The following is a 72,089-nucleotide window of genomic DNA, read 5'->3' as shown; positions in this document are numbered from 1 at the left end:
GAAGTCGGCTTTTGAGAAGTTCTTTACTGTGGTCTTTTTTATTTCAGGTGGGGGTGGGATGAGGACCTCCAGCGAGATTAGTTTGTGATCTGATCTCACCAGTGAGGGTATACTTCCGGTGTTGAACATTGTGCTCCCATGTTTGTGATGATGAGATCAAGTATGTTATCTCCTCTTGTGGGGATGGTGACTAGTTGTTCCATGGCATTTGAGTTTATGAATTCCAGGAACTTTTGGGCTAGGGTGTTTGGGCTTGAGTAGTGTTCCCAGTCTATATTAGGGTAATTGAAGTCACCTAGTATGATGGTGTTTGGTGATACATTTATCCCCTCTAGTGTTTTCAGGAAGGCCATGTGAGTTTCCTGAGTTTGTGAGGGTGGCCTGTAACATGCTACAATTTGCAGAGCAGTCTTGCCTATGGTTAATTGCACCTGGATGGTCTCCGATGCATCGTGCGTTGCCACCAGTCTTGAGGTGTGGGTGTCCTTGATGAATATGGATACCCCTCCTTTCTTGGTATTGTCCGGATTTTGGGGCGGAACGCATGATATGAGGTAAAACCTGATAGCGCTGGGGTGCTCTCAGGAGCCTTGAACCAGGTTTCTGTCACAGCACAGACATCGATGTTCTCCATACTGAGAAGGGCCTCGAGTGCGTGCATTTTGAGATTTAGACTTCTGGCATTGAGCAGCATTACCCTTAGTTTTTCCTTTTTGTGTTCTAGGGTGGTAGGTTTAGAATTTGAGCCTTGCCTAAAAGGCACTATGGGGTGGCAAGAGCCTTTGCCAATATCCGGAATCCCAGGGTGACAGGTGCAAGCCGTCCCTTGCGAAGCAGCGTGGCTTGTCCAGCATGTCATCCCAGGCAGACAGATACTGGATCCCCTTTGAATGACACCAGTGTTTAAGCCAATTGTTAAAGCTGATCATCTTATCTCTGTATTGTGGCATCATTCTTGGTGAAGGTAGGATACTGCTCAAGGTCAGGGTCATACCTGCCTGGGCTACATAATCAGAGAGCTCCTCAATGTCTCTTTTCATGTAGTCCAAGGAGGTACGTCTCAGGTCGTTTACACCAGCGTGGACAATGACTGAGTCATATTTGTACCTGCTGTTGAGAGACCTGAGTGCTTGCGTTATGTGGCGGATTCTAGCGCCCGACAGGCAGCTTACTGTGACCTTCTCCTTACTCAGTCTGGTGAGCGGGACATCAGTGTGTCTGATTATGGAGTCACCAATGACTAGTGTGTCTGGCATTGTGTTTGGCCTTAAGGGCTGTGACTGTTTGACACTCTGACTGTGAGGTCTATGTGTTGCGGGTGTTGTGTTCTGAGGTGGTGGTTGTTTGGGTGTCTGCTTTGGTGGCCTCTGCTGTTTTGGTAGATTTTTGATCAGAGCCTCCGAGTATGTCAGTAATGGGACACTGGAATAGCTGCAGGGGGAAGGCCCCATTCGACCATGATTTTGTGAGAGGGGAAGGGCGGCAAACTCCGACAGCCCTGGCTGAATTATTCCTCTCAACTGTCTAGATTTTTGCAGAATGAATAGATTTTTGCTTCTTATTTTTGGTTTGTTCCTCATAACATTTGTGGTTTTCTGACAAATCATTTAGGAATGAAGTCAGTAAGTAATGACAGACATTGAGTTTCAGACTTCATACCCTTCAGAATAATGCATGCAAAACCTGTTATTCTGTCAACTGCCTAAGTTTATACAACAGCAATTTTAGTACTGTTTGTATGTTCCCCCAATATATTTGACCTTGTCCAAATTTCCTACGTTAAGAGGTACTTGCAAATAAATTGCTTTACAGAATTAGGTATACCCAAACCTCTCAACTGTCCCAGATTATGGCTCAAAATGTTGCTCTCCCCCTAATAATCCCTCTGCAAAATGGCAAATTTGGAAGAAAACGTGGAGGGTTTATAATTAATAAATAATTGTAATGATCAGAGTTATAGATTACTTTTAATTTCAGAAATGCATGTCGATTCTCTTATTTTGTCAGCTGCTCAAGTTAACAGTAGTAATATTTAAAAAAAGTGTCCCTTTGACAGGTTCCCAGCTGTATTGTGTAGCTATTTTATATTTTTGCATCACATTTCTTGGTCTGTTTTTCATAAAATTGTGGTTTTCTGGCAAATTAGTGGCAAATCATTAAAGACTGAAGTTAGAAAATAATGACAGACATTTGAGTTTCAGATTTCATACCCTTCAGAAAATTCATACTAATGTAAGACCTAATTATCTTTCCAAGTTTATAAGAGCAATATTTAAAAATTGTCCTAATTTTTGGGACTTTGCCCCACTTCTATTTATGGCTTTGTCTGGATTTCTTGCTCTGAGATTGAGAGGTATGACAAATGTGTCAGGGCCATCACCATCAGCCAGAGACATTTAAAATTGTTGCATACTTGTTGCAACCCACTCCCCCAAGTAGTGACTCAGGATGTGTCCAAGCAAGGCAAGGAGCAGTTATGCAGTGTTAAGTATGCAGAGTATCCCCACATCCAAGGTAGACACAAGTACTACAGTGGCTTTTCATCTGTCCTAGATTTTGCAGAATGTTCTGGTTTTCAGTCATATTTTTATACTGTTGATTTATGCTTCTTCTTATTCAGAAAATGCACGTTGCAGTGCCTTTTGTTCTGTGTTTAAGTAGCAATGCTTTAATGACCATCGGGTAAGCTTGTCTGAGACTGTAAGATGCAAGTAAGCTTTAATAAGCATACTGTTAAAGAATTACCAACACTGAAAGCCTTTTTGTTGTTGCCATGCAGTGAATATTTACATAAACAGGTAGCGTATAAGCTTTGGGTATTGAAATGCATATGACAGTATTTGTAATAAAGGACAGGATTACAGTATTTACAGAAGCTCAGTACATTTATTGGAGACTTGCAGTCATCTTTGCAGGCTTTACCCGTAAACTAAACAGAATGCCAATCTATCATGTGTGGTCCATAACTTGTGCAGTAATCTTTTAAGCAATTTATCTTGAGCTTGTTTCTTGTTTGCTGTTCATTTTTTACTTTGATCATGTTTTCCCCAGGAAACAAGTAGATAGTTGTTGTCAGGCAGCAGGTCTTTTTTGGATAAGAATCATTTTTACAAGTGGGGGTATCACAGAGGTTGCTACTTTCAGCATGTTACTTGGCACTTTTATAAAGCTGAATATAAATTATAATTAGAACTGCAGTGCAAGGAGAAGTGGTTTGAGTTGAGTGCTGCTTTATTTATACTTGATTTTGACTGGCATTCCAGTAATGTATTTAAAAAGTAATTTATTTTTTCATGCTTCACAACATTTTTGTTTCCATCTAGATATTAAGCAAGCTGTCATGTAGCCAGTGCATTGAAATATTTTATGTTAAGTTGTCTATCTTGTCTTCGTTTCTTGCTTGTTGGGATCGGAGCCTATCCTCGGCTCCGACTTGGTCATCTTCTATAGTTGAGAGCTGTTTACTGGCTCGAGGCTACCCCTTATCCCATGATGCCTAGCGCTAGCTACCCAGATCTCATTTGCCGCTTCAGCTGCGAGGTTCATGGTTACTGGCTCAGGCTTGTATAACTTTATTAATCTGCCTTTTTTGTCAGATTAGGGCTTTTTTTAGGGTAATTGTTGTATATATTATAGCGATAACTAGTAGATTTAGCTAGTGTATTGTAGTCCCCCCCCCCTTAGAACTCATTTAAATTAGAGAGTTCTCTCCTCCCCCTTCACCCTGTAGTAGTGTTTAGTCTTTTGGTTAGGTAGCCATTTGAGTTAGAGGCTCCCTAGTCTTAAAAAAAAAAAAAAAAAAAAAAAGAACAAATCTATCTTATATTGCTTTTTTGTGGTAGTGTTCTGTTTTTACTTCTTAGTGTGCTGGCCTGTTGGCCAAAGTAATTTAGAGTTGTGATTTATTTTTTTTGACAGGGTATGTCTAAAGAATCCAAAGTGTCGGGATTCAAGAAGTGTGACTCATGCTGTCAGAAGATGTCTCTGACAGATGGGCACACTTCTTGCGTCTAGTGCCTAGGCGCAGTGCACCTGCAGGACTCTTGTTCTATCTGCCATGCATTTAGCCCAAGAGTTCTGCAGGAGCGCAAGAATAAACTTATTTTGAGAGGTCTTCTCAAGCCTCAGGATTCACTGGCCAAGGCTCAGCCAGTGAAATCCCCTAAACCGGCCAAATCATCGGCTCCCAGCTCAGAGCCGTCATTGGCCCCAACCTTGCCTACTACCTCTTCGGTCCCAGCTTGAACTGAGGAGACTGCTTCCTCGTCGGCTCCACTAGTACCCACGGAACTGTCAAGGACCCAAAAAAGGCCGAGGTCCCCTTCGCTAGACTCCATTCATTCAGCTCCTCGGTCTCCCCTTTTGCAGAGTGACCATAGTCATAGATCTTCACATTCTTCTCGGTCCTCTAGGCTCTCAGACCATGACTTGGAGAGAATGGTCAGTAGGTTGTTGAAGTCGCAGACACTGGCCAAAATGTTGTCCAGCCCTCCTCATCAGGTGTTGGCTTCGTCCATTTCTGTCGATGTTCCTCCTCTGACTCCATTGAGCTCAGAGCCAGAGTTTATTGGGGTTCGAGTCATGGAACCGTCGGCTCAGATTACAATTTCTCCTTCGGATCCGTCGTCGGCTCCGATCCCATCGATGGTGCCTTCCGTCGAGGGATCTGGACACCGAGACTCCCTCATCGGCTCCGAGGGGGCGAGTGGCATCAGACCCTTGTCCGACCCCGCTCTCCCTCTCGGAGTGTCGGCGCAGGTGAGCTCGGCTCCTACATCGGCCTCGGAGCCATCTCCCTTGGTGTGGAGGAGGATTCCGGTCTCTTCGGAGCCAGAGCCTTCTCTGCATCGTGGCAGGGACGCCTTCGATGTCATGAGGAGTGTGCTGGCCTCCCAGTCAGCTCCACCTTCGACCCCACTGGCTCCGTCCCCCATAGTGCCTGCATCAACCTCTGTCCCTCCAGACCCCAAGCATGGGGAACCTCTGCTCCAGACCACCCCATTGGGTGTTTCCTCTTCCTCCGAGGCCTCCCCTGATCATTCAGAGGAGCCCCCTCCGAAGAAGAAGTGCAAGAGGAAGCACATTGACTCCCCCGAGTCTGTCACTTCGGATACGGATTTGGATGAAACGGAAGGGTCCCTGAGATCCCCCTCTGAAGATGTTTCCTTTGCGGACATCCTAGAAAGGCTTAAACAGAGGGGGAACTGGAATACCCTTGCCCCTACAGAGGATGAATCCGTATTCCCGGATGCATTCAGTTCCCAACCCTCCACCTCCTGGGTTTCTCCGCCCTCCACCTCCTGGGTTTCTCCGCCCTTCGATCCACTAATGTCAGTGGTGGCTCGAAGGGCTTGGTCAGCCCCGCATACAGTGGAACCAACCCCGAGGAGGCCAAGCAAGTTTATCACTGCTCCCCCAGACAGGCAGTTCCTTGCTAAGGGTGTTCCCATGGATGCCATGGTGGTAGCAGCAGCCACTAAAAAGGAGTTAGCGGAAACTTCTTCCTCTGTCCATCCTCCTAACAAGGAGTCCAGGACCATGGACAGATACGGGAAGCGAATGTTTGCTTCAGCGACCTTCTCCATGAGGTCACTGAACTACTTATGCCATTTCATCTGGCTTCAGAGGGATCTCCAGAAAGAGCTTGGAGATACCCTTCAGGATCCATTAGCTGAAGGGGCTTAGGCTAAAGTGGCTTCTCAGCTGGCAACCCTTAACTCAGTAGTCAACTCCTCCATGAGGCTCATTTCCTACCCAGCCGATGGTGCGAGTAGAGCCGCAGGCACAGGTGTAGCACTTCGGAGACATGCATGGATGCGACTGTGTAACTTTGCGGAACCCTTTAGAGCATCATTTACCAACACTCCCTTTGACGGTTCCTTTCTTTTTGGACCACAGGTGAAAGACACTCTCACTAGGTATGAGCAGGAAGGCAAGACTCTCTCTGCCATGGGAGTCCATTTTTCCACTCCTTCCAGACCATACCCCAAGGGTCAGAAGAGTGGGAAAATGTGGTTTCGCAAATCCCAGGGAGCTTTGCCTGACACACGTGGTGATTTTCCTCCGGGGCAGAGGAGGAAATAATAATAACAACAGACGCCGCCCTCATGGCAGAGGGGGTCCGTAGAATCAGGGCAGCAGAGAATCTTTCTCTGACAAGCCCTTCCAACATCCCTGAAGTGTTGCCCAACTGTCTGCCTCTGGAGGCAGTCGGGGGAAGACTTTCAGTGTACCCAAAGGCCTGGCTAAACCTAACGCAAGACAAATGGGTACATTCAGTCATATCCGGAGGTTACAGAATCCCAGTCTTTCAACTCCCTTTACCGTCACGCAAGTCCCCCCCAGATGTTCCACCCAATCTGAGGGACCAAGCAGTTATAGAAGTTTCAAAACTGCTAGAAAAGAAGAGTCATCCAGGAAGTCCCGGCAAACCAATACTAATCCGGAACTTACTCAAGGTTCTTTTTGGTACCAAAAAAGACAGGGGACTGGAGACCTATTTTGGATCTCAGCAGACTGAACAAGTCTGTTCAAAGAACAAAGTTTCGGATGGTCACGCTACAGCCCATTCTACCCTTTCTGGGTCGGACAACTGGATGTGCTCCATAGATTTCCAGGATGCGTACTATCATATCAAGATGGACAGATGCTCCAGGAGGTACCTTCGCTTCTGGCTGTGAGCCAGTCATCATCAGTTCAGAGCTCTGCCCTTTGGTCTCACCACAGCCTCCAGGGTGTTCACCAAATGTATGGCAGTGGTCACGGCTCACCTGATTCCAGGTGTTTCCATATCTAGACGACTGGCTCCTCACTGCTACTACCAGGCATCAACTTCTTCAAGCCAGGGACTACACAATTTCAATTTGCTCTCAGCTAGGCATTATTATAAATTTCAAAAAAATCTGCCTTGTTGCCCTGTCAATCTATTACTTATATAGGAGCAGACTTAGACACAAGGAGCATGTATGCAAAGCTACCTTCGGACAGGGTGTCCACAATTCACCAGCAGGTTCAATTCCTCATGCAGTGCAAAAGGGTACAAGTCAGGTATGTCCTTCAAACCCTAGGCTCTATGGCAGTGGCAATTCTTCTGATACCACTGGCCTGTTTTCACATGAAAATCCTTCAGTGGCTTCTATTCACACGGTGGTCCTTCCAACAGCTCCCCATGTCTCATATGATCGTGATTACAGAAGCATGCAAAGGACACCTTTCCTGGTGGATGGTCTCCCCTCTAGTGACTCAGGGCAAACCCTTCATTCAGTCCCCTCCAGTTGTCACAGTGACCATGGATGCCTCAATGATAGGGTGGGGGGGCATTATCAGGGCAGGACAGTCCAAGGCACTTGGCAGCCTCACGAGTACCATCTGCACATAAATATCTTGGAGCTGAGAGCCGTGGTCCTAGCATTGCAAGCTCTTCAGGACTCTCTCCCTTCTGGGACCATTGCAATTCAAATGGACAACATGTCAGTTGTGTGGTACATCAACAAGCAGGGCGGAACCAGGTCCTACCCCCTATGTCGAGAAGCACTCAGACTCTGGCAGTGGGCGATTTCCTCCCAACGATTTCTGATTGCGACGCACATCCCTGGGAAGTCCAACATCATAGCGGACAGGTTCAGCAGAGCTATTCTCATGCCTCACGAGTGGTCTCTGAATCAGGTAGTTGCGGATCTGATCTTCTGCAAATGGGGACAGCCTTGCTGTGATCTGTTTGCCACCCCCTTCAACACCAAATGCAGCAACTACTTCTCCCTTTTACCGCTTCACGGTCACCCTCCCAGAGACACTGTAGTCCACGATTGGCCTCAGGGACCTCTTTATGCCTTCCCTCTGTTCCCTCTTATACCCAAACTCATACAGAAAGCTATTCCATTGGGTTGCAAAATGATCCTCATTGCTCCCTACTGGCCTCGACAGATATGGTTTCCATTCCTGCACCTTTACCTCATCAAGCAGCCCTGGACTCTGGATCCTATTCCAGACCTACTGATTCATCAGTCAGGAGAGCTGCATCAATCCCTCCAAACACTCCAGGTCACAGCTTGGTTGATCCAATTCCAACCTTAGCCAGGCTTTCCAGCATTTCCCCAGCCATGCGTGAGATTATTGTCTCCGCTCACAAATCCGCCACTAGGAAGACTTATGCTAGCAAATGGAAACGTTTCTCTTGTTCGGCAGAGGCTAGGAACATAGATCCCTTTTCAGCCCCAGTGCACGAAATCTTGGAGTTCCTAACAGAGCTTTTCCATTCCGGGTCTGCTTCTGCCACAATCAGGGTTCAACTAGCGGCCATCTCTAATTTTCATGTTGGGTTTTCTAATCTAAACATTATGTCTCATAAGCTGTGTAAAGCCTTTTCTCAGTGGGACTACTCTCCTTAGGCCCCCAGTAAGAGATCCCCCTCCTCCTTGGGACCTTAATTTGGTACTAGCCTCCTTGATTATGCCCCCTTTTGAACCGGCTGCATCCTGCTCCATTAAGTTCCTATCTTGGAAAACTCTCTTTCTGGTTGCTATTACCTCAGCCAGACGTGTCTCGGAACTTCAGGCACTGAGTGTTCGTCCTCCGTACTTAGTTTTTCATAAGGACAGGGTTGCTCTGAGAACTAATCCCTCCTTCCTTCGGAAAGTCTGCTCGGAGAATAATCTAAACCAAACTATAGACCTCCCTGTGTTTTTCCCTAACCACACCAACAAGGCAGAATACAAACTACACCAATTGGATGTTCATAGACAATTGCATTTTTACATGCATAGAACGAAGGATATAAGAACATCGGACCAACTTTTCCTTTCCTATGCTAGGGGCAAACAGGGTCTTCCAGTTTCCAAAGTGACTCTGTCCAGGTGGTTGTCTCACATTATTACCTTCATCTATCAACTAAGAAACAAAGAGTTGTCTATCAAACCGAAAGGTCATTCTACTAGGGCTTTGGCTACCTCTGTAGCCTTCCAGGCTAGGTTACCCATGGACTCTGTCTGTGCCACTGCCACATGGGCAAATCCTCATACTTTTGTTTCTCATTACAAGTTAGACATGGTCTCCAGGAGTAGAGCTAACTTTGGTTCCACTGTTCTGAAAAGTCTGTTCCAATGAGCCACCCAGGATCGTAGGTGCTAGGGATGCTGTCCCAACAAGCAAGAAACGAAGATGAGATAGACAACTTAACATAAAGAAGTTATGTACCTACCATAACATTCCATGTTAGTTGTCTTCATCTGGCCTTCTTTCTTGCATCCCACCCTCCGTCCCCCTGTCCTATTGGACTGAGAGGAGTTCTGGTTTCACTGGCTGAGTTTTCTCTGGTTTGTTTCCTCTACTGACCGAGAGAGTATTACAGGTTTGCTCAACCTGTTTGTTTGGACAGGTTGATTCTCTGGCTATGTCTGGGGTTAGCTATTACAAATGAGATCTGGGTAGCTAGCGCTAGGCATCATGGGATAAGGGGTAGCCTTGAGCCAGTAAACAGCTCTCGAGCTATAGAAGATGGCCAAGTCGGAGCCGAGGATTGGCTCCGATCCCAACAAGCAAGAAAGAAGGCAAGATGAAGACAACTAACATGTAACACTATGGTAGGTAAACAACTTCTTTTTCTTCTACACTTCCTTCATTGTGTCTTGATTGGACTCTCATAATGATGGTTTGGCACCCAGGGCAGCGTATTTAATTAAAGTCCCAGGTGTGAAGTAGTTCTGTCTCGCTGTTCATTCTTACAGATGGTTCGGAGCCGATCCTCGGCTCCAAGTCAGCCTACTACAAAGCTCAAGGTCTTCAGACAGCTCGAGGCCAAGACCTACTACAAAGCTCAAGGTCTTCAGACAGCTCGAGGCCAAGACCTACTACAAAGCTCAAGGTCTTCAGACAGCGTGAGGCCAAGTCCCTATCCCATGATGCACCTTGAGTTACCTCAGATCTAGTTTTCCTGCTGCAACAGACCGGAGGTTTACTCACAGCTTGGGCCAGTATAACATAATTTTTCTCAAAAAGTTCCTATTTTCTGTTCTATATCTTATATATTGATAGTTATAACTTTATAACTTTAGAACATTAATAGCTTGTTAGATTGTTAGCTTAATTCTGATAGTTTCTTATACTCCTTTTGGCCATCATTTTTTATAGGCCTTTAGTATTCCCTTTCCCTTCTTTGGTGTGCCTTTATATTAATAGCTTAGTAGTGTGTTTTATAAGCATTTATAGACTTTAGAAATTGTGTGTGTGTTTATACATTTATAGTTAGCTCACATTTAACCATATAGAGCCCATTTGTTTTTTTAAGGGCTACTTACTATTTATATATTATAGTGTAGTTTAAAATTGCTAAAATTTGTGTGTGTGCTTTCTTTTTTGATAATACAAGTCTGCTTGTGTACAGTTGGATAGTTTCATGGCTGACCAAGATAAAGATAAACATCTCAAGTCTGGGTTTAAAAAATGTCCGAAGTGTGGACAAAAGATGTCAGTGACTGATAGTCATGTAAATTGTGTCTATTGTCTGGATGCCTTGCACTTGCACGAGAGTTGCTCCATCTGCCATTCCTTTTCAAGTCGAGTACTACATGAAAGGAAAAGAAAATTGATCAATAAAGGACTTCCAAAATCTTCTTTTCAAGAAGCTTTGGGCAACCATGATAAAACTAGTCAGTCTCCCAAATCTTCCAAGTCCTCTACGGCTTCATCAGTGGAGTCGTCAAAATCTAAAAAAACGACGATGTCGGCTCCACAGCCTTCGGAGCCAAGCATCCTGTCTTTTGGGAGCTAATCCCCAGTCCTGGAACCGGTCTCTAAAGTATTGAAATCAGCTGTTCTCCAGTCGGTACCACCCTACATCCATTCATCTTGGTCCTCGATTAGTCTATCCAATTTGGATGTGGATCGTGTGGTGCAGAAGTTGCTACAGGCACCGGTGTTTGCAAAATGTTTATTGGTTCTGACCCATGTGGGTTTGGAACCAAAAACTGTTACTCCATCTACTTCTTTTCCTCCTCCGAGCCATACCGGTCCATTGCAGCCAGAGGAGTTGGACCTTATGAATGTGGAGCCTTCGGAGCAGACGCCTGCTCCAGTGCCATCGGTTCCGTTTACTCAGACTTCCTCAGCACCCATCAAGGAGTCTAGGAGCCAACACTCACCGTTCAGGTCCGGGGAGGATAGTCGGACTGACTTGTCGGTTCCAACTTTGCCTGTAGGGACCTCGGCTCAGATGAGTTCGACTCCTACCTCTGGATCAGGATCAGAGCCCACTGTTCTGGTGCTGAGGGGATCAGTTGTTTCTTTGGATCCAGCGGTTCCTTCTCATCGGAGCAGAGGTGCTTTTGAGGCCATTTGGAGAGTAATGTCCCCCAGGACATCCACAACTTCAGGACCAACTACCTCCTCCCCAGAAGCGCCTGTGTCCACTTCTACCTCACTGATCTCTTTGAAGTGTAAAGACCCTGAGCCTCAGGAAGCCCCAATGGGTGGCCCCTGCTCTTCCGAGACCTCACCAGAAGTTCCCACTGATGAAGTTCCCAGAAAGAGAATTTGCAAGAGGAAGCATGTAGACTACCCGCAGGAGTCTCTCACATCTGACACTGACTTAGATGAATCAGAAGAGTCCCCACAGTCCCCCTCTGAAGATATCTCATTTACAGATATATTGGAAATCCTTAAGCAGAGGGGTGGCTGGAAGCCCACCAACCCTACTGAAGATGAGTCGGTCCTCCTTAAAACTTTCGGGTCTCAACCCCCCACCTCTTGGGTGTCTCCACCCTTTGATGAGCTTATGGAGCTGGTCTCATGAAGGGCGTGGGAGTTTCCGGACACCATGGAGCCTGTCCCTAGGAGGCCCAATAAATTTATTTCTGCCCCTCAGGATAAGTCCTTTCTCACTAAGGGAGTGCCTGTTGATGCCATGGTGGTGGTGGCAGCCACCAAAAAGGAGATGTCAGAAACTTCTTCTTCCTCTGTCCATCATCCTAACAAAGACTCTAGGATCAAGGATAGGTACGGGAAGCGCATGTATAGTTCAGTGACTTTTGCCATGCATTCACAGAACTATCTTACACATTTCATAAGATTGCAAAGAGACCTCCTAAAAGAGCTTGGAGATACCCTTCAGGGTATGGTAGCTGAAGGAGCTTCATAAAAGTTTGCCTCCCAGCTTGCTACTCTTAATTCCATAGTAAACTCATCCATGTGTCTCATCTCATATGCAGCTAATGGAACAAGTAGGGCAGCGGGTACAGGAATTGCTCTCAGGGGACAATCCTGGATGTGCTTATGTTCCTTTGTGGAGCCCTTTAAGTCATCCTTTGTCAAGACCCCTTTTGATGGCTCATTTCTTTTTGGGCCCAAAGTTAAGGAAACTTTGACCAGGTGTGAGCAGGAAGGAAAGACTCTGTCTGCTGTCGGAGTCTGTTTTTCCACCCCTTCTAGACCCTACCCCAAGGGTCAAAGGGGTGGAAAGATGTGGTTCCAAAAAGCTCAAGGAGCCTTTCGGACATGTGGTGAACCCCCCTCCAGGGGCAGAGGAGGGGGCAATAATGGAAGACGCCATCCTCGCAGCAGAGGGGGTCTGCAAAACCAGGGCGACAGAGACCAGTTCTTTGGAATGCCCTATCAGCGCACCTGAAAGGAGGCCCGACTGTCCTACTCTGTAGGCAGTTTGAGGTCGCTTATCTTTGTATCCAGACACCTGGCTAAAAATATCAAATGACAACTGGATACATAGTATAGTTTCCAGAGGATATTCTATTCCCTTCGCCAACCCCCTCCATTGACAACAAAAATCCTGGACGTTCCACCCAGTTACAGGGAACAAGCAACAGTAGAGGTCCAAATGTTGCTAACAAAAAGAGTCATCCAGCCATTCCCAGCAGAGCAGACAGGATCCGGAACTTACTCAAGATTCTTTTTAGTTCCAAAAAAGACAGGGGACTGGAGACCTATTTTGGACCTCATCAGACTAAACAGATCTGTCAAGAAGGAGAATTTCCGGACGGTCACGCTTCAGTCAATTCTTCCCTTCTTAGGGAAAGACAATTGGATGTACTCAATAAATCTCCAGGATGCGTACTACCATATAAAAATCACCAGACCATCCAGGGATCATCTGCGCTTGTGGCTGGGAGCCAATCATTACCAGTTTTGAGTCCTGCCCTTTGGTCTCACTACAGCCCCCAGAGTGTTCACAAAATATATGGCAGTGTCACGGCTCACCTGAGGCATTTGGGATTCCAGGTGTTTCTGTACTTAGATGATTGGCTCCTCACCACCACCACCAGGCATCAGCTAATACAAGCTAGGGACACCATTCTTACTCTTTGCAATCAACATGGTGCTTACCATAAACTCAGGAAAATCTGCCTTGTCGCCATCGCAACATATCGTTTTTAATGGAGTAGAATTTGATACTGCCACCACCACTTCAAAACCTTCATCAGAAAGGATATTACTACTTCAAAAATCAGCAATTTCAAAACATCGTATCCAGAGACAAGGTTCCAGCATCAGAAGTGCTAAAGTTGTTAGGGATGATGGCAGCTGCAGTAATAGCGATTCCATTGGGATGCATGCACATGCAGATTCTGCAATGGCTGCTGTTCATGCAATGGTCTTATCAAGAGCTCCCAGTGTCTCATCTCATTATTGTAATAAACACATGCAAAAAGAATCTTCGGTCGTGGTTGACCTCTCTTCAAGTAACGATAGGTCATCCTTTTATCCTACCCTTGCAATTAGTCACAGTGACCACGGATGCTTCCCTGATCGGGTGGGGGGCATTTTCAGGGAAGAACATCCCAAGGCACATGGACCGAACAAGAGACTCATCTGCATATCAATGTCCTGGATATGAGAGTGGTACTCTTGGTGTTGCAGGACTCTCTCCCTCTGGGGACAATTGGGATTCAGATGGACAACATGTCAGTGGTCTGGTACTTGAACAAACAAGTGGGAGCCAGGTCCTATCCCCTTTGTCGAGAGGCCCTAAGAGTATGGCATTGGGCTACATCCACCCAGCGCTTTCTGATAGCAATGCACATCCTGGGGAAATCCAATGTGATTGCAGACAAACTGAGCAGGACAATTTTGTTGCCTCACGAGTGGTCCCTCAAAAAAGATATAGCGGAGAGAATATTCTGCAGATGGAGCCAGCCTTGCTGCGATCTTTTTGCATCACCCTTGAACACAAAATGCAGAAGCTAGTTTGTCCTGATTCCCCCTCCAGGAGATTCCTCAAGGGACACACTCGTACACGATTGGCCTCTGGGTCTCCTCTGTGCTTTCCCACCCATTCCGCTGATACCCAAAGCACTACAGAAAGCAAAAGCCCCGGGAAGGACCATCATTCTAATAACCCCTCATTGGCCTCGTCAGATTTGGTTCCCCTTCCTTTGACTTCATCTGTTGGAAGAACCTTGGATTCTAGACCCAGTTCCAGACCTTCTGACGCATTCGTTGGGAGCTCTTCATCCCTCCCTTCAGTCCCTAAAATTGACAGCTGGGCTTCTCTAATTCTCAACATAGCCAGGTTTCATAGCCTCTCAAACAAAATGCAACATATTTTAACATCTTCTCATAAATCCTCTACTAGGAAGTTGTACCTTAGCAAATGGAGGAAATTTTCCATATGGGCTTCTCAGAATAACACTGATCCCTACCAAGCCTCTATTTCCTCTATATTAGAATTTTTGACTATGCTTTTCAACAAAGGAGCGGCGGCAGCTACAATTGGGGTACAGCTTGCCGCCATTTCTAATTTTCATCTTGGTATTGAAGGATTTAACATAATATACAAAAAAAAAAAAAAAAAAATGGGAGAATAAGCTTCCACCAACTCAAAACCAGTAACAATTCAAAAGGTACAAAGAAGAGCTCAGGATGCAGGATAAAGTTTATCCTGCATCCTGAGCTCTTCCTTGCACCTTTTGAATTTAACATAATGTCACACAAGCTATCCAACGCCTTTCTCAAAGGGACCTTCCACCTCAGACCACCATTTAAATCCCCTTATACCCCATGGAACCTAAATTTTATGCTCTCACACATCATTCTCTCACCTTTTGACCCAGCTTCCTCATGTGATTTGAAATTTGGGTCTTGAAAGACTAACTTTTTAGTAGCCATCACGTCTGCCCGAAGAGTATCGGAACTACAGGCCTTGTCCATAAAACCTCCGTATTTGTTTTTTCATGCTGACAGAGGTTCACTGCGAACAAATCCTTCATTTTTACCTAAAGTTTGTACTGAAGCTAACCTTAACCAGATTATAGATTTACCAGTGTTTTTCCCCAAACACACCAACAACTTAGAGTATATGCTGCACAAGCTTGATGTTCACAGACAGCTCAGATTTTACCTGGATAGAACCAAAGAATTCAGAAGATCAGAACAACTTTTTGTTTCCTTTTCAGATTCTAGGAAAGGTATGCCAGTGGCAAAAACAACACTATCTAAATGGTTATCTGATTGCATCACTTTCACTTACTCAGCTGCCATTTTACCTCTACAACACAAAATTAAGGCTCATTCTACCAGAGCAGTGTCCACATCCTCTGCCTTTTCTGCTAGGCTTCCTATAGACAATATTTGTGCAGCAGCCACTTGGTCAAACCCTCATATCACTCATTACAAAGTTGATAGGGCCTCCAGGGACAGGGCCTCCTTTGGTTCTACTGTCCTGAAAAACGTACTCCCATGAGCAACCCGAGAAAGATGGTGCTTGGGACGCTACCCATCTGTAAGAATGAACGGTGAGATAGAACAATTTCACATAAAGAAGTTATGTACTCACCGTAACGTTCCATGTGAGTTGTTCATCTCGCCTTCATTCTTACTTCCCACCCTCCTACCCCCTCCAGGGTTTTTCGAAGACTGAGATACTAGTTTTATCATGGTTGCTTTGTCTTTCTTTGGTTTTTACCTAAAAAGTGTCAGAATGGCATATGGTATTATTAGAGGCAGCAAACAAGATCTGAGGTAACTCAAGGTGCATCATGGGATAGGGACTTGGCCTTGAGCTGTCTGAAGACCTCGAGCTTTGTAGTAGGCTGACTCAGAGCCGAGGATCAGCTCCAAACCATCTGTAAGAATGAAGGAGAGATGAACAACTCACATGGAATGTTATGGTGAGTACATAACTTCTTTTTATGCAGTTTATAGCATAGCCCCACCCCTTTCTAGTTGGCCACACCCCTTCCATTGGCCCCTCCCATTCATCTGTCTCCTGCAGCCCCCCTTTGATTTGAAGCCACTAGCCACTACTGGTGCCCAAATTCAAAATGGTGTCACGTCACAACTTGTTACCTCTTGTTCCTCTTTCAAGTTTCCTGGTAATATTAAACTTAAAATATTCTTATTATCACATCCCTAGTCATCCAAACTTCAGATGTTTCTTAAGGTTTTGTGTGTCTGTTCCATGTTATTAGCTCTTTGCTTTACTGTTTTGACTTTCTACTCCAAGAGTGTTCACAAAGTGTCTCTTTTTATTCCTTTGCCTATTTTATTATATTCCGTTTTCCATTATCTCTAGTCATATTGCTAGATGGTCAGAAAAATATTTTAATTGTCTCTTCTCCTGTAGTTAATCTTTCTGATACTGTGAAATAATCTGTCTCAGTTTTATTAATATTTCTTCTGTAATTCCATGAATTGTTATCCCCCAAAAATTAATTTGCTACATCTCATTACTTCTACATATTTGTCTTGCATTGTTTCTTTTCTTTTTTATGTTTACCTCTTAAATGACAGTTGCAATTTTCTGTTTGCATAATAGTCATACATATACCTACATAGCTCAGAGTCTCCTGAAATAAAATCTGATGTTGTTAATCTTCATTCATTCCTTACTGATGGACGGAACCGAGTCGGCTGTTATAACAAGCTTACACCAGCCAAAAAACTGTCGAGATAAGTCTTACCCATAGTGCCCCTCTCTATATTACCTCAAATCTCATTTGCTATGTACTGTATAAAAACATGTCAGGCCAGCTCTCAGCTAAGTCATTTATAATTTTTTTTTATTTTGTCTATTGTTAAAGCTTCTTCTCTCTTTTTTGCATATACCGAGTTTGCCTGCTGTTAGTCGCATACTTTTTGATTATTTGTGTGAGTGTCCCTCTCTCTGTCTTTCCTCCCTTTTTACTAAGTTTGGTACTTTTTGTACCATTGCTGTTACATGCCTTCCCTTACCTCTGAGGTAAATCCCAATACCATTGTTGGTATTCCCTTTTTCTTTCCCCCCTTTTACTGTATTTAAAAAAATGCCTTTTTTTCTTTGTGATTGAGTGTATGTTTCTGTGTATTATCTTTTGTGGCTAAATTGTATATATTTTTTGCTACTATGTCTGAGAAAAAGTGTACTTCTGGGTTTAAGCACTGTGACGAATGTGACAGAAAAATGCCTAATGTTGATAGCCATACATCCTGTGTTTACTCTCTTGGGGTACCACACCTACCAGTAAAACACCCATGTGACATTTGTAAAGCCTTTAGCTCCCACACGTTGGTGGAATGCATGCTTAAAGGTCTTCTTAAATCTCCATTTGCGGAGGCTATTTCTGAGGTGGAGGGTTCATCTTCTCCAAAGAAGGAACACAAAAAGAGAAGCAAATCTTTACCTTCTTCTCCTCACACTAGTGAGTCCAAATCTTCAGAGCTGAAGACAAAAATCTCTAAACTGGCACCAACATTCTCGGCACTGGGGCCTCAAACCCCCTCCATGGTGAAGTCTTTGGTTCTGCCACCTCAGCAGCTGACTATGGTGCCACCATCGGCATCTATTCCTCAAACTTTGACTTTGACATTGATTGTGACAACATTATCAACTTCCCTTTCGGCACCAAAAGTAGTCATTTCAATGCCGGTCACTTCCCCCCAACCTGTACATCATTCTGGTCCTTCGGCCTCGGTGCCGAAAGGTGAAATAACTCTTCAGACCTGATATTCTCCTTCGATGGATCCATTTTTGGTCAACAGTATAGCCACTTCCTAGAGCATCCTGACTCCCTTTCGGCTATATCCACCTGCTCCTCCATGAGCCTTTCGGAACTGGACGTAGTGAGGCTTGTGGATCAGCTTCTGGTGGCTAGAGGTTTTCCAAAACCCACCAAATCCTCCCTCCCAGCCGAAGCAGAGGATTTTTCTCCACGGATTGCTACATACTTTCCTCCTTCAGTCTTCCTGGAGGTATCAGAGCCTTCGACACTGACGCCAACTCTGGTTCCAGCTTCTCCGGCTCCATTGGTAGCCCTTACCATGGCCATCCTCTGGATTGACACTGGTCTGTCGGCTTTCTCTTTGGCACCGTCTACTATGGTTCTGGTTGCTTTGGCGGAACCGAGTCCTCCCGTAGCTTATTCCCTGGGAGTGGGTTCATCGGAGAGGGTGTGACCCCGGTCCCGAGGTTGTCTCTCTTGGTTCTGGGTTCCCATCCCTCTTCGGGTGGACAGTCCGCTTTCCAGGTGATGGAGAGGGCACTCTCTTTGGCAGGCTCCCAGCTGGTACCTTCAGTGCCAGAGACCCATATATACCTTTCCCCTGAGCCACAGTTGACACAACCCACTACTCAAGGACACCAGGCATGGGAACCTCAAGACATTCTTCCACAAGGTACGTACTCTGCAGAGTCCTCCGTAGATGTCCTCGCCGAGGAGGTACCTAGCAAGAAATTGTGCAAGAGGAAGCACATAGATTTCCCTGAAGAATCCCCAAAGATACAGACTACGATGAAGGGGAAGGGTCCCCACGGTCTCCCCCTGAAGATGTCTCCTTTGGAGACATACTGGAGATCCTGAAGCAGCGGGGGGGACTGGAAGTCCACCACCCCTTCCTCCGAGAAGACTGTATTCTTGCAGGCTTTATGTGCCCAGCCCTCTACTTCCTGGGTGATCTTGCCAGCGATGACCTGGTTCAGCTCATACTGCAGTGCGCCTGGAAGAATCCTAATGCAATTGAGTCTATCCTCCAAAGACCAGATAAAATTCTTTCTCCTCCAGAGGACAGTCCACACTGGTTCAAGGGCCTGCCAGTAGATGCTATGGTTGTGGTGGCAGCCAGCTAGCTGAGGAGAGCTCTAATATCCATCCCCCTAACATGGACTCTCAGATGATAGACAGACTTGGGAAGCAGGTGTACTCTTCAGTGACCTTCGCCATTTGGTCCCTGAACTATCTGGCACACTTTACTGGCTTCAGAGAGATCTAATCTCAAAACTCTCAGAAACCCTTGCAGGAGCAGTTGCTGATGGGGTACATGACAAAGTTGCCTCACAGCTTGCCACCCTGGAATCTAAATTTAACTCCTCCTTGCGGTTGATTTCTCATTCTACTGAAGGGGTGGCTAGAGCAGCGGGTGCAGGTGTTGTCATGAGACTGGATGCTCTTATGTGATTTTGCGGATCCCTTTAAGTCTTCCTTCCTGAATGGCCCCATAGAGGCCTCTTCTCTTTTTGGCCCTAGGGTAAAAGACACTTTAGCCAGGTGTGAAAAGGATGGTAAGACCTTTTCTGCAGTAGGCATACATTTTTCCACCCCCCCAACGATCCTATTCTAGGAATCAGAGGAGTGGAAAAATGTGGTACAAGAAATCCCAGGGTCCTTTCCGCAACACACGTGGTGAGCTCCCCCCCGGGGCAGAGGGGGGAACTCAACTGGAAGATGCCCATTCAGAGGCAAAGGGGATCCGTATAATCAGGGATCCAGAGATTCCTTCTCTGGACAGCCCTATCAGCACTCCTGAAGAGTGGCCCAATTGCTTACCTCTGGAAGCAGTCGGGGCACGATTTTCTATGCACCACCTTGCCTGGCAAACGATAACCACAGATCTTTAGGTGCAGACGATAATTGCTGGAGGTTACCACATCCCTTTCGACTTTTACCCAAGTCCACTAACACATATTCCTGACATTCCACCCAGTCAAAGGGAAGCAGCAGCTCAAGAAATCCGAAAGCTACTTCAAAAAAGGGCCATCCAAACAGTCCCACCAGATCAGATAAGATCCGGATTCTACTCAAGGTTCTTTTTAGTGCCAAAAAAGACAGGGGACTAGAGGCCAATTCTGGAGCTCAGCATCCTAAACAAATTTGTCAAACAAATGAAATTCCAGATGGTCACGGTTCAGTCTATACTTCCTTTTTTGGAGAAAGATGATTAGATGTGCAAGATAGATGTTCAGGATGCGTATTACCACATAAAAATGGACAAACACTCCAGAAGATCCCTCCGCTTCTGGCTGGGAGCCAATCACTACCAATTCTAAGTGCTGCCCTTTGGTCTCTCTACTGCCTCCAGAGTGTTCAGCAAATGCATGACAGTGGTAACAGCTCACTTGAGACTGCAAGAATTCCGGGTGTTTCCATATTTAGATGATTGGCTCCTAACCGCCCCAACCAAACATCTACTGGCTTCAGCCACTCATTACACTCTACAACTACTGGAACACTTGGGGATAACAGTGAACAAAGACAAATGCAACTTGACTCCATCTCAAAGATTGGAGTTCATAGGAGCAAATTTCGACACTCAATCTTGCCTAGTCTGCCTCCCACTCCACAGGGTGAAAAGACTCAGATTTCAGCTCCAAGTGATACTCTGTCAGGACAAATCTCCATCTCGGGCAATCCTCCCAACTGTTAGGGTCAATGGCAGTATCGATAACAATAGTTCCACTAGCAAGACTACAAATGAGACTACTACAGTGGCTTTTGCTAACACAATGGTCTCTAGTGTTTTTAATTTCTCCAAGTCTTTTGGGTTTCTAATACCATGATGGGAATGGACCCCATTCCTAAGTCAAAGTACGATTAAAGATCATGAAATTAGTATTATTTTACTCTTTGATGTCAGCCAAAAGTGCTCTTCACAACAGCCGCAGTGTGCCCAGTAATAACTACTTCTGCAATTCGTACGGTGTTACATAAATTGGTAACTTATCTTTTTTTATAAGACCAGTTGCTCCTACTACTATTGGAACTGTCTGGGTATCTTTCTTCCACATGGCTCTCATTTCTGTCTGCAGATCAAGGTATTTTATGACTTTGTGTCTCTCTGTACGCAAGACACTGCAGTCACTAGGTGTGGCAATTTCAATGATCAATGCTACTTTTGTTTTCTTTTCTTGGACCACTATATCTGGTTTTCTAGCATCTATCTTTTGAACTGTTGGTATTGGGTGATCCCATGTGATTTAAACTTCATAATTTTCTATGATTCTTTGTGGCTCATGTATCCAGTGTTTTTCAGCCACTTCAGTACCATAATGTTTGCATAATCTCCAGTGTAACAGTCCTGCCACATTATTATGCCTTTCAGAATACAGTCCATCTGCCATTAGTGCCATTACGCATCCTGAAGATCTATCGCAACAAGGTGTGTGACTGTTTCCAATTCTGTTTTACAAAACCTACATTTGTCTTTTTCTCCTACATGTTCAATGGCTCTGTAAACCAGCGTGTACGTAGCCCACTGTCTTGGGCTGCCAATATTAACCTTTCATTTCTTGATGTGAATTCACCTCTCCTTAACCATTCCTGCGTATGTTCTTGATCAACATCAAGCTCTTCCAGAAGTTTTCTATACTTGCAACTATATTTATGTTTTTTCCACATTTATTGCCTTCTCATATAGTTCTTCATCTTATATTCATTGTTTTTTAGCACATTCAGTTGCTGCCTAGTTTTTATCTACTTCTGGTTTGATTTCCATTCCTGCTTGACATCACTATGCTTCTGCTAAATTAATCAGAGATGTCATCTTAGATTTATTCTCCTCATGTTTCAAAACTTTCACTACATTTGGATCTTTTGAGGTCAGTAGATATGTGTGGAGTCCCACGATTGCAGATCTATACATGTAATCAATTTCAAGGAGGCCTATCCCGCCTTCGGAATGGGGAATATATAATCTTGGTATACACTGATTTTTATAAATCATTTGGTGAGCATGAAGCATCCTTCTTGTTTTAATATCCAATCTATCCAACACTTTTTGGGGCCAGTCAGTCACTCCAAAACTATAAGTTAGGACATGAAGAGCAAATTGATTTATGGCTTGGATCTTGTTCCTAGATGTCAGTGCTGATGTTCATCGTGCATACAGCTGCAGTCATAACAGATGGGTTCTCCTGCCGTCAGACGGGTCCTCGGTCGGCCGAATTCCAAAGTCTAGGTCCGGAGTCGGTTGTCATCGCTTCTTCCCTGACATCAGTGCGACAGGGGTATAAAAGAACCAGCCGACGCCATTTTCTTCAGTCTTTCTTGCCGTGCGGTGCCCGAAGCAGAAGCAGTTCGCAAGTGCCGATCGGCCACCTCCTGATATTACGAAAATTTTGCAACCGAAGTCTTCTTGAAAGCTAAGTACCCCGTTGGGGAAGCTTTTCTTGCCTCAGACCAATGTCAGACAAAGTTAATAATTGTATTTCATGTGGGAAGCAAATACCGCATAAGGATTTTCATTCCCTCTGCATTCCTTGCTTAGGCCCAGACCACGACGTCTTGGTCTGTCATTTTTGTGCTACATTCAACAAACGCACTATTAAGCGTCGGGCAGAGTTCGCCCAGCACTATTTTGGCAAAAGATTTAACTATATTATGTCGTCGGATACTCCGACTCCAGTTTTGTCTAAAAAAACGCAAGGATAAGGACTGACACATGAGGTCCGCGGCCTCTACCGACACCCCGCCAAAGCCGACTACAGGTGGTCCGGTTCTCAGTGAGGTGCCTACGCAGCCCCTGCCAACCGACGACGCTTCATTGGCAGTGTCTACTGTGCCCGAGGTCGCAGGCTCCTCGGCCCACACCCCGACTACAGATACCGAAGCCACTCTTGGTGGTGAATCTCAAAATGTAGACAGGTCTGCCTCCTCTCAAGGTGTCTTCAGACCTTCCTCTTCTTTTTCCATCAAGGCTTTCACTAAGTCTAAAGCAGCCATGCATTCTAAGAGACAAGTTACACAGGGCCCTTCTCCAGGCCCCATGCCTAAAAAACAGATGCTTAAAATGGCTGAGGATTTAATTACTTTTATCAGGGGTTCACAACCCCCCCCGGACAAAAGGCCCAGAGTGGAGGAAGAATCCCCCTCCTCTGACCAGGCCTCCATTATTTCAGAGCACTCTGATGAACAGGAACATTCTTACTCCCCTTTTGAAGATTCTGATGCAGAGGAGTCCATTCCCTCTGTCTCTCCCCCCCAGAGGATTACTCATTTGGGGAAACCTTGCATACCTTAAGGGAACACTTCCACTGGGAAGGCCAAGAGTACTCAGATTCCAAGAAAAGGCTTAGGGATTTTCTCTTGCTACCTCAGCACAGGCCTCTGGCTATACCTCCTGTCTTAGACATACTAGATGATGTGTACTCGGAGGCCTGCCTTAACCCGGATTCCTTACCTCCAGCCCCAGTCAAGCCTGACAGGTACTACCAGGTTCCTGACTCACACCAATTTTTATACAAAAGCCATGCGGCTGACCCAGAAACTATCTCACAAGGTCCCAAGGGAATTAAGGCCTCCACTGCTAAAAATCCATTACCTTCCGAGAGAGATTCCAGATCCTTAGAAAGGTGGGGAAAAAAGGTATACACCTCGGCCACCTTAACCATGAGGGCATTAAACTGCCAGTTCCATATGCTAAAGTACCAACAGTTTTTGTTATCACAGTTGAGAAGTAAAATGTCACAACCTGAACAACCAGACTTGAAGGAGTTGCAGGATTTGATGCATAGTGCAGAACAAGTGGGTAAACATACCTTGCAATGTGGTTTTGATGCTCTAGAGGCCTCATGTAGAGCTGCTGTTACAGGATCAGTCATACGTAGACATGCCTGGCTCAAGGAGCAAACCTTACCAGATAATGTCAAAGCTAAATTACTAGATGCCCCTCTACAAAAGGATGTATTATTTGGTGTTAAAGCTGAGGAGGTATTAAAGAAAATGGAGGAAAAGGCTAAATCAATGCAAACAGTGAAAGATTTTCTACAGGTACAACCTCCACGTTTCAGTAGAAATTGGTCTTCCAAAAATTGGTCCTTTCCAGCCACGGACAGACCCCAAAGAGGTAGATACAGGTGCCCGAGGGGCAGAGGGCAATCTCAAGGATCGTTTAGAGGCAGACAATGGCAAGCTCCTACACAAAGAGGTGGTGAGGATAGTTCGCAGCCATTCAGAAAGCAAGCCCAATGACTTTCCCCTTTGCATGCCCAGCAAGGCTCAAATGGCAGCACCCTTAGGCGGAAAACTGGCATTATTTTCAAAAAATTGGCATATTGTCACAAAAGACAAATGGATCCTGGACATTATAAACAGAGACTACAGATTCCATTTTCACACCCTTCCAAAAATGAGAGGCATGCCAAACCTGCCACACAATCAAAGGGCAGAGGCACAAAGACAAATTTCAGATCTCATGGACATGAAAGCTATTCAAGAGGTACCTACTCACGAACAAGGTCAAGGTTTTTATTCCAGACTATTCCTGGTACCAAAGAAGGGAAAAGATTGGAGACCTATTTGGACCTATCCATCCTAAACACATTTTTTCTCGTACCAAAATTCAAGATGCTCACATTACAGCAGCTTCTTCCCATGCTGGGCAAGGAGTCTTGGCTGGTAACATTGGACCTCAAGGAAGCATACCTGCATGTCCCAATCAGACAAAATTGCAGAAGATACCTCAGATTTCTTGCAGGTTCAACCCATTATCAGTTCTCTGCATTGCCCTTTGGCTTATCTACTGCACCCAGAGTATTCACGAAATGCCTGGCATCAGTAATTGCCTACTGCAGACTTCAAGGGATACAAATATACCCATATTTGGACGACTGCCTGATCCACGCGGACAGCAAGCACATACTTCTGAAACATCTGGCTTTTGTAATAATGTTGTTGAATTCTCTGGGATACACAGTCAACAAAAAGAAATCAAGGCTAATACCCTCACAGAAAATAATTTTCCTGGGTGCCAACTTGGACACAAACACTCAGATGGCTTACCTCACGCCAGAGAAGCAGGGGCAACTAACTCAATACTTCAGAACACTAGCAAATTTCACCAGGCTGACTGCAAGGAAAATCCTGCAGGCTCTGGGATTCATGGCATCTTGCATCCTACTAATCCCATGTGCAAAGCTGCATATGAGGAAACTTCAATGGTACCTGAAAAACCTATGGTCTCAACACAGCCACAGTTTGGAAACAATAATACCACTAATTCCATGTCTTCAAAAGGAATTTCTGTGGTGGGCTCAAGCATGCCAAACAAACACAGGTCTCCCATTCTGCAAGCCTCAAGCAAATCAAGTCATCACAACAGACGCCTCGGACTACGCCTGGGGGGCGCACATGACAGATCAGTGCATTCAGGGCAAATGGTCCCAAAAAGAAAAGCACCTTCACATCAATCAAAAGGAAATGCTAGCAGTAATAAATGCTATTATAGCTTTCAAAGACCTTCTGCATCCAGGTCAACTATTGATAAGGACAGACAACACCACAGTAATGTGGTACATAAACAAACAGGGAGGAACCCATTCGTACCCCCTATGTAGGCTGGCCATGTCACTTTGGAACATGGCTCTGGAATTACAAATCGAACTTCAAGCACAGTACTTGCCAGGCAAGGAAAACACGCTGGCAGACAACCTAAGCAGAAATATGACAGATCCACACGAATGGAAGTTGCATCCACAAGTTTTTACAGAGATAGTTCAAGCATGGGGAAGGCCAGACATAGATCTCTTTGCCTCCCACAAAAATCACCAATTGACAAAATTCTGCTCAAGGACTTTTCATCCAAAGGCCTGGAGAGTGGACGCTCTCTCTTTCAGTTGGACAACAATGACAGTTTATGCCTTTCCACCTCTTCCTCTGCTGCCCAAAGTTCTATTAAAAACCAGAGCAGACAGACCAAAGATGATGCTCATTGCTCCAGACTGGCCAAGATAGCACTGGTACCCACTCCTGAGGAGCCTGACGCATTCCCCTCCATGGACCCTACCTCTAATGCCTCTTCTTCTGTCTCAGCACAGCTTTAAAACTCTTCACAGTCAGCTGAAAACACTCAATCTGGCCGCATGGAAGATTCCTTAACATCACAACAGACCCTACTGTCCAAGGAGGTGCAGGATGTCATTCTGGAGGCCAGAAGACCATCTACTAGAAAAGCTTACTCTGCAAAATGGAAACGGTTTTGTGCCTGAAATGAGAAAAAGGGCCAGAATCCTGGAAAACTGAATTTACCTCAAATATTACAGTATCTAGCTGAGCTGCTAAGCAGTGGACTTTCATTCTCCTCCATCAAAATCCATGCCTCAGCCATTTCTGCAGAATACAACACTGATCCACCTTTATTCTCTCACCCCCTCTTAAGACAGTTCCTCAGAGGGGCTAAGAATATAAAACCCCCAAGCAAACAACCAATACCTGCTTGGGACCTCAATTTCATTCTAGAAAAGCTGACCTTGCCTCCTTTTGAGCCAGCTGCCTCAACAGATTTGTCCTGGAAAACAGCTTTCCTTCTGGCTATCACCTCAGCTCGTAGGGTATCGGAACTACAAGCCCTCATGGCTGTGCAGCCTTTTATTATCTTCCATCAGGACAGAGTTTCCTTACGAACCAACCCGTCCTTTATGCCAAAGGTGGTATCCAGGGTAGCTTTGAATCAGGCTATACACTTACCTACCTTTTACCCTAATCCTCAAAACAAAGGGGAGAGACTACTACATTCCTTGGACATCCACAGACAGCTGCGTTATTATTTGGACAGAACAAAGCCTTTCAGAAAATCAGAACAGCTCTTTGTGTCCTATGCCATAGGAGCTCAAGGGAAACCAATTTGCAAACAGACAATTTCAAAATGGATAGCCCACTGCATACGCTTTTGTTACTCTTTTCTTGGTAAAACTGTACCTGCAGGCATCAGATCTCACTCCACAAGGGCTACAGCTACCTCTGCAGCTTTCCTCAGAGGAGTTCCTACCAAAGATATTTTGGAAGCAGCCACTTGGAGTTCTGTGCATACCTTCTCCAAGCACTACCACCTACCATTATACCCCAAAACTAGAGCAGGCTTTGCCACTGCAGTCTTGCAGGGCATCCTGGCTCCTCCTAGTTCCACCTAGTGCCTACCACCCCTTTCTTAGCTTTGGGATTCTACCCATCTGTTATGACTGCAGCTGTATGCACGATGAACATAGTACAGTTTTGTACCTACCATAAATGTAGATGTTCGAGTGCTAATACAGCTGCAGTCCAGGTTTCTTTCCCTCCTTCCCCTCTTGGGACAGGCCTTTTGGCTAACACCTCCTCATACAACCTGATTGGGGTATTCATTTATGGTGTATTTGCTTACAACTACTGTATTTTGATTATATGGCATTGCTTTATTACACAAATTTATGTATTGCCTTCCTTCTGGGGGCACCTGACATCTGGGGCAAGAAAAACTGAAGAAAATGGCATCGGCTGGTTCTTTTGTACCCCTGTCGCACTGACGTCAGGGAAGAAGCGACGACAACCGACGCCGGACCTAGACTTTGGAATTCGGCCGACCGAGGACCCGCCTGACGGCAGGAGAACCCATCTGTTATGACTGCAGTTGTATTAGCACTCGAACATCTACATTTATGGTACGTACAAAACTGTACTTTTGCAGGATTATTTAAGTCTTCTAAAGTACTCCTTACTGAGCTTTATTCACATTTGTTCATGTTTTATTGCTGATCCTTCATCAATTTCCAAGTATTTATACACTCCCTCTTGCTCAAGTTCTTTTATATCACATTCTTGTCCCAAACTGATGTTTTCCTGGTGTTGCAGTTTTCCTTTTTTAAAGGTTGCTTTTGCACATTTATTAAGACCAAATGACATTCCAATATTATCTGAAAAAGTTTTGACAACCTGCAGCTGTGCTTTCAGTTTCTCATCTGATAAACTGTACAGTTTTAAATCATCCACAAAGAGAAGATGAGAAGTCATTAGACTTTGTTGTTTTCTAGATACCAAGTTGTAACCATGGCCTAAGCTGTTAAGTAAACAGCGTAATGAATTAATGGCAAGGCAGAATAGCAACGGTGACAGAGTCACCCTGGAATATTCCCCTTTGAATTTTTATCCCTGGGATAATAATCTGTCTTTTGTCATGGCTTAATTGCAAACTGGTCTGCATTGTTTCATGGTTACTGTAATGTAGTCAATCAGTGTAGGGTGTATCTTATACATTTTAAACACTTTTATCCATGAATGTGGGATACTATCAAATGCTTTTGTGTAGTCAATCCATGCCATACTTAGATTCTTCCTCTTCTTACAGTTCTCCACTATAACTCTATTTAACAACAAATGATCCTTTGTTCCATATGACTTTCTTTTATTGCCCTTTTGTTTTACTGCCATAATTGACTTTTCTTCTTAATGACTATAAACTGTCCGCATCAATTCCCTGTGTATAGTTTATACATCATTGGAAGACAAGTTATTGGTCTATAATTTACACGGTATCTTGCAGGTTCACTCTTAAATAAGAGCATTGCTTTTCCTGTTGTTAACCAGTGCGTTGTCTGTTCGGGGTGTGCATATAAATAGCTCTTACTCATGACTAGATCCTTGTGCAAAGAAGTTAATACTTTAAGCCAAAAGTTAGGTACTGCATCTAGGCCTGGTGTTTTCCAATTAGAGGCTTTTCTCAGCTTTGTTTCAATCTCTCTGGCTGTTATTTCATCCCATTTCATATCCTGTACCTTTAAACTTCTTATTCTTTCTTTTACTTCTTCTATCCATTTAGCATCTTTATGTTCCACAGGATCTTCATAGATACTTCTCCAAAATGTATCTACTTCCTCTTTTTTGGCAGTCTTTTAATTCCTCCACTTTGACTCACCCTGTGTCCTTTCAAATCAGGATAACAAATCGGTGCAAACAAGAATTAATTTGATGGATGAAGCCAGAGGACCACCTATGGAGTCGCCCTTTCTCACCCTCTCAGCCCAGAGCCATAGTTACCATGGATGCCTCCTGGATTGGGGGGGGCATTTCCAGGGAAGGACCATCCACGGCACGTGGTCACCCTTGGAGGCCAACCTGCATATCAGTGTCCTAGAACTGAGGCTAGTGCTTCTAGCGTTGCAAGCATTTCAACCTATTTTCCCGTCAGGAACAATTGCCATCCAGTCCGACAACATGTCAGTAGTCTAGTACATTGACAAACAAGGGGGAACCAAGTCCTACCCGTTGTGTCGAGAGGCCATGAGAATTTGGCAGTGGGTGATGGCTTCCAACCACTTTCTGATAGTAATGCACATTCCCGGGGATTCCAGCGTAATTGCAGACAAATTGGGCAGATGCATCCTCCTGCCTCAGGAGTGGTCCCTCAATCCTGTTGTATCGGCGGAAATCTTCAGTCACTGGGTCCAGCCTTGCTGCGATCTGTTTGTGTCCCTCACAAATGCAGCAGATACTTTGCCCTAATTCCCCCACAAGGGGAGTCCCCGAGGGATGCTCTGGTGCACGATTGACCCACATGACTTCTTTATGTGTACCCTCCCCTTCCTGTGATCCTACAATTTTTGAAGAAGGCTCTTCGGTTGAAAAGCAGAGTAATCCTCATTGCACCCTACTGGCCCTGACAAATTTGGTTTCCCTTTCTTTGGCCTCACCTAGTTCATCAACCATGGATTCTGGATCCAGCTCCAGAATTGCTGTCACACCCACAGGGGTTGATTCATCTGAACATATCGAGCCTCAAGTTGATAGTTTGACTCCTCCAATTCCAGTAATTGCCAGGCAAAGCAACCTGTCCTCCCTCGTCTGCCACATTCTTCTGACTTCCCATTAACCTTCCACCAGGAAACTTTATCTAAGCAAGTGGAAAAGATTCATAATTTGGTCTTGTAAAAATGGAGTAAACCCATTTTGGGCCCCGTTTTCTACAGTGGTAGATTACTTATCTAACCTCCTTCACTCAGGAGCTGCAGCTTCAACTATTCGAGTACACTTGGCGACAATTTCCAAGTTTCATAATGGTTTCAAAGACTCTTCCATAATTTCACACCACCTCTGTAAAACATTTTTGAAAGGAGTTACACACATTAGACCCCACCCTTCAAACCACCGATCGAGCCCTGGAATTTAACTTTAGTTCTACAATCCTTAACTCATCCTCCCTTTGAATCTGCTGCCAATTGCAATTTGAAATTCTTATCCTTGAAGACTTTGTTCTTGGTGGCCATTACCTCAGCAAGATGAATTTCTGAGTTGCAAGCTTTGTGCATAAAACGTCCTTACATAGTGTTCTATAAGGACAGAGTATCACTCTGGACTAACAACCAAAACGTCCTTACATAGTGTTCTATAAGGACAGAGTATCACTCTGGACTAACAACCAAAACGTCCTTACATAGTGTTCTATAAGGACAGAGTATCACTCTGGACTAACAACCAAAACGTCCTTACATAGTGTTCTATAAGGACAGAGTATCACTCTGGACTAACAACCAAAACGTTCTTACATAGTGTTCTATAAGGACAGAGTATCACTCTGGACTAACAACCAAAACGTCCTTACATAGTGTTCCATATCACTCTGGACTAACAACCAAAACGTCCTTACATAGTGTTCTATAAGGACAGAGTATCACTCTGGACTAACAACCAAAACGTCCTTACATAGTGTTCTATAAGGACAGAGTATCACTCTGGACTAACAACCAAAACATCCTTACATAGTGTTCTATAAGGACAGAGTATCACTCTGGACTAACAACCAAAACGTCCTTACATAGTGTTCTATAAGGACAGAGTATCACTCTGGACTAACAACCAAAACATCCTTACATAGTGTTCTATAAGGACAGAGTATCACTCTGGACTAACAACCAAAATGTCCTTACATAGTGTTCTATAAGGATAGAGTATCACTCTGGACTAACAACCAAAACATCCTTACATAGTGTTCTATAAGGACAGAGTATCACTCTGGACTAACAACCAAAACGTCCTTACATAGTGTTCTATAAGGACAGAGTATTACTCTGGACTAACAACCAAAACGTCCTTACATAGTGTTCTATAAGGACAGAGAATCACTCTGGACTGACAACCAAAACATCCTTACATAGTGTTCTATAAGGACAGAGTATCACTCTGGACTAACAACCAAAATGTCCTTACATAATGTTCTATAAGGACAGAGTATCACTCTGGACTAACAACCAAAACGTCCTTACATAGTGTTCTATAAGGACAGAGTATCACTCTGGACTAGCAACCAAAACATCCATACATAGTGTTCTATAAGGACAGAGTATCACTCTGGACTAACAACCAAAACATCCATACATAGTGTTCTATAAGGACAGAGTATCACTCTGGACTAACAACCAAAGCGTCCTTACATAGTGTTCTATAAGGACAGAGTATCACTCTGGACTAACAACCAAAACATCCTTACATAGTGTTCCATAAGGACAGAGTATCACTCTGGACTAACAACCAAAACGTCCTTACATAATGTTCTATAAGAACAGAGTATTACTCTGGACTAACCCCTCTTTTTTACCCAAAGTTATTTCACACTTGACTATTAATCAAACCATAAATCTACCAGTTTTCTTTCCAAATTTTTCTAACAAAGGAGAATATTCACTACATTTGCTTGACATGCATAGACAATTGCGTTTTTATCTTGACAGAACTAAGTCACTACGAAAATATGACCAGTTAGTCATGTCATTCTCAGGACCAAGATTAGGGAGACCTGTTTCCAAAGTTACTTTGTCTAAATGGTTGAGAGACTGCATTTGCTTCATTTATCGATGAAACAAGGCCTCATTATCATCTAAGTCACTACGAAAATATGACCAGTTAGTCATGTCATTCTCAGGACCAAGATTAGGGAGACCTGTTTCCAAAGTTACTTTGTCTAAATGGTTGAGAGACTGCATTTGCTTCATTTATCGATGAAACAAGGCCTCATTATCATCTAAAGTCAAAACGCATTCCACAAGATCAGTTGCAGTGTCTGTTGCTTTCCATGCAAGAGCTTCTATGGATGACATTTGTGCGGCAGCAACATGGTCTACACCTCATACCTTTATCAATCATTACAAATTGGATATGGTCTCCAGGGGGAGAGCTTCCTTTGGTTCAATGGTACTCAGGAATATTCTTCCATAGGGCCTCCCAGGAAACAAAGTCTCTGTCCCATCAGTAATGAATGAATGAAGATCAACAACACAGATGGAACGTTATGGTAAGAACTCAACGTCTTTTTCACCCTTTCTTTACAAGTAACATATAAGCATGTAATGCTATAATTCTGTATACTTGTTTTCTTCATCTTAAATCTGCAACAGTTAATCTTCCCATTCTTACTAATGTTATATTCAGTAATTCCAATGAATTCCTATAAAAATACAGCTATTCTAGAACACCAATGATTTCCCAAATTCCAAATGATTTTTCTACATAATTCTTCTGTTAGTAATATTTCTTCACTTGTTAAAATATTGTATTTTGTAATACAGTCACAGCTACATCACATTTATTGCACCGTTTTTTCAAACCTCATCCTTCTCACTGCATTTTTAATGTCATTCACATTTATTGTACTCTAGAATTATTTCTGTCACTTTTTCTTAATTTTCTAAAATTTATAATTGCAATCTTTTGGAATAAATATAACTTTATTTATTATCCATTCCCTTTTTTCTTTCATACTTATCCCTTTAAATGTTCTTTTCCTAGCTTTTATTCCTTTACCAATAGATGTTTTCCATTTACTGCTTCCCAATTTATATCTTCCTTCTCAGTTATTTTATATTCCCCCCTCTGTTTCCTCGTTTTTGTCTGTCTTTATCTTCTACTTCCATCACTTCTAATTCCTTTCTCTGTTCATTTTCTTCGCTTTTTTCTTCACTTTCCTTTTATTAGTTTCAATTTTACAATCAGTCCATAAATGCATCCATCCACAAATTTTGTTACAGTTAATAACATTTCAGTTCACATTTACTTGCATCATGACATACTTTCCCTCAAATATAACATTTCTTTTTATCACAATCATTTATCAATTGCCTTTCTTTTCCACCAAAAAATAAAAACATGTTTTGGGTTTACCACACCCTTATTTCCTTCAACATTTGTCATTTATTTCCTTCAACATTTGTCATACTTAGAATATGTATAATTTTATCTTTTTCTATTTTTAACACAGGCTTACAGTACCATCCACCAGTCCATAAACCCCTTTTATCATAAACTTTTGCACTTTATAGTATGTGTTTTAAATGCCTTTTTAAAATCTCTCTTTTAATTTCTATTCTAAATTGCAGATAATCTTCTTTATTGTCTTCCTGTTAAATGCTATTAATACATATAAGTTCCAAAGATTACAGTTCTTTTCATATATCCCAAGAAAAAAAATCACTGTACAAATATAGTCTCAAATAAAATGTTACAAAAGGTCTAGCATGAAAGATAGTAGAACCAAACCACTGCCAACAGTAAGATAAAACATACTTTTAATGATAAGCTGGCCATGGTTTAGTTCTACTATCCTTTGTGCTGTACATTTTCTTGTTTATCAGTGGGACCATTTACCTGCACTGCACTTTTGTTTTGTTATTTACAAAATGGCTCTTTGTTTATAATAATAGATGCTCTTACCTCCTGAGCTTTGTTTATAAGAATACATGCTGTTAACCTCTTTAGCTTTTACACCCAAAGGAATCATTAAGCTGTCCCAAACTTCATACCTGCCAAGTTCTTTTACACCCAAAGGAACCATTAAGCTGTCCCAAACTTCATACCTGCCGAGTTCTTTTACACCCAAAGGAACCATTAAGCTGTCCCAAACTTCATACCTGCCCAGTTCTTTTACACCCAAAGGAAGCATTAAGCTGTCCCAAACTTCATACCTGCCCAGTTCTTTTACACCCAAAGGAACCATTAAGCTGTCCCAAACTTCATACCTGCCCAGTTCTTTTACACCCAAAGGAAGCATTAAGCTGTCCCAAACTTCATACCTGCCAAGTTCTTTTACACCCAAAGGAAGCATTAAGCTGTCCCAAACTGCATACCTGCCCAGTTCTTTTACACCCAAAGGAAGCATTAAGCTGTCCCAAACTTCATACATACCCAGTTGTTTTACACCCAAAGGGATCATTAAGCTGTCCCAAACTTCATACCTGCCCAGTTCTTTTACACCCAAAGGAAGCATTAAGCTGTCCCAAACGTCATACCTGCCCAGTTCTTTTACACCCAAAGGAAGCATTAAGCTGTCCCAAACTTCATACCTGCCCAGTTCTTTTACACCCAAAGGAAGCATTAAGCTGTCCCAAACTTCATACCTGCCCAGTTCTTTTACACCCAAAGGAAGCATTAAGCTGTCCCAAACTTCATACCTGCCCAGTTCTTTTACACCCAAAGGAAGCATTAAGCTGTCCCAAACTTCATACCTGCCCAGTTCTTTTACACCCAAAGGAACCATTAAGCTGTCCCAAACTTCATACCTGCCCAGTTCTTTTACACCCAAAGGAACCATTAAGCTGTCCCAAACTTCATACCTGCCCAGTTCTTTTACACCCAAAGGAACCATTAAGCTGTCCCAAACTTCATACCTGCCCAGTTCTTTTACACCCAAAGGAACCATTAAGCTGTCCCAAACTTCATACATGCCCAGTTCTTTTACACCCAAAGGAAGCATTAAGCTGTCCCAAACTTCATACCTGCCCAGTTCTTTTACACCCAAAGGAAGCATTAAGCTGTCCCAAACTTCATACCTGCCCAGTTCTTTTACACCCAAAGGAAGCATTAAGCTGTCCCAAACTTCATACCTGCCCAGTTCTTTTACACCCAAAGGAAGCATTAAGCTGTCCCAAACTTCATACCTGCCCAGTTCTTTTACACCCAAAGGAACCATTAAGCTGTCCCAAACTTCATACCTGCCCAGTTCTTTTACACCCAAAGGAACCATTAAGCTGTCCCAAACTTCATACCTGCCCAGTTCTTTTACACCCAAAGGAAGCATTAAGCTGTCCCAAACGTCATACCTGCCCAGTTCTTTTACACCCAAAGGAAGCATTAAGCTGTCCCAAACTTCATACCTGCCCAGTTCTTTTACACCCAAAGGAACCATTAAGCTGTCCCAAACTTCATACCTGCCCAGTTCTTTTTCTTCATTACTTTGAATCCTCATCACATACTTCTGCCTTTTTCTTTTCTGTTACTCCCCTTGTGCCCTCTTTTTCTGTATCTACATAAGATTTCTTTCTCATATCACTTTCACCCTTCAAGATGTATTCTGCTTCTTTTTTAATTTATCCATAATGTTCCCTCAAGAAACATCTCTTTTATTCTCCAGCTCATTCTGCATCACCATTTCCTTCAGCAAATCATCCCACAACCCTTCCCATTGAAGGATTGTAATCACACAAGCTTCACTTGCTGATTCTTCTTTTTCCATTTCAGCAAATACATTTTGCTGAAAAAATGGCTTCCAACTCACCCAGCTACTTGCCACAGCAGTGCCATTTGCCTCCATGCCTCTTGCATCTTTACCTCGTTACACACCATCCTCCCAACTGCCACTGCACTAGGAACTGGACATGAGTGTTCTAAACAATGGTATGGCTTCTTTATTAATTGTCAAAAGTTATGTAACTATTTACATTATTAATATTATCTACATTATATACATTACTTACAGTTATTTACATTTTACATTTACATTGTGAAATAGTTTCATATACTGTAATTATTCCCCCACCCTTTTTTCCACAACCAAAAAGTATCTTCTTCAAAATTTCAGATTTCTATTTCCCATTACATTTAATTTCATTCAGTATATCATTCCATGTTCTCCATAAGATATACATTTTTTATCAAATTTTCACCTCTTTTTGTTTATTATTACCATAATACCCATATTCTATCATATTCATATTTATATCTTCTACACTTTTAAAGTCTGCCAGCATCTTATTTTCACACAATTTCTCCCACAATTTTGTCCCTCTCATACAATTCAAAAAACATGCTGTGTTGTTTCAACCTCCCCACAATAATTACACATCCTCTCTTGAATTCTTTTTTAGGGCATATTTGCTTTAACAGGTAATTTAATTATTGTCCATCTCCACGTAAAATCCTTACATTCATAAATTTTTTACACCATGCAAGTCTTATTTTAATTGCATTTCTTTTTTTTTTACTTTCTAATGTGTGTCATATTGGTCTCTTTATTTACACAGAAATGTATAATGTCTCTCTACTTATTGTTTAATCTTTTGATTCTTATTGATTTGGTTAAATCATCTCATGTATTATCTAAAATTAGTACTCCATTAATTAGCCTTTATGTATAGCTGCTTGCCCAAACTGTGCCTATGCTAGTATTTTAATTTATTTGTTCTATGTATACTACTGATATATTGTATTTCTGATGTCCAGTGTATAGCTGCTTACCCAGACTGTGCCTAAGTTAGTATTTAAATTTCTTTGTCCTATGTATGTTTTGCTTACTTGTGTAATCTCTGTAAATAGTCTGTTTGTAATATGTAATGCTGGTATTATGTAATGCTGTATCTGCTTACCCTTCGAGCTTTTCTCCCCGGGCCTCCGCTAAAAATGGACGTGCATCCAGTCGGACTATCCCGGTCAGCAAATGTAAAATAAAATAAAAATAAAATAAATAAAATGTATGCTACTGATATATTGTATTTCTGATGTTCAGTGTGGAGTTTTCTCCCCGAGCCTCCACTGAGAAAGGACACTGGTAGAAAAAATGTAAAACAGGTTTTCGGTTGTCCTCTACAGCTCACAAAACCTCTATTACCATCTACATGTACATGGTACAGTGTACCACCTACATTTATTACACTTAGAATATGTACAATTTTTAAAATTTTCCATTTTCAAAATCACCCCGCAATCCCATCCTCCAGTCCATAAACCTCTGTCATTGTATATTTTTGTAGTGTTCATAACGTCTTTACCTCTGGTTACTAGTTATTTACATTTAGTCGTTAGATAGTCTGTTAATACTTCTTTTTCAACATCAGTTCGAAATTGTACAAAATGTATTAAAAGTCTGTGTATATACTGTCCTATCTCAAACAAAATGTTACAATGTGTCTCTCTATTAGGATGTATAAAGCCTTTTACTCTTTAGGTGAAGTACCCAAACCTACAAACACTGTATCCCATATGATGCATCTTTCAAGTTCTTTCTCTTCTTTACTGCTAAGCTGCACAACATATTTCTTTCTTGTCATCTCTCTTTCTCCTTCTGCTTGCTTCTTTCCATCCATTACTGTTTACGCATATGATTTTTCTTTACTGCAATCTCTCTCACCTCCTCCTGTTGTATTTTATCGACAATTTTATGCCAAGAAGCTGCCATTTCACTGTTTGGTTCTCTCTGGCTCAACATTTCTTTCAAGTAGACGTTTTGTAACCCTCCTGTTTGGAGGGTTGTAATTATTACACTCTGATCTAGAACCATCAAACAGACCCTTTTGGAACAGATATTCTGAAAACTGTGAAGGTTTGACTGCCTTCACTTCATTTTTGTTTGCTTTACCCGTCTCCTCCACTCTTGCTAGCTCTTCCAAACCTCTGAATACATTTTCTTCTAGTAATGGATTACTTTCTGATTCCTTCCACTACCTTCTCTGAATCCTTTCTTTTAACTTGCTGATCACTCACTTCTTCTCACCCACTCATCACCACCATATTCCTTCCTGCTTCTCCGAGCCGCCTACGTGCCTGGAATGGAAGCAGGAAGTGTAACAATGCACAACATCCCTGTACGCTAAACTAGTACAGGAAGTTCCTCAGTGCCCTGGCTAAATTTGTCCTAGTAGTATAAATACCATCTCTAGTCTCCTCTGAAAAGAGGCTACTAGCCTAGTGGGACTAACATGGTCTGCAGAAGATAAATACTTATGTTAATCTGACCATATATCTCATTTCCTCTCTACTTTCACTGGCTTGTGTGAGTAATCACTAAATCAAAAACCCCTCCCCTTCAACTATTTAAATTTATTGGCCATCCTACTGTATTCCATAGTACCAGAATACAAAAGTGACCACCCCTTTCAATCCATCTTGCTGTTTTAAAAATAGTAACTCTCCACTAAACCTTAACTTTTTAAACAGGTAAAACTCAAGTTACCTACTTTCACGTCTAACTTCTCTAGTGCACACTGCAGTGTGCATTTTTTTTCAACTTACCTTTAAGCATCCCTTTGACTAGCACTTTCGCTAATACCTGCTGGAAAGCACTAGGAAGCCTTAAACTGATACAAGCACTCAACTCTCCTTGTTAATAAGGAGAAATTAATAGTAGGCACTAAACAGCCTATAATTGCAAAGTACCTTGCTAAGGTAAGGGAAAACAGCTCCTGTACTTTACAAAAAAAAAAAAAAAAGCACCAAAGCAGGCATGTCCAAGGGTCAGCTTCCGGTGATTTCTCCTGTCCACCTGGTGAATCTGGGCATACTGGGGCAATGCAGCAATTGCCTCATGTACACAGACAACCCTCTCCTCCTACCACCCAACACTAAAATCTGTGAGAGATGCACTTACATAGCCAAAATGGAAGCAAAGCTCTCTCCACCCAAGATTGTGCTAGACAGTCAAAAGGAGAAGGTTAACACCCACACTACACCTCAAGCAACACATAGCCCTTCTAAACCCACACCACCAACACCCACATATAGCAACACTAATTCCACATATGCAGAGGCCCTTAACTGTAACCTGCCCAAGCAACAAGGGCCTCTGAAGCCGAAACGCAAACAAACACCAATCACAACCAAAGTGTCAGATAGTTTACAACACCTGTGTGCCACCCAGCAACAGCCCCTAAGGCAAGACAATGTACCTAAAACTTTAGTCATAGGTGACTCTATAATCTGGCACACTGATGTCCCTCTCACCAAGATGAACAAGGAGAAAATTACAGTCAGCTGCCTGTTGGGTGCCAGGATCCGCCACATAACGCATGCACTCAAGTCACTCCACAACAAGTACAAATATGACTCTGTCATTGTCCATGTTGGAATAAATGACTTGAGACGTACCTCCCTGGACTACATGAAAAGAGACATGGAAGAGCTCTCAGATCATGTGGCCCAGGCAGGTATGACCCTAGCCCTGAGTAGCATCCTGCCTTCGCCCAGAATGATACCACAATATAAGGACAAAATGATTGACTTCAACAATTGGCTAAGCTTCTGGAGTCATTCAAAGGGGATCCAGTATCTGTCTGCCTGGGACGACATGATGGACAGACCACGGTGCTTTGCCAGAGATGGTCTGCACCTGTCGCCCCTGGGATTCAGGTTACTGGCTAAGGCTCTTGCCACCCCTATAGTGCCTTTTTAGGCAAAGTTCAAAGGACAAAACCACCACAGTAACAGGTACAAGCATGCAAAATCTCAAGGTAATGCTACTCAATGCTAGAAGTCTAAACCTCAAAATGCACTCTCTCGAGGCACTCCTAAAAATGGAGAACATTGATATCTGTGCAGTAACTGAGACCTGGTTCAGGGCTCCAGAGAGCACCCCTGCAGTACCAGGCTACAACTCTTACCAGACTTTTCGGCCACCAAAGCAGGACCGAAACACTAAAGGTGGAGGAGTGTCAATATTCACCAAGGATATTCACACCACCAGGCTAGTTGCCCAACACAATGCATCTGAAATTCTCCAGGTGCAACTAACACTAGGTAAGACTGCAATCCAAATTGTAGCTTGCTACAGATCCCCCACCATACCCCAAGATTCTCAGTACACCTTTCTAAACATACTGGAAAATATTAAGATAGAACCAAACACCCTAATACTGGGTGATTTTAACTACCCTGCCATTGGGAAAACTACTCATGTACCAACACCTTTGCCCAACGATCCTTGGAATTCATAAATTCCAACGCCCTGGATCAACTAATCCATAGTCCTACCAGGGGCTCCAATATCCTAGACCTGGTCATTACCAACATGGGAAATCGATGCTCCACACCTATGGTCACCCCCTCGTTAGTCAGGTCTGACCATAAGCTAATCACCCTTAACATCCATATCCCACCCCCACCCCCCAGTAGGGAAACCTCCATAAAAACCTTCTCCAAAGCCAACTTCATGCTACTCAAGTCAGAAGTGACAAACTTCATGACAGCCATGCAGACAGGAGCTGAAAGTTCAACTGCTGAATCCTACACTAAGGCACTGTACGAGCACATCCACTCATGCATAAATCGTGCCATCCCAAATAGAACCAAGATGCTCTCATCCAAAAAAAAGAAGCCAATCTGGTGGTCCCCTGCCATAAACAAACTTTCCAACAAAAGGAAGAAACTGTTGCAGAAAAGAGGAAAATCCCAGGATGCAAAACACTTCCTTACCAGCCTCAGTAAGAAACTGAGATCCCTCATAAAATCCTCCAAAGCTAGTTACGAAAATAAAATTGCCAAAGATTCCAAACACAACCACAAGGCATTCTATAACTATGTCAAGAATCTAAATGGCAATGCTCAGATCTGCTCTGAGCTAAAACAGAATGGCATTAAATATACTGATCCCAAGGATATTGCCAATATCCTGGCAGATCGATTCAGTGCCAACTTCACCCCCCTCTCACCCCCTAAATGGCCCATCTCAATACCGGAAGATTGCCAAATTCTGGTAATAACGGCCACACAGGTAAAAAACGCACTCTCCAAAGCTAAGAATACAGCATCCATGGGACCAGATGACATCCCGGGCTGTGTACTACATGAACTACAATATGAACTGGCACCTCACCTAAGTGTCATGTTTAATCATAGCCTCACCTCAGGTTTCGTGCCCACTGAGTGGCATGGAGCTACAGTTATCCCACTCCACAAGGGGGGATCCACCTTGGATCCCGGAAACTACCGTCCCATCAGTCTGACAAGCCTTATCTGCAAGGCCATGGAGCTTATTATCATGGAACTCACTACCCTCTTGTAGACCTTCCCTTTCATTCTTACTGGTACCTGTCACAAATCACTCCTTACACTCTTCTCCACCCATTCCACCCTGCTTGTACTCTCTTCTTCACCTCTCTTCCACACTCACCATTACTCTGAACTGTTGATCCCAAGTACTTAAACTCAACCACTTTTACCAACTCTACTCCCTGCATCCTCACCATTCCTCTACCCTCCCTCTCATTTACACACATATATTCTGTTTTAGCCCTGCTGACCTTCATTCCTCTCCTCTCTATAGCATATCTCCACCTCTCTAGGGTCGCCTCAACCTGGTCCCTACTCTCACTACATATCACAATGTCATCTGCAAACATCATAGTCCACGGAACCTCCTGTCTGATCTCATCTGTCAACCTGTCCATCACCACTGCAAATAAGAAAGGGCTTAGAGCTGATCCTTGATGTAATCCCACCTCCACCTTAAACGTATCTGTCACTCCCACCGCAGTCCTCACCAATGTCACACTACCCTCGTACATATCCTGTACCACTCTTACATACTTCTCTGCCACTCCCGACTTCATCATACAATACCACAAATCCTCTCTAGTCTCCCTGTCATATGCTTTCTCTTAAGTCCACAAAGACACAATGCAACTGCTTCTGACCTTCTCTGTATTTCTCCAACAACACTCTCAGAGCAAACATTGCATCTGTAGTGCTCTTTCCTGGCATGAAACCATACTGCTGATCACTAATCATCACCTCCCTTCTTAACCTAGCTTCCACTACTCTTTCCCATAACTTCAAGCCGTGACTGATCAATTTTATCCCTCTGTAGTTACTGCAGCTCTGCACATCACCCTTATTCTTAAAGATAGGTACCAAAATACTTTTTCTCCACTCCTCAGACATCCTCTGACTTTCCAAAATTTCATTAAACAATCTGGTTAAAAATTCCACTGCCATTTCTCCTAAGCACCTCCATGCTTCCACTGGTATGCCATCTAGGCCAACAGCCTTTCCATTCTTCATCCTCTTCATAGCTGTCCTTACTTCCTCCTTGCTAATCTGTTTCACTTCCTGATTCACTATCCCCACATCATCCAACCTTCTCTCTCTCTCATTCTCTTCATTCATCAGCCCTTCAAAGTACTCTTTCCATCTACTCAACACACTCTCTTCACTTGTGAGTATGTTTCCCTCACTATCCTTTATCGCCCTTACCTGCTGGACATCTTTCCCAGCTCTGTCCCTCTGTCTAGCCAATCGGTACAGGTCCTTTTCCCCCTCTTTAGTGTCCAATCTCTCATACAACTCTCCATATGCCTTATCCTTAGCCTTCGCCACCTCTCTCTTTGCCATGCGCCTCATCTCCTTATACTCATGTCTACTTTCTTCATCTCTTTGACGATCCCACTTCTTCTTTGCCAGACTCTTCCTCTGTATACTCTCCTGTACTTCCTCATTCCACCACCAAGTCTCCTTGTCCTCCTTCCTCTGTCCAGATGTCACACCAAGTACCTTTCTAGCAGTCTCCCTTACTAGCTCTGCTGTAGTTACCCAGCTATTCGATAACTCTTCACTGCCTCCCAGTGCCTGTCTTAACTCTTCCCTGAACTCCACCTCACAATCAACCTTTTTTAACTTCCACCATTTAATCCTTGGCACTGCTTTCACACTCCTCCTCCTCTTCTTGATCACCAACGTCATCCTACAGACCACCATTCTATGCTGCTTAACTATACTTTCCCCTGTCACCACTTTACAGTCTCCAATCTCCTTCAGACTGGCCCTCCTACATAGGATATAATCCACCTGTGTGCATCTTCCACCACTCTTGTACGTCACCCTATGCTCCTCCCTCTTCTTAAAATACGTATTCACCACAGCCATGTCCATCCTTTTCGCAAAATCCACAATCAGCTGACCTTCTGCATTCCTCTCCTTAACACTATACCTACCCATAACTTCCTTTTCCCCTCTGTTCACTTCACCAACATGTCCATTGAAGTCCACTCCAATCACTAGTCTCTCACCCTTGGGTACACTCACCACCACTTCATCCAACGCACTCCAAAATTTTTCTTTCTCATCCATCACACACCCAACTTGTGGAGCATATGCACTAACAACATTCATCATTACACCATCAATTTCAAGCTTCATAAACATCACTCTATCAGACACTCTCTTCACCTCCAAAACACTCTTGGCATACTGTTCCTTTAGGATAGCCCTACCCCATTTCTTCTGCCAACCACACCATGATAGAACAATTTGAACCCACCTCCTATACACCTGGCCTTACTTCCCTTTCATCTGGTCTCTTGCACACACAATATATCAACCTTTCTTCTCTCCATCATATCAGCTAGCTCAATCCCTATACCAGTCATACTGCCAACATTCAAAGTTCCTACCCTCACTACTACACTCCTAACCTTCCTCCTCTCTTCCTGCCTTCGGGCATGCCTTCCCCCTCCTCTTCTCCTTCCACCAACAGTAGCCCAATTTCCGCCAGCACCCTGTTGGCTAACAGTACTGGTGGCGGTTGTTGTTCACCTGAGCCTCCACCAATACCTTAGTCTGGTTATTATTTTTTAATGTTCCTAGAATTGTCCTTACAGGGTTCAGCTTCCCTCTCTCTGTTGGCTGTAAAGCTCTGAAGGCTTTGCACCCAAACTTTTCTTTTAATCAGCTCAGCTCGAGCTTTCTAGCAGTGTGGCCACGTGGAAGGTGCAATGAAGCTTTGGAAGCTGGCTGACTGTTTAGCAAGATATAACCCATATAGTTAAGGTTAGTTCTGCAGTGATCATTTGAGGATTTACTGTTATGGTAAGTTTGCTTACACAAGCTGTACTTTTCCTTCTCTAAAAGGTGAAAGTTGTGATCCACAGAGTGGAGTAGGGTTCTGGTCCTTGGACATTCCCTCCTGTGGTCCCCAAGAAGAGAAGAGTATCTAGAGAGGCTTTGCTTTCCATTATAGCTTCTTCTCTCCATTTGCTTTCAGTGGGTGACTCTGCTGGGCCATACTGGAGTCCATGAACCATCAGTAGGCTTCTTTCAGCTCTTCTGGTGTTGCTTCTTTTGAGCCAAAAGACAAGCATGTTCTCTAAGACTGCTCATGTATCTGCTTCAGTTAGGGGAGAACAACTGTTGCTGGGATTGGAGGAGAGGGACATATGTCATAACTTTACAGTGTAATAAGGAGGGGGATTTCCAGACTGATGGCTATACATTGGAGCACTGTTTTTCTGTATAGACTCCCAGTAAGAGGAAACATAGACTTAAGCATATGTTTGTTCCTTCAACCCCTTCAACTATGGGAATGAAAAAAAAATTTTTTTTCTTTTACTAAGTTATTGTATAGAGCCCTTCCATCATTATCTACTGAATCTGAAAGGAAACAGTTCGACTGTCCTTCAGATTCTGATTCAGTATCTGATGTGCAATAAGTAGGGCTGGATTATGCCTTCAAGCTGTATACACCAGAAAATTGGGAATCTGATTCTGAAGAAACCACCTTTATCATTCTTATAAGAAAAGCGCAGTCCGGGTCTGAACTGTCTGCAAACAGCTAAAGTTAACTTTGAACCTAACACCACTCTTAAGTATTCAACTGCAGTACCACCTTTATCATTCTTATAAGAAAAGTGCAGTCCGGGTCTGAACTGTCTGCAAACAGCTACAGTTAACTTTGAACCTAACACCACTCTTAAGTATTCAACTGCGGTACCACCTTTAACATTCTTATAAGAAAAGCGCAGTCCGGGTCTAAACTGTCTGCAAACAGCTAAAGTTAACTTTGAACCTAACACCACTGTTAAGTATTCAACTGCGGTACCACCTTTACCATTCTTATAAGAAAAGCGCAGTCTGGGTCTGAACTGTCTGCAAACAGCTAAAGTTAACTTTGAACCTAACACCACTCTTAAGTATTCAACTGCGGTACCACCTTTATCATTCTTTATTTTTATTTATTTTATTTTACATTTGTTAACCGGGGGTGTCTGACTGAGCCGAAACTCATAAGAAAAGCGCAGTCCGGGTCTGAACTGTCTGCAAACAGCTAAAGTTAACTTTGAACTAAACACCACTCTTAAGTATTCAACTGCGGTACCACCTTTATCATTCTTATAAGAAAAGCGCAGTCCGGGTCTGAACTGTCTGCAAACAGCTAAAGTTAATTTAGAACGTAACACCACTCTTAAGTATTCAACTGCGGTACCACCTTTATCATTCTTATAAGAAAAGCGCAGTCTGGGTCTGAACTGTCTGCAAACAGCTAAAGTTAACTTTGAACCTAACACCACTCTTAGTTTCAACTACGGTACCACCTTTATCATTCTTATAAGAAAAGCGCAGTCCGTGTCTGAACTGTCTGCAAACAGCTAAAGTTAACTTTGAGTATGTGTCTACCTGTTTGAGCCAATATTCATTTTCCCCTGGAGAACACTCTGCTTTGGCTTGTAAGCAGCCCCCCACCCCCACCCCACACAGACACACACACACACTCATCTTCCACTTTCTCTCTTATTCCCTTCTGTTAGCAAATAGTATCCATAACTGATCAATACTGTGTGTTTGTTAGTTTAAACTGAGACCACAGTAGCCTACTGATACAAGGTTATCCTGTTTTTTCACCTGAGAAATGGTTAAGAAATGACTTACAGTTTCAGAGCAGTCCTTGGTCATTTGTGATTGTTTCTTAAACACAAACTTGTCTTTGCTTTGGCTCATTATCAGCAGTACAAAAAACTGCCTGCTCACACCCTTGTTCTCCCCTCCCCCTTCCCTGTTTATTACCTTAAGACAATCCCAAAGTTAATAAATATTACCTGTGGCAGGCACAATTTTTAAAACTACAATCCACTCTGCTACAGGCCCCATGAGGAGCTCAGTGTCTCTCCAGTAAGTGTTTTACAACTGTAAATGCGTATTTATGTTGAATTGTGTTAGACATTTTACAACTGTTCAGTCTCAGCCTTACTACAGGATATGTGCCCAAAGAGTGGTGTACAGCAACAGTGGTCCCTCTCCATAAAGGTGGTGCCTCAACGGATCCTGGAAACTATCGCCCCATAAGCCTGACTAGCTTGGTCTGCAAAGCTATGGAAAGGATCATCATGGACCTCATAAATAAAGATATTGGGGACCTACAGACACTGGATCCTACCCAGTTCGGCTTTGTTAAGGGCAGATCCTGCCTCTTAAACCTGATTGATTTCTTTGAAACAGCCACCAAGGCCATTGACGAGGAGAAGGTGGTCCACACAGCCTACCTGGAACTCGCAAAAGCCTTCGATACAATACCCCACTCGGGCATTATAGATAAGCTCACCAGCTTAAATATAAACCTCTATGTCACTAGATGGATTGCAAACTGGCTCAAGGACAGAACCCACATGGTTAGAATTGCTGGAGCCATGTCAGACTCCAAACCAGTTACAAGTGGTGTCCCACAAGGCTCAGTCCTGGGACCTCTCTTGTTCGGTATATATTTCTCGGAGGTACAGGCCAACACGGAAGGACTGTGGCTGACCAAGTTCGCAGATGACTGCAAACTGGGCGCCATAATCGACTCTTCAGCCGACACAAGCATCCTCCAAAAGGGCCTCATAGAAACAGACAACTGGTGCCAGAGCCATGGCCTCAAGCTAAATGCCAAAAAGTGTATAGTCATCCCCTTTGGCAAAAACAAAGTGCCCACAAATTACCACATAGGTGGTAATCCATTAAGTACAGAAGCAGTAATTAGGGACCTGGGGACCCAAGTTGATAGCAATCTCTCATTTGACAACCACGTGGCCAAAGTGGTTAGAAAAACATTTTATATAGCCCACCTAATCATGAAGGGATTCACATCTAGATCAGGGGAGGTCATCGTGCCGCTTTACTCATCCCTCATCAGGCCCATAATTGAGTACAATGGCCCTTTTGGGATGTACCTTACCAGACACCTGCAGCAACTGGAAAAACCCCAAAAGTACCTCACCAAGAGGATCAAAGGGCTCAAACAGATGCCATATGCTGCCCGGTTAAAGAAACTCCAGCTCTACTCAGTGGCATACCGCCTGCTCAGAGGCGATCTGTGCCTGACGTATAAAGCCATGTCCAACCCGGAATTAATGGACATGCTGCACCTCAAAAAATCCAAATCCCATCGAGCTACGCGCTCGAGAGTCTTGAACCTCAGCACTGAAATAAATAGGACATGCTGGAGGGACAGATTCATAACCCAAAGGCTCCCTTCACTCTGGAATAAAATCCCAGTCCAGGTTAGGCAGAGACCCTCATTGACTCTCTTCAAGAGGAATCTTGATGAGTGGATGGGAGATCGTAGGTTTACCCCGGGTATCACTTCTGTGTCACTGTTAGACAGAGGCACAGTATACTAACCTCAAAAAAGGGCATAGCAAAATAAATTTAAAATGGGTGGCGAAAGCCAAACACATTCTGTCTAGGCTTATAAATGCCCTATGGCAGATAGCCTAGTATGAACCTATGAACCTATATGTTTATGTTGAATTGTTTTAGACATCTAATATGATTTATGTTTTATTATTGGAAGTTACTATGCCATGCTAGCATTTTGTCTGCACCAAGTTGTTTTTAGTATAATAGTATGGTCTATTTGCATAGCTGCACCTTGTTCACTAATGTTATTCATGTAATTGTGTTGTGTGTAGACAGCTCATACCGGTGTCTAATTATTTCTATATAATTGTGCTGTTACTGGTGGATAGAATCACATTAGACAACCTCGACAGAGTGCTGCTCGCTATATTTTTATCTGTGACTGCATAACTGTCTTGAGGTTTCTTCTAACAGATGTTTTTCCATTTGGCTCAGTATCTGCATATATTAATAGTTGTTTCAAGACATTTTTCCTGCATACAGTAGTTATTTGCTCAGTTTGTTTTTTGTAATCTTTATAGTATATCTTTACCATCTCAAAGTGCTTACTCCTCTCTGCACTCTTCTTTTCTAGACCTAACACCACTCTTAAGTATTCAGCTGCGGTACCACCTTTATCATTCTTATAAGAAAAGCGCAGTCCGGGTCTGAACTGTCTGCAAACAACTAAAGTTAACTTTGAGTATATGTGTACCTGTTTGGGCCAATATTCATTTTCCCCTGGAGAACACTCTGCTTTGGCTTGTAAGCAGACCAGCCCCCCCCCCCCCCCCCACACACACACACTCATCTTCCACTTTCTCTCTTATTCCCTTCTGTTAGCAAATAGTATCCATAACTGATCAATACTGTGTTTGTTAATTTAAACTGAGACCACAGTAGCCTACTGATACAAGGTTTTCCTGTTTTTCCACCTGAGAAATGGTTAAGAAATGACTTACAGTTTCAGAGCAGTCCTTGGTCAATTGTGATTGTTTCTTAAACACAAACTTGTCTTTGCTTTGGCTCATTAGCAGCAGTACAAAGAACTGCCAGCTCACACCCTTGTTCTCCCCTCCCCCTTCCCTGTTTATTACCTTAAGACAATCCCAAAGTTAATAAATATTACCTGTGGCAGGCACCATTTTTAAAACTACAACCACCCTTGTCACCATCATATGTTCATTTATCAGTTAACTCTGTTACTTGATTGTTTCCAGCCCCCTCATAAGAGCAAATAACAGACTTTGGAATTCAGGCCGACTGCGGGTAGCCTGCCAGCAGGATAACCCAAGAGTAATGACTGCAACAGTGAATACACTCGAACATCTACATTTATGGTAGGTACACAACTGTACTTTTCCAGCCCCCTCATAAGAGCAAATAACAGACTTTGGAATTCAGGCCGACTGCGGGTAGCCTGCCAGCAGGATAACCCAAGGGTAATGACTGCAACAGTGAATACACTCAAACATCTACATATATGGTAGGTACACAACTGTACTTTTCCAGCCCCCTCATAAGAGCAAATAACAGACTTTGGAATTCAGGCCGACTGCGGGTAGCCTGCCAGCAGGATAACCCAAGAGTAATGACTGCAACAGTGAATACACTCGAACATCTACATTTATGGTAGGTACACAACTGTACTTTTCCAGCCCCCTCATAAGAGCAAATAACAGACTTTGGAATAAAGGCCGACTGCGGGTAGCCTGCCAGCAGGATAACCCAAGAGTAATGACTGCAACAGTGAATACACTCAAACATCTACATTTATGGTAGGTACACAACTGTACTTTTCCAGCCCCCTCATAAGAGCAAATAACAGACTTGGGAATTCAGGCCGACTGTGGGTAGCCTGCCAGCAGGATAACCCAAGAGTAATGACTGCAACAGTGAATACACTCGAACATCTACATTTATGGTAGGTACACAACTGTACTTTTCTAGCCCCCTCATAAGAGCAAATAACAGACTTTGGAATTCAGGCCGACTGCGGGTAGCCTGCCAGCAGGATAACTCAAGAGTAATGACTGCAACAGTGAATACACTTGAACATCTACATTTATGGTAGGTACACAACTGTACTTTTCCAGCCCCCCTCATAAGAGCAAATAACAGACTTTGGAATTCAGGCCGACTGCGGGTAGCCTGCCAGCAGGATAACCCAAGAGTAATGACTGCAACAGTGAATACACTCGAACATCTACATTTATGGTAGGTACACAACTGTACTTTTCCAGCCCCCTCATAAGAGCAAATAACAGACTTTGGAATTCAGGCCGACTGCGGGTAGCCTGCCAGCAGGATAACCCAAGAGTAATGACTGCAACAGTGAATACACTCGAACATCTACATTTATGGTTGGTACACAACTGTACTTTTCCAGCCCCCTCGTAAGAGCAAATAACAGGGTCTGTACCTGCTTCGCTCCCCACCCTGCCCCCTATTCCCTCCCGCCCCCAGTGGTCCCACCTTTATTACACTGACAAACCCCTCCCATCTTTCCAATAGCCAACCACAACGCTAACCCAACACTACCTCCTCCATCTTCTCATTACTATCACACCTCCTCAACTAACATGTACAAGCATACCTTACCTATGCTCACTGCATGCACTCTCCTTGCATATCTTACATCCTACCAAAGCTCCATCATTCCCCCACTCAACCACTACCACAGTACTACTACTCACACCACCACTCATGTCTCACCCTCACTCAACTCCCCTCCCACCAACTCAAGAACCATCCCTATGCACCCCCCACATATTCTACCAACTATATTACTCAAACATAAAGCATCCCTACAACTTAACTTAGTAACCCTCCCACCATACCTATTACCCACAGAGCATAATCATAAAGTTTCCCTTATAAACAAACACATTAAAAAACTGAGAAAACTAATAACCTCATGCATTATCAAAACTAGCCCTAAGTGGAGACATCCACCCCAACCCTGGCCCTACCATCTCCAACCCCAATCCTCATAATCAGACTAGAAACCACAACTTCTCCCATATTACAGTCAATAGAAATCCAAGTGACTTCCTTCTAAGCCGAAATATTAGAAATATATCCAACAAAGTCCATGAACTCCATGCCACCATAGACTTGTACGCCCCAGATATAGTCATCCTGACAGAAACCTGGCTAAAACCTCACATTACCAGTGAGCAAATACCCCCTACAGGTTATGGCATACTAAGAGTAGACTGGCTAAACAAGAAAGAAGGCGGTGTAGCTATAATATTTAAACAGCATCTAAGCATCCAGATCTTAAAATCATCAGCTTCACAAATAGGCAATGAAGAAATAATATATACCAACCTCAAAATAAACCGAAACAAAACCACCAACATAATTGGATGCTACTGCCCACCTGGCCAAAACATCCCTCCACTAGAAAACCTCCTCAGCTGGTCTACCCACCATCTCCCCCAAGAAACTATTATTTTAGGTGATTTCAATATTGACTGGCAATCCTGTTCTGGCAACCATCCAATCCATCATGTAAACCTTCATGGCTTCACCCAACTAGTCCAGTCGCCAACCAAGATAAATAAAAACTCCAGCAAGAACACTACCCTGGATTGGATACTAGTCATTAAGAGCACCCAGTCATATATAACAGGCTGCTTATCAGATAGCCTCAGTGATCACTCCCCAACATTCCTACTAAAAAAATACCTATACCAAGCTAAACCTGTCATCTCCCGTCAAATACGTAAAAAAGTAAACTTTAACCCACTCACATTCATCTCATCCCTCAAAGAATGTAACTGGCATCCTCTAAAGTGCCTCAAGTCTTGATGACGCAGTTGAATTTTTTAATACTACCTTCCTGAGCATCCTTAATTACCATGCCCCCATAAGACTTTCCAGAATCAAAGTGCAACCCTCCCCATGGCTACAGAAAACCACTAAGTCAGAAATGAAAAACAGGGATAAAGCCTGGGAGCACTGGGGCAAAACCAAAACCCCCTCAACAAGACAGAAATTCCTAGAACTACGCAATAGAGTCAAAAAGCTAATAAAACAGGACAAATTCCAATACTACCAGTCTGCCCTAGACTCCTCCCAACACAGCCCCAAGCAATTCTGGTCCTCCATAAACTCCATCCTCCACCCAGGTGAAGTCAATACCCCTCCTCCTAACATCCCTCACTCTTCAGAAAACATTGCTACCTCATTCAACACACACTTCACGCAAACCATACTATCACTAGCTAAACAACACAACCTCCCTCCCCTCCAACCCACACCTTCAACTAGTAATCTCCCCACTGCCTTCTCTTTTTCTCCTGTACCTACCTCCAACATAACAAAACTCTTAACTAAACTTAAGCCCAACAAATTAGCAGCAGACAACCTCCCAAGTGAATACCTACAAATCGCAGCTGATGCTCTGGCCTACCCAGTATCTATCTTGATTAACCGATCTCTGTCAGAAAGTTATGTTCCCACACTGTGGAAAGTATCACATATAATTCCCCTCCACAAAGGCGGACCCTCCACAGAACTAACCAGTTACCGCCCTATAGCTATTCTATCTCCACTCTCCAAATCACTAGAGGGATGCATACACTCTCAGGTATCAGTCTACCTCCTTACTAACAACCTCTTTTCCAATACTCAGCATGGTTCCGACCAAGCCATAGCACCACCACTGCCTTACTCTCCTTTACTAACACTATCCTTCAGCATAAAAACATTGGCTATCTCTCTTCTGCTACTTTCCTAGACCTATCTAAAGCATTTGACATGGTCCCACACAAACAACTTATCTCTGTCCTCAATAACCTATCCTTCTCACAATCAGTCATCAACTGGTTTCAGAGTTACCTGTCTGACCACCAACAATCCGTTGTATGGCAGAATGACATATCTCCCCAACTACCTGTCTCCATAGGGGTTCCCCATGGATCCATCCTTGGACCCCTACTCTTCTCTGTTTTCACCAATAATCTAGCCTCTGCCACCAAACATGGCATACTCATACAATACGCAGATGACTCAACCATCATCTGCCCAGCCCAGTCCCTACCCAAACTGCAAAATGTCACACAGGAAGCCTTTTCCTCTGTTGAAACTTGTTTATCCGATGCCCAGTTAATACTCAACCCAAACAAAACTAAACTACTCATCTTCCAACCCACCAAACATAATCAAAATAACTCTCACTTTAACATCACAGCAAAAGACAACACCACTGTATACCCAACTGAACACACCAAATTGCTAGGAGTGGAAATAGACAATAAACTAAAATTTGACATTCACATATCCATGACCATAAAAAAGTCCACAAAAAACTAGGAGCATTATACAGAAATAAGTAACTTCTCACCAAAGCAGCAAAGATTTCAATAGCAAATTCCCACCTTATCTCCACCCTACTTTATGCCTCTCCAATGTATACCAACCTAAGGCAATGCGATCAAAACAAGCTAGAGACCTGCTACAACAAAATTGCCAAATTCACCACAGGGGCATCCTACCGTAGTCACCACTGTCTCTCACTTGCTGAACTGGGCTGGCTTGAACTTCCTCATCTCCTTCAATGGTATCAACTCTCACTCGCCCACAAACTAGTAAACCATCCACTAAATGTCCCATCCCTCCAGAATCTACTCCAACCCTATCGCACCACCAGACCACTAAGATCCAGCAACAAAAATCACTTGCAGATCACTAAAGCCAATAACTCTGCTGGTGAAGCACTATTCTCTTGCACCATAGCCAAATTATGGAACTCCCTCCCACCCACAATTACCTCCATACCATCATGCACCCACTTCAAAACTTTACTAAAAGCGCACCTAAAAACATGCTGGCTATGCCCTTGCAACTCCCACTCTAATATCACCCACCCCATCCAACCACTACCTTTCTTTCCGCTCCACTAACTACCTTGATTATAGCAAGCTCAGATGCTCATAAGCCTAGTACTTATTATACAGCAGGAACTTCTTATTGTAACATTTGTTAATGTCTGTTATGTACTTCACAGATAAAGATTCTAGTTGTCTACTGATGTACTATGTTCTTCATCTGTAAATATGTTGTAAGTAATTGCTATGTAAATTGTTAATCGCTATGTAATCCAATGTAACTACTGTCTGTTTATTTTAACTGTGGAGCTTTTCTCCCTGGGCCTCCGCCGAAAATGGACCTACATCCAGTCAGACACTCCTGGTCAACAAATATAAATAAATAAAGAAAGAAATAAAGAAATAAATAAAAATATATCCTTGGATTTCTTACCTGAAGCTATACTTCTCTGACTCCATTGACAGAATGAAGGAATCATTTTAGAGGGATCAAAATGAAATGTCAGAGACCCAGCAGAGATATTATGAGATATTACTAGTAGATTCTCCTCGACCAGTAGCTACCTTCCCAATTGTAGCAATCTTGGAGGGTACTTTCAGTGTAGCCAAACAGTTCTCCAGACTGCAAGCTATCAGCCCCTAGGAAATCAGATAAACTGTACAGAGTTCGACAATCCCACAAATTTCTCTTTAGGAGCCCATGAACAGACCCTGCAGTTGTTTCAGACAAAGACAGGAGAAACTTTGATAGATTTGAAAAGAAGGTGTACATGTCTGCCAGTTTAGCCTTTGAAACAGCAAATTGTCAAGCACATATGTCATAGTTTCTTGTGGCTTCTTCTGGCAATATGAAAAATTTGATTGCCGATCTTCCTTCTTTACTTTCCTCAGTGTCTCAGGTTGCCAAACATTCTCTTAAACTTTCATATGACAATGATGATGCTCTTTCCAGAGCACATTTTGTTGGGTCATTTATGAGGAGATTTGTTTGGCTGTTGGTCAGACTTCACCAGAGGATGTTAAAGCAGAACCTTTTAATTCACATGTGGATGAAGAAGTGATCTAATGTTGTCCTTTTCATTCTTCTTCAACATGTGAGTACTGGATCCGACCTTGGATCCGACTCGGCCGCATACACTAGACTTTGGATCCAACTGTCAAGCTCCTCACTCTACTTATAATGCTCTAGGGAGCCAACAGTACTCAGATCTCATTTGCTGCCATCTTGCACAATTGTGGATCCCTGCCTGAGCATTAAATTGAATAGTGTTTTGTAGTTTGATCTGATGTTGTCAATTTTCATTCATTCCTCAACAAGTATGTTCTGATCCGATCCACGGATCTGACACGGCCATTGTTTTAGTTTGTTGCCACCAAAAAAACTCTTGAGCTTCTCCCTTACCAATAATGCACCAAACCATAACATATTTCAGATCTCATTTGCCACTTTCGCTTTTGCAAGTGGGTCACCTTAAACTGGTGAGCATTTTAGAATAGAGATAAGTTTATTTCTTTTTTATTCCCTATAACATATAACAGTTTTTTATTTATAAATCCTACCTTTTTACAAGATTTTATTGTTGTCTGTTTTACCAACATTGGTAATCTTTTTTTCTTCCTTGCTTTTTTACACTTTTCTTGGTGTAGTTTTAATTACCTTTGTTGGTAATTTTTTTCATATGTCTACCTTTAATATTTTATGTAAAAAAAAGCTAAAACTTTCTTCTATCCTTATTTTTCATTATTATTTTCAAAATGTCTAAAAAAAGTCCCTTCTGGCTTTAAGAAGTGCCATAAAAACGGACACAATTTGCCTTTATCAGATGATCAAGTTTTGTGCATATACTGTTTGGGCTCAGACCATCTTCAGGTAGACTGTTCGATCTGCAAAGCTTTTAATTCACAGGCAGTGGCAGATAGGAAGAATAAATTAATCTTGAAAGGATTGTTACCCTCATCCTTTTCAGAAGCTATTTCTGTGACTCAACCCTCCCCCCCAAACCCAAGTCAAAGGAGCCTTCATCCAAGTCTTCAAGACCTTTGAGGTCCTCGACTCCCTCGTCGGATCCTACCACAGATGTGAAGTCTGCTCCTTCTCAACTGGCATCAAGAGTCTACAAAGGCTTCCTTAGATCATAGCTATAATTGCCCAGGACAAGGTATTCCTCATCTTTAGACCCAGTACCCTCTAGATTACCTTCCTCTTACCTTGAATCATGCTGGCACTCTAGGTCTCCATTGCTAGCTTCTTCTTGGCACACTTTACAAGACTACAAAGGGATTTGATTAAGAAACTGCAAAATCCCTTTCTGGGACCACTACTGCTGAGACTCAGGCTTCTGTGGCCTCACAGTTGGTGACCCTAGAATCCATTTCTAATTTGTCCAGGAGGCTTATCTCTCATGCTGCTGAAGGTACCTCAAGGAATCATGCCTGAATGCACTTGTGTGATTTTGTGGAGCCCTTAAACTACTCATTCATTAGTGCACCTTTTGATAGCAATTCGTAGTTTGGCCCTAAAGTGAAGGACACACTGTCTAGGTGTCAGAAAGATGGAAAGACCCTCTCTGCAGTGCATGTGTGTTTTTTGATCCCTCAAAGAACCTTCTGTAGGAATCCACAAGGTGGTCAAAAGATGTTCCAGGATCCATGTGGAAATAGTTCCCACCTGGAAGAGGGGGAAACTCAAATGGAAGACTCCATCCACATGGCAGAGGAGGCCTGCAGAACCAAAGGTCCAGAGATTCCTTCTCTGATAGACCCTATCTGCATTCCTGAAAGAAGGGCCGATTGTCCCCCTCTGGAGGCAATCGAGCGTATGTTGTCCCTGCTCCAGAGAGCTGGCTAGACATCACAAAAGATACGTGGGTGACAAGGATCATTTCCAGAAGTTATATAATTCCCTTTTTCCTTCCACCTCCATCTGTATGCAAATTTCCCCAGTCAGTGGAAAGCAGCAGCACTAGAAACACTAAAGCTGCTAGAAAACAAAAAGTCATCAAGGAGGTCTCACCAGAAAATCCAGAACTTACTCAAGATTCTTTTTAGTGCCAAAGAAGACAGGGGATTGGAGTCTGATTTTGAATCTAAGCAACTTGAACAAGTCAGTTCAACATACAAAGTTTTGGATGGTCATGCGTCAGTCCATTCTGTCCTTCTTGTGCAAGGATAACTGGATATGCACGATAGACCTCCATGACGCCTGCTATCACATAAAAATGAATAGACAATCCAGAAGATGTCTTTTCTTCTGGCTGGGAGCCAGTCATTTCCAGTTCAGAGCACTGCCCTCTGGCCTCACCACAGCCTCCATAGGTTCATAGGTTCATAGGCAGGTACTAGGCTATCAGTCCAAGGGCCTAAGTAAGCATAGCCAACAAGGTTCCCTGGCTTACGCCACCGAAGAAAGTTAATTTCCTGTGCCCCTGTCAAGCAGAGCCACAGAAGTGATCCCCGGGGTGTATTTCCTATTTCCCATCCACTCATCAAGATTTTTCTTGTGAAGAGTGCTAATGAGGAACTTTGCTTGACATAGATGGATAACCTGTTCCAGAGTATGGGAAGTCTCTGGGACAGGAATCTATCCCTCCAGCATGTCCTGTTTATTGTGGTGACAATGATTAGGTCCCTAGAGCGTGTAACTTGGAAGGATTGGGATTTCTTTAGGTATAGCATGTCCAAAAGCTCTGGGTTTAACATAGCTATATATTAGGCAGAGATCTCCTCGGAGTAGGCGATATGCTACAGAGTAAAGCTGGAGTTTTTTGAGACAGTCAGTGTAGAGCATCTGTTTGAGGCCAGTAATTCTCTTTGTGAGGTACTTCTGTGACCTTTCCAGCTGCTGCAGATGTCTTGTGAGGTACATTCCAAAATGGCCGTTGTACTCTATTATGGGTTTAATGAGTGCCGAGTAGAGGGGAACAATGACCTCTTTTTTTCCTGGATGAAAACCCTTTTGTGATGAGGTGTGCCACCTAGAATGATTTCCTGACTACTGCGGCGATGTGATTAACAAAGGAGAGACTACTGTCCACCTGGGTCCCAAGGTCTCATCACACATTCGGCATTAAGTAGACTGACGTTTATGTAGTAGTTCATGGGTAAAGAGTTTTTACCAAATGCACTTTTTGGCATTACGCTTGAGGCCATACCTCTGCCACCAGGCATCTGTCTCAGTGAGGCCCTTCTGTAGGATGTCCACATCATTTGGGGACTCGACTATGGCTCCTAGTTTGCAGTTATCTGCGAACTTTGTTAGCCAGAGGCCTTCTGTGTTAGCCTGTACTTCAGAGAAGTAGATACCAAACAGGAGAGGTCCCAGGACTGAACCCTGTGGTACTCCACTTGTCACTGGTTTGAAGTCAGATTTGGAGTCTGCAATGTTTGCAGTGTGGGTTCTGTCAGTGAGCCAGTTGGCAACCCATCTTGTGACGTAGGGATTTATACCTAGTTTAGTGAGTTTAGTCCTCAGTGGTGGTGCTGCGGTAGTGTTGTCGCCTCACAGTAAGACGCTGTCCGGTTTGATTCTCAGCTAGAGCGTCTTCTACGTGGAGACATGCGTGAATGGGTGTACCTTCGTTGAAGGTTGTGCGTCAGGGCTGGTATCTCGGCACGTAAAAATCAACTACCAATCATTAGCGGACCGGAGTTCCGCTGTGGTGACCACTAACCGGGAAAAAGCCGAAAGACACAACAACAAAAAAAAGCTATAATTCCAAAATGGGGGATGGTGTCGAAAGCCTTGGCGAGGTCAAGATAGGCTGTGTGAACCACCTTACCCTCGTCTACAGCTTTGGTGACTGCCTCAAAGAAGTCGATCAGGTTCAGAAGGCATGATTTGCCTTTCAAAAACCCGAACTTGGTGGGGTCCAGAGTTTGGAGGTTACCAATGTGATTGTTTATGAGTTCCATGATGATACGTTTCATGGCCTTGCAGACCAGGCTCGTCAGGCTAATAGGGCGATAGTTCCCTGGATCAGTGGTGGCTCCCCCTTTGTGGAGTGGGATAACTGTTGCTGTGCACCATTCAATGGGCAAAAAGCTTGACGTAAGACTATGATTGAACATGATGCTTAGGTGGGGAGACAGTTGGTTCTGAAGTTTGTGTAAAACGCAGCCTGGGATTTTGTCCGGTCTTATGGATGCTGTGTTTTTGGTTTTAGAGAGTGCAGCTTTTACCTGCATGGATGTGATTACAGGGACTCTGCAATCTTCCTGTATAGATATGGGCCCTTTAGGGGATGAGAGGGGGGTAAAGTTAGCACTGAACCTATCTGCCAGGATGTTGGCAGTATCAGTTGGTTCTGTAATTTTTGTGCCGTTGTGCTGTACCTCAGAGCAGATTTGGGTGTTGCTATTGAGATTCTTGACATAGCTATAGAATGCTTTGTGGTTGCCCTTAGAATCAGTGGCAATTTTGTTTTCGTAGCTAGCTTTGGAGGATCTTATAAGGAATCTCAACTTCTTACTGAGGCTGACCAGGGAGCTCCTCCACTCATGGGATTTTACTCTCTTTTGCAACAGTTTCTACCTTCTGTTGTAGAGTTTGTTTATGGCAGGGAACCACCAGACTGGCTTCATTTTTTTGGAGGATAGTGTCTTGGTTCTATTTGGGATTGCACGATCCATGCACTCGTGTAAGTTCTTATAGAGTGCATTTGTGTAGGATTCAGCAGTCATAACTGTATTGTCCATCTGCATGGGTGTCATGAAGTTCGCCACTTCTGTCTTAAGAAGCATAAAGTTGGTTTTGGAGAAATTTTTTACTGTGGTTTCCTTAATGGTGGGTGGGGGCGGGATGTGGATATCTAGGGTGATTAGCTTATGGTCAGATCTGACCAATGAGGAGTTGACTTCAGGTGTAGAACACCGGTCACTCATGTTGGTAATGACTAGGTCTAGGATATTGTTGCCCCTGGTGGGGGTGTGGATAAGTTGATCCAGGGCATTGGAATTTATGTAATTCCAGAAAGTGTTGAGCGAAGGAGTTGGTACATGAGTAGATTTCCCAGTTAATGGTGGGGTAGTTGAAATTGCCCATTATTAGGGTGTTTGGTTGAACCCTAATATTTTCCAGTATATCAAGAAAAGAGGAGTGGGAATCCTGGGGCATGGTGGGGGATCTGCAGCAAGCTACAATTTGGATTGCAGTTTTGCCCAGAGTTAGCTGCACTTGGATAACCTCGGATGCATTATGCTGCGCAACTAGCCTGGAGGTGTGGATATCCTTAATGAATATGGACACATCTCTAACTATGGTGTTCTGGTCCAGGTTAGATGGCCGAAAAGTGTGGTAAGAGTTATTGCCTGGTAATGCAGGGGTACTCTCTAGAGCCTTGAACCAGGTCTCAGTCACTGCACAGATATCGATGTTCTCCATGTTAAGGAGTGCCTCGAGTGAGTGCATTTTGGGATTTAGACTTCTAGCATTGAGTAGCATTACCGTCAGTTTTTGCTTGCCTGTTCCTGTTACGGTGTTGAATTTGTCATTTGAATCTTGCCTAAAAAAGGCACTGTAGGGGTGGCAAGACCCTTAGCCAGTACCCAGAATCCCAGGGGTGACAGGTGCAAGCCATCTCTGGCAAAGCATCGTGGTCTGTCGACCATGTCATCCCAGGCAGACAGATACTGATCCCTTTAGAATGACACCAGAAGCTTAGCCAGTTGTTGAAGTCATTCATTTTGTCCTTGTACTGCGGTAGCATTCTGGGCGATGGCAGGATGCTACTCAGGGCTAGGGTCATACCTGCCTGGGCTACAAGATCAGAGAGCTCCTCCATGTCTCTTTTTATGTAGTCCAGGGAGGTACATCTCAAGTCATTCACACCAACATGGACAATGACAGAGTCATATTTGTACTTGTTGTGGAGTGACCTGAGTGCGTGGGTTATGCGGCGGATCCTGGCACCCGACAGGCAGCTGACAGTAACCTTCTCCTTGTTTAGCCTGGTGAGTGGAACATCAGTGTGCCTGACTATAGGGTCACCTATGACTAGTGTGTTGGGTACTTTGTTTTGCCTTATGGGCTGTGGTGTATTGGCACACTGAGTCTGTGGGCTATGTGTCATTTGGGTTGTGTTGGGGGGTGGAGGTTGCTTGTGTTTCTGCTTTGGAGGTTTCTGTTGCTTGAGCAGATTATTATTGAGACCCTCCGTGAATGTTTTTGTGTTTCTATGTGTGGATTTTGGTGGTGTAGGTTTAGTGGGACTATGTGATGACTGTGGTGTGGTGCAAGTGTTTACCTTGTCCTCTTGACTGTCAAATTCAGTCTTGGTTGGAGAGAGCTTTACCTCCAGTTTGGCTAGACAAGTGCATCTCTCACAGGTTGTGGTGTTGGGTGGTAGGAGGAGAGGGTTATCTGTGTACATGAGGCAATTGCTACATTGTCCCAAGATGCCCAGATTCATCAGATAGACAGGAGAGAACACAGGGATGCTTGGACCCGAACTTCTTTGGTGCCAAGCCTACCTCTCAGTGCATCGGCTAGGTTGAGCTCGGACCCTACATCCATCTCTGAGCCGATCACTTTGGAGTTGTGGGCTACTTACATTTCATTGGAACCAGGGCTGTCCTCAGAGCCAGAGAGATCTGCATTTGAGATGATGAGGAGCGTGCTGTCTAGGTCATCAGTTCCGCAAAAGTGTACTGATACTCTTCCCTCTCAAGCACCGACCTCTGTCTCAGCACCATGTCTCTCTCTCGGTAGCAGAGACCCGTAGCCTCAGGAGCCCCTGTTGGGTGGCCCCCAGTCTTCCGAGACCTCCCCAGAATACCCTCTGAGGATCGCCCTCAGAAGAGGAAATGCAAGAGGAAGTATGTAGACTCCTCGATTGAGTCCATCACCTCAGACACTGACCTCGAGGAGTCAAAAGGGTCCCCTAGGTCATCCTTGATGATATCTCCTTTGTAGATATCTTGGAGATCCTGAAGCAGAGAGGTGGCTGACCCACTGTCACCTCTTGTGATGAGGAGTCAGTGTACCTGAAGGCTTTCGGGTGTCAACCTTCAGCCTCTTGGGTGTCTCCACCTTTTGATGAGCTCCTGGATCTAGTTAGTCGAAAGGTGTGGGAAACTCCTGATGCCGTGGAACCAATCTCCAGGAGACCCAACAAATTTCTCTCAGCCCCCAAAGAGAGAGTTTTTGACTAAAGGTGTGCCTGTAGATGCCATGGTGGTGGTGGCAGCCACAAAGAAAGAACTAGCGGAGACTTCTACATCTGTCCATCCTCCTTACAAGGGGTCTCAAATGATGGATAGATACGGGAAGAGTATCTTCTCTTTAGCGGCTTTTAGTCTCAGATCGCTGAATTACCTGACACATTTTACTAGGCTTCAAAGAGATCTCCTAAAGGAACTAGGAGATACTCTCCAAGGTACATCAGCTGAAGGAGTCCAGGAGAAAGTTACTGCTCAGTTGTCCACCTTAAACCCCATTGTTAACTCCTCCAAGAGGCTGATATCCTATGCAGCTGATGGAATGAGTAGCGCAGCGGGTTCAGGAGTTTCCCTTAGGAGACACTCCTGGATGTTCTTATGTAATTTTTCGGAGCCCTTCAAATCTACTTTGACCAGTGCCCCCTTTGACGGTTCCTCTTTGTTTGGACCAAAGGTAAAAGATACACTCACGAGGTGTGAACAGGAACGGAAAACTCTCTCTGCTGTGGGAGTATGTTTTACTGTCCTTTCTAGACCATACCCCAAGGGTCAGAGAGGCGGGAAAATGTGGTTCTAGAAATCCCAGAGATTTTTCCTAGATGCACAGGGTGATTCCTCCTTCAGAGGTAGAGGAGGAGGAGTTAATGGTAGACGTCACCCTAGAGGCAGGGTGGGGGTCCACAAAACCAGGGTGGCCGCGATTCCTTTTGTGGTCGTCCCTATCTGCACTCCTGAAGTGGGACCCGGCTGCCCTTCTCTGGATCCAGTCGGGGGTCGCTTATCTTTGGATCCAGAAGCCTGGGTCAACATCACCTAAGGCAAGTGGGTACAAAGAATAATCACCAGAGGATACTCCATACCCTTCTTTCTTCCACCTCATGCCCCCAAGAAATTCCCAGATGTTCCACCCAATCACAGGGATCAAACAACCATAGAAGTTCAAAAGTTGCTTTCAAAGAGAGCCATCCAAACTGTCCCCGCATACCAGATAGGATTTGGAACTTACTCCAGATTCTTTTTAGCGCCAAAACGAACAGGGGACTGGAGACCCATTTTGGACCTCAGAAAATTAAACAAATCAGTGAAGAAGTCCAAGTTCCAAATGGTAACCCTGCAGTCTATACTCCCTCTATTAGGGAAAGACAATTGGATGTATTCCATAGACCTCCAAGATGCTTACTACCACATCAAAATAGACAGAGCATCGAGGGGTCATCTACGCTTCCAGCTGGGAGACAGTCATTACCAATTTTGTGCTCTGCCTTTTGGTCTCACCACAGCCCCCACAGAGTTCACCAAATGCATGGCGGTAGTGTCCGTACCTGGAAGACTAGCTCCTGACCGCCATTACCAGGCACCTACTTCTACAAGCCAGGGATTCAACCGTCCAGCTCTGCACTCAGCTAGGAGTTATGATAAATTGGGAAAAGTCTGCCTTATCGCCCTCTCAATTTGTGACTTTTATAGGCACAGAAATAGACACAGTCGCCATGATGACTCATCTTCCTGCAGATAGAAGTCAAAATCTCAGACAACAGATATACAGCTTACTGCCTCAACAAGGAGTCAAGGCCAAGACAGTGCTGAAGCTTTTAGGGACCATGGCTTCTACCATAACTCTAGTTCCATTAGCCAGACTGCATATGCAAATCCTTCAGTGGCTCCTCTTTGCCCAGTGGTCTCTTCAACAACTGCTTCTGTCTCATCATATTCTGATAACGGAAACTTGCAAAGAGGACCTTTGTTGGTGGATTCAGCCTGATCAGCTGACGACAGGAACACCATTCCTTCCTCGCCAACCCATTGCTACTGTGACTACGGATGCCTCCCAGATAGGGTGGGGGGGCATTATCTAGGCAGGACTGTCCAAGGCACATGGTAAGATCACAAGACTCACTTGCATATCAGTGTCCTAGAGATGAGAGCAGTGCTACTAGCATTGCAAGCTCTTCACGACTTTCTTCCTCTAGGGACGATAGCAATCCAATCTTGTCAGTGGTATGGTATTTAAACAAGCAAGGAGGAACCAGATCTTACCCTATATGTTTAGTGTTTCTTCGTGTTTGGCAGTAGGCGATATCTTCTCAGCACTTTCTAGTAGCAACGCATATCCCAGGGACAACCAGTGTGATAGCCAACAAGCTCAGCAGGGCAATCTTGATGCCGCATGAGTGGTCTTTGAATTAGAAAGTCGCGGAGCAGATTTTCCACAAGTGGGGACAGCCTTGCTGTGATCTGTTTACCAGTCCAATCAATGCCAAATGTAGCAGCTACTTCTCCCTTATCCCCCCTCCAGAGGAGTCACTGAGAGACACACTTGTTCACAATTGGCCTCCGGGACGTCTTTATGCATTTCCCCCCTTTCTGCCCATATCAAAAGTGATCCAGAAAGCAAAGTCCTTGGGAAGCAGAATGATTCTGATCACTCCTTACTAGCCTTGTCAGATTTGGTTCCCCTTTCTCGGGCCTCATCTTCTAGATGATCCATGGACTCTGGACCCAGTTCCAGACCTCTTGACACACATGTCAGGCACCCTCCACCTCTGCCTCCACACCCTCAACTTGACAGCATGGCTGCTCCACTTCCATCCCTAGTCAGGCTTCATGATTTTTCACCTGCAGTAACCCATATCCTCACGTATTCCCACAAAACTTCCACAAGGAAATTATACGCTAGCAAATGGAGAAGATTTTCTATCTGGGCAAAAGAGAAAAATGTAGATCGTTACACAGCATCCATTCCCTTGGTGTTAGAATTCCTAACCAAACTTTTTCATCACGGATCAGCTGCTGCTACAGTTAAAGTTCAACTGGCAGTGATATCCAATTTTCATTTGGGTCAGCATGAGCCTAATCTGATGGCTCACAGATTGTGTAAAACTTTCCTTAAAGGCACTATCTTGCTAAGACCTCCCTTTCAGGAACGTGTATCTCCTTGGGATCTACATTTCATTCTGTACAAACTTACTTCTCTACCCTTTGCATCCATGCATCCTTGTGAACTGAAGTTCCTCTCCTGGAAGACCATTTTTCTAGTAGCTGTTACATCCGCCAGAAGGGTGTCAGAGTTACAAGCATTGTCAGTCAAACCTCCTTACTTGATTTTTCATAGAGACAGAGTTTCCCTTCATACAAACCCTTCTTTCATCCCCAGTTTGCTCTCAGTCTAATTTGAACCAAACTATCGAACTGCTAGTATTTTTTCCTAATCATTCAAACAGTGCAGAATATAAATTTCATTAACTTGATGTTCACAGACAGTTATGGTTCTATCTATATAGAACCTAGGAACTTAGCAAATCACACCAATTGTTCGTATCCTTTTCTGAAACTAGGATAGGTCTGCCAGTCTCTAAGGTAACTATCAAATTGGATTTCCAACTATATCTCATTTATCTACTCTTCCAGTGGAAAGGAACTCCTGTTTAAAATGAAGGCTCATTCTACCAGGTCCCTATCCACATCTGCTGCTTTTCAAGCCAAAGTTCCAACTGATAGTATTTGTGCAGCAGCAGCTTGGGCTACCCCTCATACTTTTATTACTCATTACAAATTTTATTTGACCTCAAGGGGTAGAGCCTCCTTTGGTTCCATGGTTCTTAGGAGTATGGTCCCGTGAGCCACCCGAGAAAATGGTGCTAGGGATGCTGTCCCATATGTAAGAATGAAGGCAAGATAGGACTACAGAACATAAAGAAGTTATGTACTCACCATAATGTTCCATGTTTGTAGTCCATCTTGCCCTTCATTCTTATGAACCCACCAACCTACCCCCGTCCATGTATCCTTGGAGGATCTGGAGACAAGATAGTATTGCCTTTGGTAGGGTGGAGACCTTTCATCTTTGTTGCTCCTTGTGGAAAACTTTTCTATCACTTTTATAGTCAGCAGCAAACAAGATCTGGGGATTCCTACTAGTGCACTATGGGATACCTACCTTGCCACGAGCCAACTGAGAGACTTTGAGCTTTGTAATCGGCTGAGTCAGAGCTGAGGATTGGCTCCGAACCCATATGTAAGAATGAAGGGCGAGATGGACTACAAACATGGAACGGACGTTCCATAACTTCTTTTTCTTAGAGAAATTTCAGTGTTCTCGTCTCATTAATTTACATTTTGCTTTTCTGGCAACTCGCTCTTCTAAAATAGATCCAAATATGGATATTGCTTAACCAATTCATGTGTGGGTACATAATTTACCCCCTATTGCCTTTGTTTAAGCTTCATTAATTTTGTATCCCCAAATGATTTGAAACTGTTTCAGAATGCTCCACAACAATGTAATGTCTCTTTCTGGTTTTGTCAGGTATAAAATAATATCATCTGCAAACAGAGGCAGCTTTTCTTGACTACCGTACTAATTATATCATTGAATTTCTGAGTCCCTTATTTTCTTTGCTGATGATTCTAAATATAATGCACATAACAAAGAGGAAAAAGGACTCCTCTGCTTGGTTCCTTTGCTCAAGCAAAAATTATCAGAGAGGACCCCACCCACTTTAATTTTCACCTCTGATCCCTCATATATCCCCCTAATCAAACTTATAATTTTTCAGGAAATGCAAATGCTTCTATGCTTCTATTGCCCTGCTCATAAAGTCCCAGATTACTCTGTCAAGTGCTTTCTCTGCATCAAGACCCAACAACAGCAATGGTATTTTCTTACATTCTGCTTCACTCTGGGTCATCAGTGTTCTGTTAATGATGTCAAATATCAACTAAACCACACTGATCCATATCTATCAACTTTGGCATTACTTTTGCCATTATTTTAGCCATTATAGATGCGAACACTTTATAATCATGGTTTAGTATTGAATTGAGTCTGTATGAAGCTGGATCTGATGGATCTTTACTCTCTTTAGGTATTAGAGCTACCATTGCTTTCTTCCAGGTTGTTGGTACTTCTCCTTCTCTTTAAATACTGTTAAAACTTTTCCGATCTTTGTCAGTTTTTTCCCTCTTAGCTTCCAAACTTTCACAGGAATACTGTCTATTCCTGTGGACTTTCCTGTAGATTGCTTAAACATCACAATTTTAATCTCATCTCCTCCTTTCCTAATCATTAGTAACTGAGCCTCACCTGCCTCTAACTTTGGCATATTTAATTCTTCCATAAACATTTCCATTTGTAGCTTTTCTTTATTTCCATATTTCTCTGCTTTATACAGAAATATTTCTAATACCTCTACAGGATCTCTTGTTATACCTTCCTTCTTATAGGCTCCCTAAGCTTGGCAACAGCCCTTTTTACTTTCTGTTGCCTTGAGTCATTGTGCTAAAAGTTTTTGTGCTTTAGTTTTATTATCAAAAAACAGTTGCTTAACAACAATCTTTCTAAACGTGTGTATATTATTGAGGAAATCACTTATTTTCTGCTTAGCATTCTGCAGTTGATCCTCTTCTTGTTCTGTCAGATTCCTCCTATTCTGCAATACCTATTTGCCAGTCCCTCTAAATAATTCTTGTTACTTCTTAACCATAATTCCCTTTCTTTTATTTCTACAGTAATTTTAAACTCCACCTGAATTTTATCCCACTCCCTAGCTATATTTTCAGAAGTAATTTTTATCTTCTTGAATAGTTCCTGAATAATCTCCACTACCCAATCCTTAAAGTCCTCTCTTTTCAACAGATGGGTGGTAAAGCGCCAGTGTCTAGTTTTTTTTCATTACGCTCTTTTATTTTAGTTATTATTGGTGCTTGATGTAAAATACTTACTTGGTATGTATCAAGACCTTCAATTAAATGCACATGTTACTGTGAAATGTAAATTCTGTCTAGCCTAGCCCAGTGTTTATATATTGGTGAATAATATGTAAGTTCACACCAAACTCCTGTTACTGAATTCACATCTTCCAAGTGAAATATTTTCATAAATTTTTTGAGACCATTGACATTTAAAGACATTACAGAAAGCATCATTGTATTATTAAAACGTTATTCCGACCTTTGTTAAATGTCTAGTTCCAGCTATTGTTTTACATGCATACACTGTTTGGCACACCGAGCATTTATATAGTTATTTATTGTGATATTCATTTGAGCGTATATCACATCTTACAAAACTTTTTGTTTTATTGAAAGCCCTCAAACAAACTAGAAGAAAGAAAGAAGGGAGAAAGAAAGTAAAAAAGAACAGCAGCACCTGTTTACGATTCCCATTACACTTAAAAATAACTGAGAAAACCTTACTTTATAGCATGCAAAGCAAACCATAGACCGCAAAAATAGTAGTACTAAGAAAAAAAATGTTTTCTTTACTTAGTTAGCTTTCTCCCTTCTCTTACCCTCCCCAAAGCATTTTTCCAAACATTAATGACATGAAGTAGGGCATATACTTTAGAGTTTCCCACAAGTCTAACAAATTCTGAAAAATGTCCAGTATTTCCAGATTATTTTGTTTTGTCATATTTCACAAATATAATTATTGAATTGTAATCCCACATTAAGTTACTGGTTTTATTACTGTTCATCCCCATCTCCCAAATCCTGTTTCTGCTTTATTTCCAACTTACTTTCAGTTCTTTTAATCAACGCTCGTGCCCCCTTCCTTCTCTTTAACATTTTCTGTTGAAACAGTGAAAACGGTTTCACAGGTACAGTCTCTCTGTAGTCTTTTTTTACCAGAAGGACAAGAAGCAGAATCTCCTTCTGTTTCACAACTCAGTTTTTGTTGGACAAACTTTTGTATTTTCTTCTTAGCATGTACTTCATCAAAAAATGATTTTGTCCCTCCAGGGAAGAATACCTTGAAGACAGCTGGGTACAGCAGTTTGAATCTCACACCTGTATCTCTATATTCCCTGACTAGTGGAATTAATTTATTCCTGTTCTGCCTGGTGTACATCAAGTAATCATTCTCCACAAACACTCTGTTGGTCTCCCACTTTTAGTCTTTCTGTCCTTCTGCCACAGTTTTGTCAGAGTCAACTCCCTCTGCTGGTAGGATGGCATCTTTACTATTAAAGGTTTAGGTTGCTTTCTTATAGCCAGGTTTGGAGCATACACATGATGTGCCCTTTCAATTAACAACTCATGCTGTGGAATACCAGTCCACTTACCTATTTGTGCTTTCATAAAGTTAATGCAGTCTGTTTTTTCGAGATTCTCTGGTATAGCTGAAAATCTCAGGTTTTTCCTATGCGCTCTGTCCTCTAATTCTATTATTTTTTGAAACATCTCTTCCTGAGCTGTCTCATATTCAGCCAGCTTTTTTTTCATTTCAAACTCTGATTTTTTCAGCTTTATCATCTCATTTGAATATCTGTTTAAAGCTTCTTCCATTTTTTTTGGTCTTTTGTTATTTTTGTTGATGTACTCCATCCATTTTGTTTATTTTAATCAGGTCTGTGTAGAGTTGTGTTATATCTCCTGATAGGTTACTGGAAGTCATGCCTGGAGGTTGCATTGCTTTTTGCTGAACAGCTGCAGAACTTTCCCGAGTGTTCCTTTATCACTTTTTGTACCTGCTTTTTTCCAGGTGATTTGTATTTCTTTTTTCCTGGCATCCAGGCAGTACACTTAGTAGCCAGTTACTGAAATTTACCCATAAACACAAAAGTCTGCTGGCCTTCTCTGTTGTGTTTCTGTTTTCACACTGGAAGAGCTAGAGTCAAGCTGTTACTCAATGTGCAGCCATCTTGAAAGTCTGGTTGATAAAAATTTGCGTGATCTGTGTATAAGACTAAAGGGACTAAAGACATTTTCACAGCTTTTATCTTGCTATCCATAAAACAGAGCTTCAATTTTCTCCATTTTTGTATTAGATTTTGTTCAGTCTCTCCCCGCATATCCTTAGCTTCATAACAAAATCCTCTTCCCCATTTGAATAGATTCTTCCACTCCAAGCAATCAAATTTCCCTGTTTACTTCTGTTGTGGATCAAGTGCAGTCTCAGTAAGTAATAGAGCCTGTCCCACCAGATCAAATACAAACAAGATGTTACTCAAGTATATTTCTGTTGCCAAAGAAGTAAGAAACCAGAGACCCATATTGGACCTCGTATTCTTAACTCTTCACATCAAGATTCCAAAATTCAGAATGCTTTCTTTACACTCCCTGTTCTCTCTCATTCCACCATTTAGGTACCTAGTAACTCTAGACTTAAAAGATGCCATACATACCATTCCAGTTCAGAAGGACTTCTGATGCTTTTCAAGATTTTCTGCACCTGGTTCACATTTTCCATATGCAGCTGTATCCTCTGTGTTGTGAACAGCTCGAAGAGTTCTTACAAAGTTTCTGGTTTCCATAGTAGCTTATTGAAAGTTACAGGGCATGCATATTATTCCCAATGACTTCCTTATTTTTGCAGACTCTCTTCTAGGCTGTCAGAAATCACTTCTTTTCATCAGGAACATTCTCCATCTGAGTTTTCAAGTAAACGTAGAAAAATCATCTCTCACTCTGTCTTACAAGATAGTGTTTTTAGTCTGGATACAGATCAGTGTCACATAATCGAATGCACACATACACGAAATTCTCCGTCAAGATGAAAATAGTGAACATCAGTGGATTTTTACGCAGGGAATAAAATCAATTGGCCAATATTCAACCTTCACACACACTGCAGTACGCCAAACCACTCTCAGGTGAGCGGTTGTACCTCCCACACTCCCCAACTATATAGACCAACTCCAAGATCACACTACAGTAGGGAAAAGGGTGAATTTTCCAACGTTCACCAGCTGCCTTCATTCCGTGTATAAAACTTTGCTGATTTTCACATTCACTTAATTGACAATTCGCTGTTTTTGTCCCAGCAAACAGTGGTTCGCAAAATAGAATGTTCGATTATCTGAAGTAGACCCCCCCCCAGATGCATCCTTCATGATGGTCTTTCTTAGAACAACCGGGACTTTTACAAGGAGCACTTATTGATATTTTCCAGCCAGACTCACACAACAGTCAGGGATGATCTTGGGATATCTTCTACAATTCTCATTTTTTCTGTAGTCAGCCTGTATATGAGAAAAATGTAGTGGTTCCACAGATCAGTCTGAACCAGACACCTGCACCACCTCTCCTTTCACATTCCAGTGCTGAGTTTTGTCAAGAGGGAAATTCAGTGGTAGGTGAATCAGTTGTCACTCAGTCTGGGTCTGTCTTTCTGTCCACTCCAATCTCTACTGTGTTTGTGATCACAGATGCATCATATTTTGCATGGGGAGTTGTTTCCAAAGTGGTGAAAGTGCAACAAAAAGAAGCATATAAGCATAAAAAATGGTGACATTATTAAATGCTCTCAAATCTCTAAACCATCTCAAGAGTCCAGGAACTCTTTTAGTCATCACAGACAACACCGCAGTTATGTGGTATATAAACAAAAAGGGGGAATCAGGTTTTACCTCCTTTGTAGATTAGTAGTACTAGCCTGGGAACTGGCCCTAAGCCTCAGTCTATCTCTTCAGGCTACTTATATATAGTCAGAATATAAACTTGTTTTTTTAATATCTCTGTTTATAAGTTTTAATATATATAGCTCAATTGTATCATCTAAGAGTAAGATGCCATATAAAGCTTACAACATAAATAACACTGAGCAGTAGGGATACTAACCTCCTTCACGAAGAAAAACGAAATGTATCAAACTATTATGCCTCTCTCATTCACAATGTAATAATGGCTTAATGTTCCATCAATATATATTCCAGAACAAAAATATTAGTTATATGTTTGTATGTGTATAAATATGAACTTCAAAGAAAAACATATTGTAAAAACGGATCTATTTCAGTTGATCGATGAACGACATTGTCAAAACTCACATAGTCAAGACCCGTTGATGGACAGTGCAGTTCGTCATCAAGGCAAATGGCACCCACAAACAACACAGAAACAATGTTTTTGTAGGGAGCAAAAACCCTGCATGCCTCACACCCCCTGCTAATTGTACATGTCAACTCAGAGATGGCACTGCAGTGGAGAATGGAGAATTGAGAAAGGATTACCTTCCCCAGTGCCCACTGTACTGCACTCTCAGTCAAAATGGTTGGTGAACTGCATTGTCGAGCATGTGATCTCGACCATGTGGGTTTCAACAGTGTCTCTCATCAACCAAGTGAAATAGTCTTGTAAAAACAAGTTACAATGTAATTGACACTGGCAGAGAAGATAAAGATAAGAAAAAATAAAAGAGAAAAATAACCTATCAAATTGGTCCTTTAACCCACAAAAGGTAATAGAAAATGAATATTTTTGATAAACTTGAGATGGATAAAGATACTAATAAAGTTATTGGAGTGTAAGAAAGGTAAGGAGATTCAGCCATGAGTTCTGCCCAAGGGAAAGAACACTGGGATACATAGAGATCTTCTAAATAACAAAGTAGGAGGGCGTTATGAGCTATTAGAAAGAATGGAAGCCAGATACCTCCAGAGCACCGAGAACAGTAATAGTCATCTAGAGAACCTGTAATCATAACTGGAGCCCTCAAAAACTTTTGTATTTATTTGTTTAATTTATTCAGTGTTGAGCAGGGAATGTAAAATGGAAGTCCTTGCAATATGAACAGAAGTTTTGGATAAAGAATGATTTTAATAAGATGTAATTTAATAAGATGTAATTTGAGTCCAGAAGGAATAGTCCAACTATTTCATTCTTGAAGATGATGTTCCATTATTTACTGAATTAGATGAATATTCAAATATCAAATTTTAGATAGAGAGTGAGCTAGTGCTATGCCCAAGTATCTGAGACTAGGTGAATTGGTAAAGAAGTTATAATCAACTTGTTTTCCAAAAGGAATAGAGAAGCTTATGGA

Source organism: Protopterus annectens, chromosome 13.part0 (genome assembly GCF_019279795.1).
Source record: "Protopterus annectens isolate FY-2018-M chromosome 13.part0, PAN1.0, whole genome shotgun sequence".
NCBI classification, from domain to species: domain Eukaryota; kingdom Metazoa; phylum Chordata; order Ceratodontiformes; family Protopteridae; genus Protopterus; species Protopterus annectens.
This window is presented reverse-complemented; position numbering follows the sequence as displayed.